General features: G+C 28.4%; 4 protein-coding genes and 1 pseudogene across 8 annotated transcripts; 4 read left to right on the top strand and 1 right to left on the bottom strand.

Annotated features, from left to right (window-relative positions):
* Positions 1-7,869: 7,869 nt before the first annotated feature.
* Positions 7,870-17,141, top strand: LOC107172765 (UDP-glucosyltransferase 2-like). Of its 5 annotated transcripts, none has more exons than XM_089220093.1 (6): positions 7,881-7,994; positions 8,180-8,327; positions 9,809-10,630; positions 11,498-11,723; positions 12,197-12,416; positions 15,981-16,255. In XM_089220093.1, the coding sequence occupies exons 2-6, from the start codon at positions 8,325-8,327 to the stop codon at positions 16,246-16,248; spliced, it is 1,539 nt and encodes a 512-aa protein (XP_089076219.1). In that variant the 5' UTR covers positions 7,881-7,994; positions 8,180-8,324; the 3' UTR covers positions 16,249-16,255. The 5 variants fall into 5 exon arrangements, with proteins under 5 accessions (XP_089076220.1, XP_089076219.1, XP_089076221.1 ...); XM_089220095.1 differs by having other exon boundaries at positions 9,766-10,630; XM_089220094.1 differs by lacking the exon at positions 8,180-8,327 and having other exon boundaries at positions 7,870-7,994; positions 9,766-10,630; positions 15,981-17,141.
* Positions 17,142-17,695: 554 nt separating this feature from the next.
* LOC107173263 (UDP-glucosyltransferase 2-like) lies at positions 17,696-24,394 on the top strand. The gene is made up of 5 exons (XM_089220092.1): positions 17,696-17,837; positions 20,443-21,264; positions 22,256-22,481; positions 22,957-23,176; positions 23,512-24,394. Exons 1-5 carry the CDS (start codon positions 17,799-17,801, stop codon positions 23,777-23,779), a joined length of 1,575 nt encoding a protein of 524 aa, XP_089076218.1. The 5' UTR covers positions 17,696-17,798; the 3' UTR covers positions 23,780-24,394.
* A 4,071-nt stretch (positions 24,395-28,465) lies between these two features.
* LOC107173310 (UDP-glucosyltransferase 2-like) lies at positions 28,466-38,513 on the top strand. Its single transcript, XM_015523800.2, has 6 exons — positions 28,466-28,713; positions 29,863-30,123; positions 33,674-34,231; positions 35,650-35,875; positions 37,269-37,488; positions 38,251-38,513. The coding sequence occupies exons 2-6, from the start codon at positions 29,863-29,865 to the stop codon at positions 38,492-38,494; spliced, it is 1,509 nt and encodes a 502-aa protein (XP_015379286.2). The 5' UTR covers positions 28,466-28,713; the 3' UTR covers positions 38,495-38,513.
* Positions 38,514-42,498: 3,985 nt separating this feature from the next.
* On the bottom strand, positions 42,499-44,149 carry LOC107173262 (uncharacterized; annotated as a pseudogene).
* A 10,316-nt stretch (positions 44,150-54,465) lies between these two features.
* On the top strand, positions 54,466-55,364 carry LOC149058175 (uncharacterized). The gene is made up of 2 exons (XM_089218328.1): positions 54,466-54,972; positions 55,036-55,364. The coding sequence occupies exons 1-2, from the start codon at positions 54,534-54,536 to the stop codon at positions 55,362-55,364; spliced, it is 768 nt and encodes a 255-aa protein (XP_089074454.1). The 5' UTR covers positions 54,466-54,533.
* The last annotated feature ends 8,522 nt before the right edge of the window (positions 55,365-63,886 follow it).

Raw genomic sequence — 63,886 nt, 5'->3', positions numbered from 1 at the left:
TACTTAACTTGGATAAACGCCTGACTTGGAATAACCATATCCGTAATAAGAGACGCCTGTTTTCTTTATTCGTAAATAATCAATATTCCGGACTAAAACTTAAAATTCTTATGTATAAAACTATAAAACATTACTCAAACCTCTATGGACATATGGTCTCCAATTATGGGGCACTGTAAAAGTGTCCAATACAAATAAAATACAACAATTTCAGAATATTGTCCTTAGAAAAATAACGAATGCTTCACCCTTTGTTTCTAATTAAACTTTACATAAAGACCTATCAATTAAAACTGTGACAGAAGAAGCTACATGCTTCTATAAACACTTTCATACTTGTCTCCAAACACATCAAAACTCACTCATTAAAAACCTGTCCACCCAAACATTATCTGGCAGCCCCAGGCGTCGTGTAAAAAGAAACTGTTGCCGTGACTTGTTAGGGAACTAAACTAGAAAAAATAAAAAATATTTAATAATAATATATTTATATTTAGTTAGATAATTAAAAAACTCCCAGTCAAGTGCCTCTAGTCTCATCTACTCATGTTATTTACGACTCTTAGCATATATGCTTATTGTGCACTAAATGTACAGGTTGTATATATTATAGTGGAAATAAAAAAAAAAAATAAGGGAAAATATCATGAAATAGATATATATATATAAATAGTTGATAATTAAATATGTTTTTCAGCAACAGCACACTCAAATAAATTCTTAACTAACAAACACTATTCTCCCATTTGTATTAATATTATGTATGGTTTTATTTTACTATTATACTTTTAACATTTGTATTTACTTATTTTAAATTTTAATTTCAGCCTTCAGGGTAAGAAAATTAGTATATAATGATATGCTATAAATGTACCAATACTTAACCAAGATAACATTTTTTAACTGCAAGTTGATTAGGAGGTCGGTCAATTTTTTCTCCGGTTTTTCAGAATACTCCCAAAGGACGGTGTCCTTGTTTCGTGACCACCCCATGTCACCCTCCGAGTCAGTCGTCTATTGGGTCGATTATTTAATTCGACAGGTACGGAAAGCAACATCAGACCATCGCCGGTCGATGCATCATGGATTAGCCATTTTATGATGGACATATTATGTTCTGCATTTCTGGTGGCATTGCTGATGTTGTTGATGATCACGAGTGTCGTTCTGCATCAAATTCATTCCATCCAATTCGAAATTACGCACAGTTTTACAAATACATATAAACAATGGCGTTGATAAGGGGTAATCGAGTGGTAGACGCTTATGAGATTTTAGGAGGGGTTGTAGAGGCAGGGGCGATTAATGATTGAGTATCAAGTAATAGGTATTTCAGTATTTACTACGACAAGAAATTAAAAATATGAAAGTAAATGTCTGTATATATTGGGCATTGGCTGAATGAGTATAGGTTGTTCTTTAAAAATTATAAAGTTCGTCGTGCCATTGCGTGTATGAGACACTAGTTACGCATGTTTCATACGATTGAGTATTATCAGAGTTCACAATAAACATCACAATACAAACGGATGTACTAAATAAATAATAATTCCATTCAAATCCAATAAAATCATGTAGTAGATATATATCTGATATTTGCAGACATGGTCAATAATTATTATTATAATGGACACTAGTTATTAACGTTACAAAATATATATGTAATAATATATTAATAAGTTGTACTTTATAGGTTTCTTATTAATTCTTAAGAGATAAATATGTAATATATAATAATATACAAGCATTTATTATGTATTGAAATTGACTTTGCAGATTTCAAGCAAGTTCATTATTGACGGTAATAAAATGTATTAATCATTAATGTGAAGCTGTAATAGTTTTAATATATACAAAATTAAGGACTTAATGACCTACAGAATCCATTTATTGCTTCGTAACATCTCTACTTCCATATAATTTAACAATAATTAAAAATTAAAATAACTAAGCTCAACTGATAAATAGTACTATATTGGGAAATCAATAATAAACTGAAGAGAATTTTCATACGAAACTTACCTATATGTCATATTTTTGTCATCATATATGCACTCAATATCACGTTTTTCAGATTTTATATCCGCTTTCGAATTTTCATAATACCATTTGTGGTTGCAACATCAAATTGATATTAATCAAATAGTATAATAAGTATAATTTATAAACAATTTTAATTTACGAAAAATAAAAAATGAGCAAAGATGAAGTTATGAATTATTTTACTCACAATAAATATATTATATTTTATCGAATATGTTTTCAAATAACAGTAATATTAATACATCTCAAACTCAGGCCAGCGTCGGTGTCAATTGTTTCTTCGCACAGCCAATCTACTATGCTTGCTTTTCATCTTAAATTATGATTTCTAGTAGTGGAGCCAATAAGTGTAAGTCATCTAACCTTTTATCATTTTCCTTAATTTTTGCCAATAAAACATTTTTTGGGCTTTTCCCTCACACACGCCACATAGGTGGTTTACCATACAAAGAATCTTATAAATTTATAATTAACCTTTGGTTGGTAGTTAAACTGAGATAATCATAAAACTGCTTCTATCCTATACCTAAATTATATTATATAACTTCAAGAACTAAGGTTATTGGCTAACATCAACATTAATAAAGATACATTGATACATTACATAAGGTTGTAAAGTTTAGTTCTTTGTATAAATGTTAAAATGTTGCTGTAGTTTTTATATTATATTATTTTGTACATTTTATTTATAGTATAGATAGGTATAAAAATTACTAAATCTAATTTTTATTTTCATTAATGATTTCAACCGACAACTTTAAAAGGATTTAACCAATCATACTTCAAGTATAAAAATTCCATTACAAGCGAATAATAATAATTCAATACCTTATAATTACCATATAAAATATATTTATTAATTAATTTTCGTACCAAATTGACTAGGAGAATATTCCATTTGTGCTGAACAGTTTTTTTTCCAATTATAAATAGATTTTTTTTTTGTAAATATTTTGATTTTACAAGTTGGTGGTTCGATTGTACATAAATATTAAGTTAAGCCAATATAATACATTTATCATCTTATAACATCTTTAGAACAATCTAAGAACCAACTAAAAAATAGCACACGATATGTATAGTTACAAACAATGGTTTTAATTATAAAATAGTAATTACTCTGAAATAATTGAAAAATATTTGAATCTTTACATTTTCACTTATAAAAAGTGGATAAGAGGATGTCGCTCTGCTGTACAATAATAGTTACAAGTGGGTTACTGTATATATGGTATTAAATTTAAATTCAATGATATAATATCATTGTATACAAAAAACGATTCTGAGTGAAGACGGTTTGTCAGTCTAAGATATGTTATACTAAATAATTTATTATATTGTTACTATTTCGAAAAAAAAAATGAAGATACCTAAAAAATAAATTCCAAATTAATCAAATCAGGTTTATTCCGACCCGACTCACTCAGTTATTCATGGTAGATACATACAATTAATTATAAAGTATTAATATAAATCATTAACGACATTAACTATTAATATTAGAATATAAAGTATACTCTAGAAATTTAAGTTTCCACGAATAATATCTTTAAATTAGAACAATATGACTAAAATTGTTATTCTTGATTATTTAATATGTAATTTTATCCAAATTTTAACTTGAAATAGCTATAAAAAAGCTGTGTTTGTATAGATTTTTAGAATTTTTCGCAACAGAATTAACTACTTACGTGGAACCTTGTTTTAAATTTTCAATCCTTAACTATAAAATTTAACCATTTTATAAATTTTTAACAACTAAAGAACTTGTAAATTTTCAATAAAATAAAATTTATGAACATTTGAACTTTAAGTGGTTAAAAAAAAAACGTGCCAATATATTTTTAATGTTTTCCGATTACTATTATTTAAACGTATGGGGAACATTGTATTAAATTCAAGTTTTATGACCTAATGAATAAAATTTTATCGACATTTATAGAATAAAAAACTATTAAAACGGAAAATTTCAAATGTACTCGTATATGAATTTTTTTTTATCGTTTATTTAAATATACACAATCTGTAAATGTTGTTTTACAATAAGTGCATCGTGCATGTGATGGAGGTGACATGGCTTGAGTGGCTGGAGATAAGAAGCTGCCCATTGGAGGCACTTAAGGTTAGGATTTTAGGCTAAATGTATATGAATAACTTTAAAAAATGTTGAAATATATTGAAAATTTTATCAAGTATAGGAATTTATAAATTTCAAGTTTCTACAGTTATTCTATTTTGAATCACAGCACAATAAGAATATTGTTACTATACAGAGATTGAGTGAATATGCAATGTTGTAATTCAAATGCTCATAAAAATCTAATTTGAATTTCCGGTTGAGATTTTTATTTGATAAAAGTAGGCAAATTCATAAAGAATCTTGTATGAATTTTCAAATCTTAGATTTAAAAATATAAATTTTTATGAATTTCTAACTCAAAATAAATTACAAATTTTCGTGATTTTTACGTATTTTTCAAAATTCAAACTTTAAACGCTTTTTTAAAAAATAAGACTATTTAGTTTCAATATTTTTTAACTGTCATTGTAACAGTATATGATGAGCTTAGTATTAAATTTTGAGCCTTTTTTACCGAAATAGTAAAATGTTACGGTAATTTATAAAAAAAACTAAGAAGATGGATAATTTCAAAAGATTTGAAATATTTTGAAAATTTCATCAAGAGTAGAAAATTCTAGTATAAACATTTAATGAAAATTACATGTGTCTACAGTAATTTGTTTAAGAGTTATACCGATATTTAAAATCGATTTTCTCAAAAATTGATTTTGCATAAAAGTTTTACTTAATATTTTTTTTTCCCCGCCGATGCTTTTGAAAACTAATAGGAATTTGACTTCTAGACTAACTAGATTCACTTTCCAATCGGAAAATCTACTGAAGTTGAAAATTGAAGCATTATTTCTACAACTTATTGTGTACACAGATACAAAAAAAAAAAAAATTAAAAATTACACTCAGCATTGTAAAATCAAAACATTCATTGCTCAGCTCAGAGTCTAAAAATTGCCTATTCTAAAACCCCTTAAAATGCCATATTATGGCGGTGTTTTTCAAAATATTATCAAATAAAACACAGATAGCGTTGGTTATTACATATTATAATGGGTCTACTGGTAGTAGTACTGTAATATTTCATATTGACATTATTTAATTTTATTATCATTATTGTTGGATTGATTACTATTGTTGTCGATTGTGGTACCTTCAGTTCAATTATTTCAACTGATTTTTAAGGTGTGATAATTTTATTCAGGTCAAAAAGCACCCCTACGTTTATTTTTTCAATTCATGTACTGGTTAAAAAATTGGAAAATAATAAAAAGTTCTGAACGAGCTATATAACAGTAATATGATATATTGTTTAGTCAATTCCAGAACATAATAATATTCACAATAAAACTCACTTAGTCAACATTTTTATTAAAAAAAAAAGCGGGAAAGTCGGTATCGCTCTGCTGTACATTAGGTGGTGGGGTGGACCTCTGACTAGGGTAGGTTAGATTTGAATGCAATGATAGGTATCATTGTATACGAAAAACGACTCTGAACGGAGATCATTTGTCAGTCTAGGATGTATTATATTTAAATATTGTCATATATTATTCTATTTTAAAATAAATATTTTATTTTTCAATTAAGACGCATTTTGCATAAGGCATGGTTAATCAATTTTTCCAAAAACATTGCATGTAGTTATCATAATTCATAATACCTTATATTATCATAGATATACATACACTTGGTTTGAGGATAAATCGTTATCATTACGCGATTTCTTAAAATTTAAAACTCAAACGCTCAAAACATTTTTCCTATAATGACGCTTCAAAATTTCTCTATAGCTATTTGAAGCAAAACTTATGGAAAACTTTCACATTCGGTGAAAATTTAATGTATCAATGGTCATTTGTTTTAAAGTTACATCAATAATCAAAATCGATTTTGTCGAAAACTGATTGTGCGTAAAATTTCCCGTTTTTCCCTTAATTTTTAGTTTGTTTATCCCGATTATTTAGAAAAATATACCTATAAGAAATTTTTTACTTTTGACCACCAAAGTACCAACTAGATTCACTTTCTGATCGAATAAGGTACTGAAGTCAAAAATCGAAGCACTTTTACTGCCCCAAAACGAGATGACAGACACAAAAAAATAAATATATTCATAGTTTTGACGAATTTTTGTCAATATTTGAACTTCAAATGCTAATAAAAAAAAGTTGTGGATATGTATTTTTATAATTTTTTAATCGCTATAAGAATAACTTATGAGAAACTTTATATTAAATTTTCAAGTATTTTTGATTGGGCCAAAAAAATTTTATCGACACTTCAAAAAAATTTTCAGAAAAATTGAAAATTTCAGTCGTCTATAAATATCTCAAAAAAAGTCAAAATATTTTGAAAATTAAATCATGTAAAGAAAATGCCAATCTACATAACTTGTGAAATTTTCAAGTATCTACGACTTATACTTTTTGAATAATAACAAATATTTAAAATAATTTGAGGATAAATCGTTATCGTTACGCTATTTCGTAAAAATTTAAAATTCAAACGCACTTAAAATTTTTCCTATAATGATGTTTCAAGTTTTCTCTACAGCTACTTGAAGGAAAACTAATGGGAAACTTAGCGTTCTATTTTTAATCCTTAGTTATAAACACAACAAATTTTATGAGTTTTCAACTTCAAAATTACTTGCAAATTTTCGCGTTTTTGATAGATTCTGTAAAAATTTGAACTATATACGCTTATAAAAAATAATCGTGACTAACGATTTTTAATTTTTTTTTAGCTACAATAAGAACAACTCATAAGGAATCTTGTATTCAATTTTCAAGTATTTTTGGTCGTCCAACATTTTTTTACCGGCACTTCAAAAAAAAACTCTCAAAAAAATTGAAAATTTCAGTAGTCTACATATAACTCACAAAAAGTCAGAAATTTTTAAAAATTTAATTATATATAGATAACACTAGCAATAACAGTTGGTGAAAATTTCAAGTATTTACAGTGATTAGTTTTTGAATTAAAACCATATAAAAAAATCGATTTGGTCGAAAACTGGTTTTGCGTAAAATTTCCCCTTTTCTGTCATTTTTTTTTTGTTTTTCTCGACCTAACCAAGGATATTCACTTTTACATCGGAAACACCACCCCCAATGTTTGAAATTGAAGCATTATTTCGACTAGTTATGTTGTACACAGACACAAAAAAAAAAACGACACACATCGTTGTAAAATCAATACATAATACATTCATCACTTCGTTCAGAATCTAAAAAAGTAATAACAATTAATATAATAATAATGGTAATAGTAATAATAATTATTACTTCATACAATTAAATACACCAATATCTACCTATAATAATACGACTGACACCTGTTTAGGTTAGGTAGGTACCTACTTTACGTGTAAAATATTTACTCTGTGGTATAATCAATCTATTATCAAAGTTTATTTTATGTAATAAAATTTTATCAACCCAGCCTGTTTTTAAACAGTTGAATATTTTAGAACGTAACAAAAAAAGTATAAAACACTGTACAGCCGTGGACCGTTGTAGTTCGTATTCCCAAACCAAGAACGATATATTATTCTGTACACTTATTTATATAGTATATAATTAATCATATAAAATCGTACTTAATTGCCAAACTTTTAAATTGTATATTTTATAAATGTAATAAATAAATTTATCTTATCTATTAATAATAATTGATAGCCTTGATATCTGCTCATAAACATTATAATAGTTGAATACAACAAATAAATAATATTGTACTAGATACCGATTCAGTTTATGCTTAACCATATTACCAAATCAAATATTACATTAACGAAAGAAAGAAATTATTCTGTAAAATTCATCGCCAATTGGTTTTTTAATTTCATACTCGGTTACAATTCAGTTTTAAGGTAACATCTGCATACTTAATAACAATAAATATTATAACAATCCTCTGATAACAAAACTAATAATTAAGACTCGGATTTTAAACCGATTGCTAATTATTTTATGTATGAAATCAAGTGATTTTGATACCAAACAAATTAATTAATTTTTTTTTTTTTTTTTTTTTTAATGTAAATGCTTTTTTCAGTTATTCCAGCAGTGGATTTCCTATATGCTTATTATACTAGAATAATAAAATAAAATTTAGTTAATAAGAAAGCCCTGCTTCTTTGTATAAGAATATTCTGTCAAATAATAGTATTAGTTTCACTACTGAAAATCTTGTCAAATACATGGTAAAGTATTTTTTTTAAATAAAAATTAATTTTCAATTTTATTTTTTTTTCAGTTTAATAACTAATTCATGTTAATATTGGTTATATGTTTTTTTACTTATTATAATTTAAAATCTAAGCTCTACTATAATAACTAAAATATAATATATTTTTATTTTTCAATGAAATTGCTTTTGAAATTCGATTATTTGATAAATACAAACGATATGTATTCAATCGTGTAACAATTGTAGTTAATAAACTTGATAGTTTAAAATTGTGTGTTACACATAAATTATTTACCATTAATTTTTAAAATACGAAATTACTCTGCTGTCAATAGTCAGATATACCATAGAACAATGTAAATAAGTTCGTGGCAAATAGCTTAAAATTAATATAAATATTTCAAAAGTTGCATAATGTATGTTGAATGGTAAATAATAATAAATGTACAGTCAAAAAGTTTCAAAAATAAATTTGATTAATATTTCTAATCACAGTAACTTGTTTTACATTAATTTAAAACAATATGAAAACGAGCATGAGATTTTTATCAACAATTATGAAAATAACAAACCAATAATTTAAAAATTTCCAATGCCTATAAAATATTATACATTTGAGTTAAATACCTATATCTACTCATAATAAAATAACCAAATAATACAATGATTAAAATGGAACATGGTATATATATATAATATACATATATATATTCCAACTATTTACTTACTGAATAAGTAACAACTACTGAAACAACTTAAAAATGTATATGTGTTTATACAATGATTATTTGATTAAACAGACTTTAAAACACATCGTGCAGAGACACATCTCAGATAATATTATTTTTTGAATCACTTCTAAAAGGTATGCAATATGCATTTACCTAATACTTAACATCTATATATTATATATAATCAAAGTTCATCAGCGTCGTAGGATCAGAAAAAAAGTTGGCTATATCAAATTAAAATTCCAATTATCAGTTACATAATACAATAAACCAATGAACACAGAATTCTTTTATTAAACAGACTTTTTGTAGAAATTATTAAAATATAACTATACGAATATAATACTATCATATCACCTATAAGACATTCTTAACTTTTGATTCAAACTTCAAAGTGATTCAAGTTTAAGAAAATATACCTGGAATGTGATACATATATACTATAAAAAAGAATAAATTTAAAAATTTAATAAAATTATGGTTTTCGAAGCTTAATAATTTTCATATCAGTTGTGTTATTTTGAAAACTGTTTTCAAACCGAATTAGTCAAATTTCCGTTACATCGTTTAATACCCCGTTTCGTGTACTGATGGTCAGTCTTAGCGTTACGTGCTTTCAAAATTTCGAACTAATACATAACATCATCACGTTACAACACAGACAACATCATAACAACAGTTACGTCCAAAAAAGTAATGAATCTAAAATTATATGTACAGGTGAATCACACTAAAGTAACGCCGAGTGCGAATCGTTTTCCAGACTATCATGTGTTCCGGAGCAATCCGTTTGGCCATCGTCGTGTGGTCGATAAGCTGCATGTCGACAACCACGGGTCACCGGATATTGGCTTGTGAGCCATGCCCCGGACATAGCCATTGGAACGTTATGTCGGCGGTGTTGGAGAGCTTGGTGTCCGCCGGGCACGAGGTGGTGTGCGTTACCATGCACCCAGCAACTGACAGGTTGGCCGCGCATCCCAACTACACGCACGTAGACATGTCGTCGCTGTCCGTCGGTTCACTCCAGACAGCTCGGGACATGGACTATGCTCATGTTATGAAGGTCTTCCGGTCGAACGCGTTCATGGTGGGGCTGGCCACCACCCGGGCGCGGTTCGTGTGCGAATATTTGTTCGACATGCCAGAAATACGTGACATGTTGGACGGAAACGGTCCCGCGTTCGACGTTGTCGTAATGGAGTCACTGCACTCAGAGTGCATGTCCGCGCTGCCCGACAGGCTGGGCGTGCCGGTCGCTTACGTGGTCCCGTCACCAACCGTCAACTGGATGCCGGCGGCCACGGGTGCCCCCGACCACCCTTCGTACCTTGGCACGCTGCTCACCGATCAACCGACACCCACGACTTTCAACCAACGACTGGCCAACGCAATGGTTTACGTGCACACCGCATTGGTCCGATGGTATAACGACAAGAGCCGCGACCACCGGTGGCCGGAGCACCGACACAGCGTGGTATTCGTGAACACGCATCACTCGGTGGAACCGGGTCGGCCGATGGGACCAAACGTCCATGAAATCGGAGGCATTCATCTCACCCGGCCACTCGCTCCGATTCCCCCAGTAAGTGTCTCATCATCTCGATTTTGATAGTTGTTTTTGAGTCGTTCCTTGATACGCCATCACGTTTTTAACCTTAATTACGGAATAGTGTTGTCGAACGCATACATTTATCACTGTTTACTATTTGTCTGGTCCTCCCCCTCTACACACACACACACACATACACATACTATTTATGGAATATTGTATGAACCTTTGAGTTGAACCTAACCTGTGAGAAGTTTCTATTCATGGCAGTGATAACATAAACAAAAACCTAATCAAAGTATCCACCTTATCTAAATTACACTAACAAATTATGAACTCAAATCTGGAATAACTATCTTTTTCTAGCCTAGTGAAATATTGTAATATTCATTGGGTATAGTTTTGATCAAACCATTCAGGACACATTAATAGTTTTATTCTTCTATTACTATTTTTAACGATTGATAATTAACAGCCACACATAATATGTGAATCACGATATCTTAGTCTTCCAACGTTCCAACACCAAAAAAAAGTTATATTGTTTAAGATTCTCCATTCCATTATTAAAATAATATATTCTGTCATATACTGATCATTAGAATACAAATGTTAAGTCTACACTATTATAAAAAGTATAGTTCAATAATATATGCACTGCGTGAGCTTTTCAATAACTCGCATTGAATATATTTTTTACTAGAAAAAAAGCTTCTAAATAGATCTAAGAAAATACTAAATTAATAAAAAGAACACTCTCAGCCTTATTATTTATTCAAAATTAGCGTCATGACACTATCGTGGAATCAGTCATGAATTTTGATGTCATGATAATTATAATTTTATTACCTATAATCATTGTTTTTGTTAATTATTCATGCATTCATTGTTTTCCTGGAGGATTTAGCAGATGTATTGGACAAGAGTAATGAATTCGGCGTCATCGTGTTTACTTTTGGCTCTTTGATTTCCATGAATACACTACCTGAAGATGTATTAGATGCGTTTAAAATCGTATTTAGTCAACTTCCCCAAACGGTTATTTGGAAGTACGAGAACGATTACATGCCCGACAAGCCAGAAAATGTGGTGTTGTGTAAATGGTTACCACAGCGCGCTATATTACGTGAGTTAAATTGTAATCGATGACTAACAAATAGACTTGGACCCATATCTGCAGAAACTTCTCCTAAACCTTAATGTCATCTAATCTAATATATAAGGTTTAAAATATTTAAGTCAATAAAATTGTACAATGAAATGTTATCGTTTTAGTTTAATATGTAGGTAAATATTTAGTGATACGTTAGAAATGTTACATATTTGTATTTATATAATTTTTACAGTATTTGCTTGTGTAAATATACAACGATTAGGGAAATAAATTACTCTAAGGTGTCTGAAATAAAACTACAATTTTATATGCAGTTATATAAATATATAAATATGAAAAACCCATGAAAATAAAGTCTGAAAAATTTACAATTATATTATATAAATATTTACAGTAAATAATTATACTCAAAGGATTTTATTTAAGCTCTTAATTTGAGTATACACCTGATATTTTATATCCGTTTTTAAACGTTGAATTTTTAGAGCATCCCAATGTGAAATTGTTCATAAGTCACGGTGGGATGAGTGGAGTGTACGAAGTTGTAGACGCGGGAGTTCCAGTTCTTGGGATACCATTGTTTTACGACCAACCGAGAAACATTCAAAATCTAGTGGACCTCGGTACAGCGTTGTCAATGAATATCAATAACTTTACTCATACAACACTGTTAATCACTATAGACCGATTAATCAATGATAAAAGGTAATACTTTCAATATTAGTAAAATTAATTTAATCGGGAGTTTATAATAAATAATTCTAATATAATTTTAAATCATGAAATTAATTTTTTCTTTATAAAATGTTTGAGCCTGTTGTTATCTCTCTGCTGTATATACCTAATGTGTCATGTAGATCTCTAGGTATAAGGGTGGGGTGTAAGTACCGGATGTTTTAAATCTGAATCGAATTATATTTAATCATTGTACTCATACGAAAACCGATTTTAATGAGTGCAGTTCGTAAACCTTTTTTACTAAGTACCTATGTTTTATAATTTATGATATTATTACGCACAGGCTTCAGAGTAATACAGGGTGTAACAGTACTATTTGACAAATATAGTAGTATTTATAATGGAAATTTGTTAAATAGTCCTGTTACACCTTATATAATGCGAAAAAAAATTGCATTTTAAAAGTAATTATGTATATAAATATTAAATTGTAATAATATACTTTAAATGTTTAAGTACTCATGAATAATATTTTTAGATTACAACAAAATATTAAATAATTAAAATTGTCATTCTTCGTTTACACCCAATTTCGTCCGAATTTGAAATATCTATGAAAAAACTGGTTGATATTTTTTTTAAATAATAACTTTTGAATAACCTTGTATTAAATTTTTAATTATTTCTACTTAGTGAAAAATTATTTATCATTTATAATTGAAAACAACTGAAAAAACGATAATATATCAAGCCTATAAATAGCTCAAGAAGAATCAAATTATTTCATTTATGGAAAATTTCAAAATGGTCATGTTATAAAAATTTGGTAAATATTTTAAGTAACTGTAGTTATTTGTTCTTGAGTTAATACAAAAAACAAAATATATTTTGTCAAAAGCTGGTGTTTTGTAAGAATTCTATTTTTCAAAAATTTAGGGTTTTCCATTATAATAAGCTTGTTTTACCATCGTAAGCATAGATAATACATGTATTATGTATGATCGTAAATTCGTATAAGTAAATATAAATAATAGGTACCTAGTTTTTATCATTACCTTTTAATTTTGTAGAGATTATCTTTAAACCACATCAATATGTCAAATCAACTTTTTCAAATGAGTTACGAGTTCAGTAGGTATGAGTTAAAATAAGTAGATATTGCATTACAAGTTTTTATCATAATTAAATTTTCAGAAATACTTTTCATATGTTTTTCTAATCATATTTATGTAGGTATTATAATATTAGTATATTATCATTTTTAATTTTAATTTTAATTGTATAAGTAGTACATCTACATAGGTGTTCAAAATTAAATTAAATGGTAATTACATTTTATTGTATTAACAATTATCAATCTTTTTTTTATAGCAGATAATTATCTACACCAATAAATCTGTTATAATAGTTGTTACTTATAGATAATAAAGATAAAGGTTTGGTTTGATTAAAACTATATTCATTTGGCCTATATAAATTAGTAGGTTGTAGGTAACGAATACATCATATTATCTTAAAAAAATAAGTCTTATCTAATCAGTGACGGCTTAATGGGGATACCATCGCGGAACTTGGATAATTATTTTAAATATGTAAATATAAAAAAATATAATAATGAATAGCAATTATTAATAGTTAATTATATAAAAGTTTTTAAAATATAACAATCATGAAACATAAGTACGTTTGCATAGTCTTGCAAAAGTAAAAAGAACAAAATAATTATTATTTTATTAAACATATTTTTGTTTGCCTTACTGCCAAGTACTAACCAGCACCAATGTTGACATATTTTGTTATATATATCTATACCAGCTAACAATATAGTTTGGTTTTTCACAAGTATAGAATTAATGTTACACCGCATGGAGTATTATTTTTCGAATGCCATCAAAATAATTTATTTATCATAATAATTGTCTATTACAGATTATTACTTTTTATCTGTAAAATTGTATACATAACTTATGGCAGCTATTATAATATTTATTACTTTGTTTTTGAAAAGTTCTATACCTAACTAGGTAACTAGTACTACTAACGTGCCTATAACAATAGAAAAAAAGCACAAAATCGGTATTTATAAAAATAAGTTCTCGTGATTTTATTGCATCGGGGAAGCATGAACAAGCACTCCCAATAAACATGTCCCAAATAGATTTATATAATACACACCTAGGTATTAACTTAAAATGTATTATAGTAACACAACGTAAAACGATATTGAACGAACGTCTATTTGTACGGGTTTGACACAATTGTTCATGGACCCTTCACCCTCGTTATTCGGTCACATGTTTCGGGGACCCCACGCAAACATAACCGAACCGAAAACGGTGAAAACGTTGCGGTGGTATGACGGTTCGATGACACTTTCAAGTTGTATACACGTGGTGCAGAGATAGTGTATTGCAATCGATCTGCATTCTGCACCGCATAATAGTAATATTCGAATAATATTGGCAATTGGCACACAGCCTTACTATAGAATGTAGTTTAAACTACTTAAAGCACCAAAAGGCTACATTACAGGAAGTCAGTTATACGGTGGCGTTATGAATTTATGATACTTTATAAATAATATTTATTATTATTATTTTCAAAATAATACGATCAGAACATAATATTGTCATGTAATGTATTACTCGTATTATAATAGAGTCCTAGAGGGAGTAATATATCAAAAACTTAGTGTTAAAGTTCAGTTAGTATAGTAAGTACATAAGAAAAAAAAAATCAAAACTCATGAGCAGTTATAAGCGTTGCACGCAGCAGTTAGTATAGCGTGGTGTATGTGTGCGTAATAACATTAGATCGCAAAAATAGTAAAGACATTACTTCAAAAATAATAATTTGCGCAGTTTTGTTTTGGCACCATCACGATTCACGATATCGTCCGTAACTCGTTGAAGTACATATTAATATGTAACAAAAAACAAATTTTAAAATCGTGTGGTAGTTAAACTGCAATTGTTTCGACGAATTCGTTTTAAAGCCCGTTGTATTATTCATAATCATAACCATATATTTACACCATTAATTTAAATAATTTTTTTAGATTTTATAATATATGGATATAATTTACCGGAGAATTTGAATTTAAATTATTAGAATTACATACAGATTGTCTGAGCATAAGTTAAATCTTTACCTAACTTATGACTTTCAAACCAGACATTTTTAATTTATAAAACAAAAACAATAAAATGTTATTAATTCTTTTACAATCACAAATAAAATGTTTTTGATTATTAATTTTTAAGTTTAGTCGACATAATTTAAGTTTACTATCGCACGAATGTACTGCAAAGTATATAAGGGAGAATTAGTACTCAAATATGTTTTTCTGCTATAGTAAACTCCAATAAATCCTTGAACTATAAATACTAATTGGCTCATAAGCCTTAATATTATGTATAATTTTATTTTTATTTTATAGCTACTTTTAGCTTTTGAATCTACTTATTTTATATTTTAATTTCGGGGGGAAAGAAATTTTGCGTATAATAATATGCTATAAATGTAGCAATACTTAACCAAGATAAATTTATTTAACTGAATATTGATTTGGAGGTCTATTTTTTTCTTCAGTTTTTCAGAAAACGCCAAACGGGTGGCGTCCTTGTTTCGAGACCGCCCCATGACGCCCTCGGAGTCAGTCGTCTACTGGGTCGATTATTTAATTCGACACGGTACGGAAAGCATCATCAGACCATCGTCGGCCGATGCATCGTGGACTAGCCATTTTATGTTGGACATATGTACTGCATTTCTGGTGGCATTGCTGATGCTATGGTTCATCACGAGTGTCATTCTGCACTTAATGCTCAACAAATTCATTCCATCCAATTTGAAATGACGCACAATCTTACAAATACATATAAACAATTGACGTTGCGAAGGGGGTAATCGAATGATAGGTGTCTTTGAGTTTTTAAGGGATTGTAGGTGGGTTTTTAATAATTTAGTATTATCTAACTATTATAGGTATTGTATCTTAGTATTTACTTCGACAGGAGTGAAAAATATGACAGTAATTGCTTTTATTGGATATTGGCTGGTTGGGTGTGGGTGACTTCATAGACTCTAAAAACTATCTAGTTCGTGACGTTTCCCACGTAATTGCTTACACGAGACAAGCTAGCTTCGTGTGTTCACATAGCCTATACGATTTACTTGCTACCAAAGTTCAGAATAATTATATAATATAAATTATGCGTGTACTAAAAAATTGCAATTCTATAAAACGACTGACACTGAAATAGTAGCTATTAGAGAGGTTTAATATAATATTAAAACTCTTTAGTGTATATAGTTTTAATTATAAACTGCTCCGTAATAATATTTTAGTACCTATATTTCAATTTTATTTTCACTTTTTAAACAGTAGATATAACTGCTTAAAAAGTTTGCGTAGATATTCTTTTTAAAAATATTATGGAAAACTAAAACTAATAGTTTCAACATAATTCAAAAATATGTTTGATTATAAAAATAATATTCACCTAATAACTATGTAAATTATAATAGGTACATTGCGCTATTAACCAAACAATTCCTAACTCTAACGACTAGAGAAATTCAATTATACTTATCTTGTTTTAACTTTTTTTATTAAGTACAGTGATCGATTGAAAGTATGGAAGGAGATAATATCTAGCTTTTTTTTTTGAAGTAGGTACTGTTTTTTCTACAAAAAAATATTTTTTACAAATGTTTTTGTTGTTGTACAAATGCAAAATTGTATTGTATTGTATTGTATAATATATTCAAATTCAATTTGATAAACATAGGTTTATTATTATTTTGATACTGCGTAACAACTATTGAATATAGTAATAATTATAGTTTAAACAAATATGTATTAGTTAATTATAGATTTAATTAATTAAAATCATTTTTAATGTGAGTAACTTATAATATTGTTTAAAAACTTTTTTTTAAAATGCTTATCGCCTTATCGGCAAATGCTCATGAGTAGTTGTAACTTGTAACTGGCATACTGGTATATTGTGATTATTTGTTTAACTATTTCTAGTTTGCTAGTTTGGATGAACTTTGAGTTTAATACATATATCTTTTCTACTATGATAAAACCCTTAAACTTGTTAGCAAACATAACAATGATAAGATACAACTGATATTATATTCATGAACTAGGTACTACAAAAAACGTAGTTCGTACTACTAACAGGCAGAGTGCAGTTACATCGCATGTGTACGAAACCCGTACAACTTTATGTCCGCGATTTTCTCTGTAGTGCCCAGTCCCGTGTAGTTCATGATTATAATTTATATTGGATCGTGATTTAGTATATACCCAATAAATGAAATATTTCATTAATAAGAGAAAAATGAATTACCTTTGAAATCCATCACTCTCCATTTTGGAAAATTCTGAAGTTGTTTATGTTCTTATACTCATCAATGTCAGTATCATTTTTTAAGGTAAGTTAGATATTAAATTAAAATTCCTCTGATAAGTTTTTGAAATAAATTATTAAATAGTATAATATAACACTTGATTATTTCACTTGATTATTTGATACATACGAACGATATGTAGGTACTCGATTGTAAAAAATATTCATAGTTTAAAATTGTGACTCATCACATAATACCATGCCGCGTAACAATAAGTTGCCTCCGGCTTCACTGGCTGGCGTTATAATAAACACAGATAAGCACACACCGATATCGCCAATTACAATAATTAATCTCAACACCATTCTAAAAACAGCTAATACAAACTTCCTAATGGTGTGTCCCAACATCAAAACAAATTGCAAAATTTACTCTATGAAAAAAAAATTCACATAGCCCTTATAACTGAAACTCATTTCACCCGAAAAACAAACTTTTACATACCTGGCTACTCACTATACAAAACTGACCATCCTAACGGTTCTGCTCATGCAGGCACCGCAATACTTATTTCTTCTGATATAAAACACTCCGAATTACAAGGCTTTCAAGAACCTTATGTACAATCAACAATTATTTCTATACAAATAAAAAATATACCAATTAAAATTGCCTCTATCTACTGCCCACCCCGTTACAAAATTGATTTTGAGGACTTTAATAGGTTTTTTAAATTATTGGGTCATTCATTCATAGCTGGTGGTGACTACAATTCCAAACACTCTCTCTGGGGTAGCCGAGCTTATAACCAAAGGGCCTCTGCTCTCCATAGATCCTTAATCCATCAATAATTAATTTCCCCACTAAACCCTACATACTGGCCAACTCATGTGAATAGGTTGCCTGAAACACTTGATTTCTTTATTACCAAAATACCAAATCACATAAATACCTTCATTGAAAATATCTGTGATCTATCAAGCGACAATTCCCCCATACTTTTATCAATAACTGGTGACGCGCTATTAAACTCCAGAGCTTCCTTAACTAATGGACAAATTGAATGGGACAAATTCAAAGCTAATCTGGACCAAAAAATTAATCTAAAAGTAGCACTTAAGACTCCTTTTGACATAGACAATGCTGCTAAAGATATCTTTCGAACAATCCAACAAGCAGACACTAAAGCTACATCACCTATTAACCCACACATCCTAAATCCTTCCAAAAGCTTACCTGTCGACATAAAACAGCTAATAATTAATAAACGTTATGCTCGAGCCAAATGGCAAAGTACAAGGTTACCTAGTCATAAAAACAATTTACATTTTTTATCAAATCTTTGCAACCTAATAACGGCTCTCTTCGGAAAGCAACAAAAAGGTTCACCAGACACAGAGACAAAATCCCACCTCTCAGGCAGTAAACGGTCAATTAGCTGTTACAAACAAAGACAAAGCAAATGTGTTTGTTTTCTCAATTGGCCGAAACATTTCAACATCATTCGTGCACCGATCCCGAAAACGATCCAATCATCGAAATTCAACGATTTCTAACAGCTCCTTTACCTACGTCTATACCTGCTAAACCCATTTCTCCAGGTGAAATTCAGTTAATAATTAAAAAACTACCCCCAGGCAAAGCACCTGGAAATGACCTAATTACAAATAAAATTCTGAAAAATCTGTCTCTCAAAACTTTAACATTGCTCACCCACATATATAATTGTATGCTAAGATTATCTCACTTCCCAAAAATCTGGAAATTTGCAGTCATTATACTTGTACTCAAACCAAATAAACCTAAACACTTATCTTCATCATACCGTCCCATAAGTTTACTCCCAGTTCTTGGTAAACTTTTTGAAAAGACCCTCCTGAGAAGACTACGTCCCATCCTTCAAAACAACCAAATCATACCAAATAATCAGTTTGGATTTATAAATAGGCACTCAAATTAACTTAATTAAGTTATTTTTCTTGAAGAACTCTGGTTAGTGAAACAAGAAATAAATTTAACTATATTTATAATTTCCTACTCTAGTAAATGGTCATGTTATATGCATTATCAATATTAATTGCATTTTTTTTATTATTAAATCATATATAAATTAACTTAACTTAAATTTGATTAAAAGTAACTCATTATTTATTAAGTTTATATCAATGAAAATAAGTTAAGTTAAAAATTAAATTAAAAAACGTTAAGTTAAAAAACAAAAATAAACTTAACTTTAGCTTTTCAACTCGTTTATGCCCTGGCCTGTTTAGATTATTATGATATTATTACATACTACGAAAACTTATTTATACTATGTTACTACGTTATTACGAAACGTTTGGTGGGGGTCATTACTCAATTTCTCAAGACAAGCAATAGAAAACTAGTTCTTTGGCATCGTCGGATTAGAAAAAGTAAGGTATAGGTAAATCAAAACCAAACTCTGTTTGACATTGAAATTGACAGTCACATATAAAACTTCCAAGTCACAAAAAACTAAATTCTTCTAATACACAAATATTTTATAGGAATTAATAAAACATACGATGAATGGTCATAATAAAAATATTATATACATTACACAACCAATATAGGAAATTCATGTAACCAAACAGCACAAGTACGAAAGCGTAATGTCGTGTACGAGAGAATTACACTAACTTAACGCCGAGTGCGAATCGTTTTCCAGACTATCATGTGTTCCGGAGCAATCCGTTTGGCCATCGTCGTGTGGTCGATAAGCTGCATGTCGACAACCACGGGTCACCGGATATTGGCTTGTGAGCCATGCCCCGGACATAGCCATTGGAACGTTATGTCGGCGGTGTTGGAGAGCTTGGTGTCCGCCGGGCACGAGGTGGTGTGCGTTACCATGCACCCAGCAACTGACAGGTTGGCCGCGCATCCCAACTACACGCACGTAGACATGTCATCGCTGTCCGGCGGTTCACTCCAAACAGTCCAGAACATGGATTACGCCCAAATGATGAGAAAGTACCGGTCGAACGCGTGCACGTTAAGACGGGTCGTCGCCCGGTCGTTACGCACGTGTGAATATATTTTTGACATGCCGGAAATACGTGACATATTGGACGGAAACGGTCCCGCGTTCGACGTTGTCGTAATGGAGTCACTGCACTCAGAGTGCATGTCCGCGCTGCCCGACAGGCTGGGCGTGCCGGTCGTTTACGTGGTCCCGTCACCAACCGTCAACTGGATGCCGGCGGCCACGGGTGCCCCCGACCACCCTTCGTACCTAGGTATGTTGCTCACCGATCAACCGACACCCACGACGTTCAACCAACGACTGGCCAACGCAATGGTTTACGTGCACACCGCATTGGTCCGATGGTTTAACGACAAGAGCCGCGACCACCGGTGGCCGGAACACCGTCACAGCGTGGTATTCGTGAACACGCATCACTCGGTGGAACCGGGTCGGCCGATGGGACCAAACGTCCATGAAATCGGAGGCATTCATCTCACCCGGCCACTCGCTCCGATTCCCCCAGTAAGTGTCTCATTGCCCACATAGCTACCACTTTTTATTTCATGATAATTGAATTATTTGATTACTACAGTGTTACTGTGTGCGTAACTATAACTATTCGCACTTAATACGCATATTATATCGTATCTATTTTGAATGCGAAATGAAAAATAGCATATACCTAATACCATTTATGTAATGCTGTATTGTTTTGGCGTGTCTTACTCCACAATACCGATACGACAATATATTTTCGTCTGATTTACACCGAAAAATTGTAAGTTGTAAAGCTCAATTTCTAAGTCATTCCAAGTTGGTTCCTCTAATGGAGTTTAGCAATTAAGCTTCAAATTGATAAACTTAAGGAATCAAAAAACTAACTTTTCCTTACTTCCGCCTAATTTTCTGGTACAATAAAATACATTATAATTTTATTTTAAATCGTTTTTCTCAAAGCATTTAGTTTGTTCTAAATATTTTAAACAGTTTATATAATAATTATAATAACCATATAGGTATGCGTATTACGTACTTTTAGACCGCCATCACTATATATCTAAGTTATGTTACCGATAAATAATTTTTCTCCACACCACTTCGGTAGTAAAAATACGTGTTTAAATTTTTAATAAAATTATGTAATATTGAATATTCACATCATCATATTAAGTGACTAGTTACAAGTATTGTTATATATATATATATATTATATATACTATCATTGTTTGAATCCACTACGTTAGCTTTTCGATTAATTTTTGTATTTTTTTTTTCTTGCATATTGCAAACATATAAATATAACACGTATTATAAACATTGAATTTATTTTTTAATTGAAAGGAAAGTATCAGAGAAAACAATTAATAACATGAACGTTTCCAGTCTTAAATTTTTTTTAGATTAGCTTCATGGTAGTATCATGAAACTATCTTGAAATGAATTCTAACATTATGATAATTAAATTATAAGTAATTTTTCACTAATTATTTGGTCATATATTGTTTTCCTGAAGGATTTAGTAGATGTAATGGACAAGAGTTATGAATTCGGCGTCATTGTATTTTCTTTGGGTTCTTTGATCTCCATGAAAACACTACCCGATAATCTATTAGATGCATTTAAAATCGTGTTTAGCCGACTTCCCCAAACGGTTATTTGGAAGTACGAGAACGATCACATGCCCGACAAGCCAGAAAATGTGGTGTTGTGTAAATGGTTACCGCAACGTGCAATATTACGTGAGTTAAATAAATACATTTTAGAGTCATTCATATGCGTAATACGTTGAGTTTATTAAAATTAACAGTAAATAGTACTTTTAATTGAACTTACTTAAAAGTTAATTTAAAATCTAACATATGATGTTGCAATTATTCAAATCTTCAAAATGTTATCAAATGCAATAAATTTATAGTAATATGTTACGAATAGTAAATTGTTATTTATTCAATTTGATAATATTTGTCTGCGTAAATTGTAGATACGTATAATTGAAAGAGATTAAGATATCATGTAAAGCTGTTCATAATAATATATTTAAAATATATGTAGTTACATAATTATGTAATTTCGTGAAAATCAAGTCTAAAAAATTTACAATTGTATTTTATTAATATTTACAGTAAATAATTATACTCATAGAATTTTATTTAAACCCTTGATTTGAATATAAACCTGATATCTTATATCCGTTTTTAAACGTTAAATTTTTAGAGCATCCCAATGTGAAATTGTTCATAAGTCACGGTGGGATGAGTGGAGTGTACGAAGTTGTAGACGCGGGAGTTCCAGTTCTTGGGATACCATTGTTTTACGACCAACCGAGAAACATTCAAAATCTAGTGGACCTCGGTACAGCTTTGTCTATTAAAATCAATAACTTGACTCAAACAACATTAACTGAAGTCATTAACCGATTAATTAAAGACCGAAGGTACTATCAATATTAATTACATATAGAAACACACCTAGTTATAAATCATAATTATATTCTTTTAAATCGAGTTGATAGTCAAATACCTATATGTGTTTTGGCCACTGCAAACCACAAAACTTCTTAGACCTAAAAATAATAAATGACCATAGATCTTATTATTATACATAATTTTATTTTACTACTAATATACTTTCAACTTTTAAACCTACTTAATTTGTATTATAGTTTCGGGTAAAGAAATTCAACGAATAATATGCTATAAATGTACCAAAACTTAACCAAGATAAAATCGTTTAACTGGAATTTGATTTGGATGTCTGTTTTTTCTTCAGTTTTTCAGAAAACGCCAAACGGGTTGCGTCATTGTTTCGAGACCGCCCCATGACGCCCTCCGAGTCAGTCGTATACTGGGTCGATTATTTGATTCGACATGGTATGGAAAGCAACATTAGGCCATCGTCGGCCGATGCATCGTGGACTAGTTATTTCATGTTTGACATGTGTATTGCACTACTGGTGGTATTGATGATGCTATGGTTCATCACGCGTCTCATCCTGAAACTGGTGCTCAAAAAATTCATTCTGTCCAATGTTAAATGACGCATAATTTTACAAAAATATGTGTACACAATGGAATGGCGAAGGGGTAATCGATTGGATGATGCCTTATGCCTATGCGATTTTGGGAGGTTGTAGAGATATGTGGGTGGTTACCCATCTTCTAATTTAGCATTAACCAATAGGTAGGTATTTTAGTATATACCAAAGCAAGAATTTAAAAATATAAGATTAAATGCATATATCGACCATTGGCTGAGTAGGTGTAGGTTAACCTTTACGTACAATTTATGTGTTGTCAAAGTTCACAATAAAGATCACAATACGTCAATACATACGAATGTACTAAATAAATATATTTAATGCCAATGAAAACTATTGTGATATATTTAATATTTCCAGACATGGTCGATAGTTATTATTATAATGGACGTGTATTATAAAAGTCATTCAATATATTATATGTATTCAATTATTAATAAATTGTATCTTATAGGTTACTTATTAAGTCTTAAGAGATAAATATGTAATTTATAATAATATTAAATTATGTAGGTATTAATAATATAGGTACTAGCATTCATTATACATTGAAATTACTTGAAAAATTCTAAGCAAGATCATTGCCGACGATGAAAAAATATATTAACCATTAATGTAAAGTTGTCAAGTTTTCAGTTTGATTAAAAATATATATATTAATTTAAGGATTTACTAACCTAAAGAATCCATTTATTGCTTCATAACATCTCTAGCCCCGTATAATTTAATATTATACGGGGCTAGAGTAATAATTTAAAATTAAAACAATTAAACTCAACTGATAAATAATAATATATTGAATTTTAATTTAGTGTATAGGTACTAATAAAAGAAAAATTATTTATAATCTCATCATTAATTGTCTTGGAAAGTACCGACGTTGCGACTCAACATTTAATTTTTTATGATCAATACCTTAGTAGGTTGAACTAATTTTTTACTAAAAATAAATCACATGATTATCAAGCAATTGCATTTAAATAATCAAGACCAAGATTACCAAACTTATTAATATTCTATTTCAAATCATCACTCGACAAAAATCAGACATCTCCATCTCCCTTCCTTAGCTATCACCAACCAACGTATTCAACGGTTTAGTGTTTCTGGTAACCATTGATGATGCCTACATTTTCGTTTTGGTGATGAACATACTTCATAGTTCATATATATGCCGTAAAGTCAGATAACCATCAGTCAGCAAAACGTTTGCTTCCTTTACCTTAGCGAAAACACTTCCATCATTAAATTAAACCTTATTCGATGAACCCACCTTAGTTCTTAGCCCAAATGACTCCATAATCTACCTAAAAATAAATTTTATCCTTGCCAAAGAGTAGACGGTAGATAGATAACCTCCTTCTACCTACCGATGTCTGATAGGAAAGATGTTTGTGTTATAAGATGAAAATCTTTAGTTCTGTATACATAGTCTATACACACATATATCGTTGAAAATATTATCAACGAAGTTCATCTTTCATGGTGAAAAAATGTATTGTTGTGATAATATGCATTATACATTATGTACGCATTATATATTATAATGCTTGACCATCTTGGAATCTTTCCAAATATATATTAAATTAATAATACCATAAAAAAAGAATATCATATTATACTTATAAAATTATATTATGATTTTGAATTTTTGAATAACCCACCCCAAAAATTATATTATTTGACTAACTCTATTTACAACGTTATTCAAATTCAACTTTTATTCATTGACATTCACTAGTTACCATCACATAGCATCAAACCCAATTATACTAAATACCATTAAAAATATATATAATATTAAAAAAAAAATTTAATTTTGTAGTTGATTATTATTTAATATTATATTTTTTAAGTTGAAGTTCAATTAAGTGTGTTTTTGTACACAATGCGTGGTATGATTAAATAATTTAATTATTATAAATATTAAATATTGGTTTAAAAATAAGGTCAATAGTAAAATCATAACTTTCCTGATGATTATAATAATACATATTTCTTATACTTTATTCATTACTGAATTTTATTTTAATTCAGTTATTAATAATTATGGATGCCAGTCCGGACACTTCATATATTGACCTATAGGTCATCTAAGATAAGATGAAACGATCCAATGAGAGTATAAATTATTATTCAACATTATAAGAAATTGTATTCATTGTATTATAAATTTTCATCAACTATGTAAGAAATTACAAATAATATATTAAATGAAAGGATACAAAGAACAGGTGTTTTGAATTTTTGCTCTTATCTCGCTGTGATCATTAAGTCACAGGATAGGTATTAATTGAATGCAATGATAAAGCATGATTTTATTCACAGGTTAGGACTTTTAATATTAAATATTAATTAAAAAGTCTTGAATAAATTAGTTATCACTAAGTATCAAATTAGGTCAAGTTATTATATTCCATTGATATATCCTTTAAAAATTGCATGCAATTTAAATTCTTAAACCATAAATAATTGTATAAATTTATAAACTTAAGAGAAAAACCGCTTATAAACAGTTAACTAACTATAAAAATGTTTGAATTTAATAAAACAAAAATGAGCAAGTAAGTATACCGTTCCGTTATACTGTAAATTTAGCGTGGATCACTGCGTTATGGATGATTTAAATTTAAATTCAATGATATAAAATTAATTGTATACGAAAAACGATTTTTAGCGTCAGTATTACTAAAGAATATTTTATGATATTGTTACTTTTTATCCAATTTGGTTAACTGTTGATAATACAATGCAGTAAGTTGAATACATTTTTGCACAAACATCGTGTTTTAAAATTAAAATGTCATTCAGTGTGAATAATTCCCACGGATCATATTTTTAAATTAAAACAAAATAATTTAAATTATTATTTTTGGTAAAAATATCTAAATTGTTACAAAAATTTATGGCGATAACTTTATATTAAATTATCAAGTTTTTGACTCTAAAATTAGTTAATGACAATAATTGAAACAAAAAATGTATTTCTTATAGGTACCTATAAATATATGAAAAAGTCAAAATATTTGGTAAATGGTTATAATGTATGAGAAATGGTCATATAAATGTTTAATGAAAGTTAAAGTACCTATTATACGGGCTACGGCTATTCGTTTATGAGTTATCTGCGTAGAAATACAAAATCAATTTTGTCAAAAATCAATTAAAATTTTGTAATACTTTATCTGTTCTTATTTTGTTTGTGATTTGTGTAACTATATTTAAAAGGACGCCTGCGTGTATTGTCTTCGTCTTACAAGTGCGTAACATAACAAATTTTACGCTCAGCAGTTCCAATATGTAGCTCCGTTATTAGTTTAAAATTTAGAGTGAATTGGCCTCTTATAAAAATTAAAGGTCACTTTATTATCTAGGTTATCACAGAATCTTTTTATTATATTTTAATTTTAAAGCGAGTTATGAGTATTATAAGAAATACAAACAATTGACAATTTTAAAAATACTCATAACTTGATTTAAAATTAAAATGTAATAAAAAACCTAGATTTTAACTTTAATTTTTATAAGAGGTCAAGTCACTCCAAATTTTAAACTAATGGAGCTACATTGGAACTGCTGAGCGTAAATTGTTTATGTTACGTCAGAGGTTCCCAACCTTTTTTAACTCGCGGCACCCTTGGACATTTTCTAAAAATCCGGAGGCACCCTATGCTCAATAGTATAGAGTACTTCGGTTCTATTTATTAGTGCATAATAATTATAATCAAAAGTAGTAAGATGTAGGTGCATACTATATACATATTACATTTTGTAAACAAATTATTAAATTGTATTTATTTTTATTTATTATTTAATTTACAATATTAATTTAAAATTAGGGAACTTATTTATTTATTTATTATTGGAATTAATGAACACTTGGGCTTGTTTTTTTTACACAAATCTTTTATTATTAGTTCTTTTATAATTGTTTTTTCTAAAAAAAATATTTCAAATAATTTCGCGGCACCCTGGTTGGGAATCTCTGTGTTACGTACTTGAAAGACGGAAACAACCCATGCGGGGGTGACGTCCTCTTAAGCTATAATGATTGTGAATTGAATTATAAAATATATTTAGGAAAACAAATGTGTATATTCAAATCTAAAAACGTTAGTATATTCATATTATATAATACAATAGGTTAAGACATAGGTGCACTTATCTATTATAGGTGCCATTAAATAAGTAGGTACGAATATAAAATATGCTTATATTATCTTATAACATATATATTTACAGTTTGAGTGATACCTAGGTATAATAATTGTATTTATAGTCTAGAATTCTAGATGATAACAAATGGCATTATTATATTTTACTACCAGTTATTCATCTTACCATTGTTTTGAAACATGATATAATTGTTGAACTATTCGGGAAATTACGCCGAAAAACTAAAACCATGAAATTAAGATAAAAATTAACAATAATTCATAAATAATATCTATACTTCATATATAATATAAGAACGGGCGTTTGCTGGGATAATAATGACGTTTTTTCAATTTATATTTAGAAATAAGACATAAATTAGATAGTAGAATATTATACATTTTAATTAAACAATTTTTTTTAAACACTCAGTTGTTCCTACATTTGCGTATTTGCGGCATTCCAGCTGTTGACCGTCGGAATTGGTTCAGTCCCAACTATTTTGTTTTTACACGGCAGCGTGACGCGAGCACCGTGATCAATTTATTTCCAGACCTGTGAGGTGTTTCTATAGTGGCGGGGGTCTACTACAACCGGTGTTAGCCGTCCTTCCTCTTTTAGTTTTGTGACCGCCGTGACCGGACATTTAGTACAATATGTTCATGATTGACTCTCGCACGCATTATATTATCTAAAGTGCAATTTATTATTACTACGGCACAAGTGAATTGAAACATGAATTAATGCGTGATATTATCCTACCCCGCTAATACACGAAGGTGAGTTTTAGCTATAGTACATAACCCTATGCAGACGTACCTATAACTAATTCATTAAAAATAAAATAACATTATACATAGAGTAACTTACATTTTCAATTAAACATTATCGATGATATTTTAATTTTCAAACGATTTTTAAATTAAAAACAATATTTATTATAGATATCAAATAATCGTTTCAAAAAAAAAAAAAAAACTAATAATATTATTTATGTTAAACAGATTTTACTACGATATTTGATATTTTCTATAAATATATAATGAATAATAATACGACCCTATAAAAATTAAATAATTATTAAAAACATAAGTTGTCTATTTTACCGGACATCATTTTAAACATTTTTTTCGGGTATGTAGTTGAAGAGAATGAGCAAATACTGGTCACCTAAGTAAGGATTATATCTATAATTATACCTCAGGTTTTCAATAAGTAATAAGAAAATGTTTTTAATCGATCAACAATAATACTATTATATGATTTGAATCTATTTTAAATTATAATCTTCATATTTTGTTTTTTATGTGCTTATATCTATTAAGTAGAAACATTTTTAATAAATTAACGCAAAAAACTAATAGTACCTACATAGTACATATTAAACGTGAAATTTTTTTTGATAACATTGTTCTTATAAGAATAAGTTTTGTTATGGTTCTTAACCTTTTTGTACTAGAAACTTAATTTTGGATTTTGGCTTATTTAATAACGAGGTGACCGATATTACTCACTGACCAGATTACCCATTCTCCCCTTAAGCATTCTAAAAACGATGGTGAAGTCAGTATTTGACGGTTGGACTTTGTTGTAAAGTTATAGCTAATTGAAATGTATGGTATTTTCATATATTCACACCGAGATTAGAACTCACAGCGCTCAATCAAACAATAAATTACAATAAAAAAAATGACTATTGTTACTCAACTTCTCCATCATTTTCAATATGCTTAACTATACGCTTAACTATATGTCAGAACACAAAAATGGGTGTCCGGTAACACAGAAATATACCAATGTTATTAAAACCGATTAAATTATAATTTAATATGTATTTTTCACCTTTTATTGAAAACTATTACGGATTTTATTATTTTGATTAGTAATAAGTAATAACCATATTTAAATTTGTATGAACACGGTTTTAGATGGATACAAAATGTTTACTTTGGATATTACTATTAGTAGCTACTACAGACACGATAAATGCTGCAAAAATATTAGCCATCACGCCAATAGCAGCAGCCAGTCACTGGAATGTTATGAGCTCCGTACTGGAAGTACTATTAAATCGGGGCCACACGATTACAGTAGTGTCACCATTTCCAAGGAAGACACCGCACGAGAATTACACTCAAATTGACGTATCTAAACTAGTGCCATTTGCAATCGCATCACCTTGGGAAACGGTAAAAATATCCTAAAACTAATAATTTATTGGAAATCATTTATATTTAATATTCTGGGAATAATATCTATACACCATTATACATATAGATACATTTCTAGTTTTATGCAGCCCTGTATATTTGAGTAATAAACATATGATGTATATATTTTAATATTTATGCAAAAAATAACATTGAACAATATTTTTAAATGTCAAAATAATAACAATTACAAAAGCTTAATGCTTACACAATTATTTTATAACTATTTAAAATATATTATTTTCAAATTAGCTTCTAAAAAAATGTAGAATAATAAGATACTATAAGTACCTATCGAAGGTATCTACATAACACTGGGATATAAATTATGGATGATTACTAATTATTACTATGTATATGCTTCCTGAATTTTTAACCTGATGGTAAAAATATTATTTAAGACCCCTCATATACATATACGCTTAATGTCGCTTATATTTATATTTAATTAAACACGCTCATGACTTATTTTAAAATTTTAATGTAAATTAAAACTTACGTGTAACTTACGACCCATATTACTAGGTAAAGAAATTTCATGAAATTGATATTTAGGTAATCTATTTAACCATTAGACATTATAGTAGGTAATACAGTAAGCAGTAAGTTAAATTGATTCTTGCCAAAAAAATTGTAATCGAAAATGCCATTGTGTATATATGATATATTAATATACTTTAAAAGTATTAAATATCCACAAAAAATAATTTCGCATTATCAACAAAATACCTTAAATAACTAAAATCGTTATTTTTGGCTTAAATATCTAATTTCGTCTAAATATGAACTTTAAATATCTAGGTATAAAAAAAAGTGTGTTTATAGAGTTTATACATTTTTAGAAATTTTTTTGTTACAGTATGAACTGTTTATGATAAGCCTTGTTATTCCATTTCGGTTCGTTATACTAGGTGTAACAGAGAGAACTGACTTTGGAATAACTTTTGTTCATCAAGTGACCCTAGCCCTACATGTATTATACATTTTAGATTCTGAACGAAGTGATGAATGTATTGATTTTACAATGATGTGTGTTTTTTTTTTTTTTGTTTTTTGTGTCTGTGTACAGCATAACTAGTCGACATAATGCTTCAATTTCAAACTTTGGGGGTGGTTTCCGATGGAAAAGTGAATATCCTTGGTGCATTATAGAGATAAAAAGTAAACATTTTCCAACAGTTTTCAAAAAAATCGATTTTTTTATATGGTTGTAATTCAAAAACTAATCACTGCAAATACTTGAAATTATCACCAAATGTTTATGATAGTGTTATTTATATACAGTTTAATTTTGACTTTTTTGACTTATTTATAGGTCATCACTAAAATTTTCGATTCTTATGAGAATTTTTTTTTTAAGTGTCGGTAAAAAAATTTTGGATGACCAAAAAAACTTGAAAATTTAATACAAAGTTCCATATGAGATGTTCTTATTGTAGCTAAAAAAAATTAAAAATCGTTGGTCACAATTTTTTTTTATTATCATTTGAAGTTCAAATATTGACAAAAATTCGTCAAAACCATGAATATTTGCAAATTATTTACAGTTCAAAATTCATAAAATTGTTTGTGTATATAACTAAGGTTATAAAATTCAGCACCAAGTTTTCCATAAGTTTTGCTTCAAATAGCTATAGAGAAAATTTGAAGCGCCATTATAGGAAAAATGTTTTGAGCGTTTGAGTTTTAAATTTTTATGAAATCGCGTAATGATAACGATTTATCCTCAAACCAGGTATATGTATATCTATGATAATATAAGATATTATGAATAATTATGATAACTACATTCAATGTTTTTGGAAAAATTGATTAACCATGCCTTATGCAAAATTCGTCCTAATTGAAAAATAAAATATTTGTTTCAAAATAGAATATATGACAATATTTAAATATATAATATATCCTAGAGCTAGACTGACAAATCATCTCCGTTCAGAATTGTTTTTCGTATACAATGATACCTATCATTGCATTCAAATATAACCTACCCTAGTCAGAAGTCCACCCCATCCCCTAATGTACAGCAGAGCGACATCAACTTTCCCGCTTTTTTATGTTTATTTTCAAGTACTGAAAATAAAAATTTAAATTTAATAAAAAAATGTTTGGATAAATTCAAAATAGCCTATTTGTAAATCTGATTATAAGAACAATTTTAATAAAAAAATGTTTGGATAAATTCAAAATAGCCTATTTGTAAATCTGATTATAAGAACAATTTTAATGGTAAAAAGATTTATCTAAGTCAAGTAGTTTATTTTTTAGAATTTTATTAAAATTCAATATTTTTTTGGTTAAATTAATTTGAACCCAATAACTTTTTTTAAAAATGATTTTTGAGAATTTTCTAACATGAATATATTTCTTAAATTATTTACTCATCATATAACATTAACAATTCTTGTCATATGATAAATTAGCATAATTTTTTTTTGTCAGGTCTTTCTGTTACACCGTGTATACGTCTATAGTTTAAAACCCTAGTTTAAGAGGATAGGTACTACCCAAATAAATGGATTCATGTTATGGTTTGTATAGCGACTATGCTGATTTTAAGTCTTGTATTTAAGTAACAAAAATAGCTTTCACAAATTACAACCTAAGTGTCTTGGAACTGATCTAAAATTATTAAATTTTCCCAATTTATAAACTTCAGAAGAAAACATTAGTTGTGTATTCGTAAGTTCGTTAACTTAATACAATTATATTACCTAATATGATTTATTAAAAATTACCATAAATCTGAACTTCAGAAACTCACAGAAAAAAAAATTATTTGATCTTATCAAAATGTATCAAGCGTAGATAATATTATTCTCTTATATTTCCATATAAACATTTTTTGAATTTAGTACTATCGCAGTTTTATAATATTAATTTAAGAAAACCTTGTTTTCTCAATACAAATGACGAGTAGGTAGTGTCCTCTTTAGCATACTGACTTATAAATTATAATCTATGCTACAACTCAACTAACTACATTAATATATATTATACAATTAATATACTGTCTACTAGACAACAAATTATATACAAATTATGCACTGCTACAAATTGAACATTAATAATGTAACCAAAATACCAGCAGTTATGCTTTATGTTTTACACTTTGTACTTGAATTTCAAACACCCAACTTTCTGACCTTATTGGTTATAATTATACTTATACTTATGTGATTTATTGTAAAATAATTTCAAATTATGATTTTAATTTTTTTTCGCCTATTTATTATTATTATTTTTATGTTGTAAGTATAATTCAAGTTTTAAATAAATTAAAGCGTAATACAATTTATTCTTAACAAAATCGTCTTTGCCTGAATATTTTACTAATATATATGAGAATAATACATGACACGTGTTACTCTCCGCTATACAATAAAAATGGTTTTTCAAAAAATGTCGCTAACACATATTTTATCCACTTAACCTTTCAGCCATAAATAAGCACATTTCGATCGGCGAAAACCAATATTTCATTTTTGGGGATAAATAATAATATATACTAAATTAAAACGCATTACAGGTGGTCGGAGTGTACAAGCCCCCTACGAGATGTCTGAAATTCCTAAACGACGTTCAACAGCACATGTGTCGCACGGCATTCGACCACCCAGACCTCCAGCTTGCACTACGCACGCAGCACTACGATCTCGTAATCACAGAGCTACTTGCATCCCGATGCGACTTGTACTTGGCCAGCCGCCTGGGTGTACCACACGTGGCCATCATGTCCAGTCAGATGCTCACCTGGTACCAGGATTCGTTTGACAGCCCGTCGAACCCGTCGTACATCACGACACTGAACTCACCCTATCCAAAGCCGGAGACATTCGTTCAACGGTTTTGGAACGTCATCGACTATGTGACAATTTTTATGTATTTCAAGTACATTGACACTGCAGCCACGATTATGGGTCGTCAATATTTTGGCGACGACAGTCCGCACGCCGAGGATTTACTCCGTAATGTATCAATGGTGTTCCTCAACACGCATTCGAACTTTGACTTTTCCAAACCGTTGGCGACCAATTTTAAAGAAATCGGAGGCATACACTTAAAACCACCCAAACCATTGCCCACCGTAAGAATCCATATTATAATAATAAAAGACGGTCCTTATATACGTTGTTCTAAAAACATATCAAAAGACCTAGCACCTCTAAATATTTTTCACCATTACATAGCTACTTATATTACAATTATTACATCCTATATTACCCACCTCTCCGAACGGGTGGTCAGTTTAATTTAAAAATTTTTTTTTCATTTATTTTACGAAAAAAGCCGACGAGAGGGCGCCATTGATTTCTAGTCATCGCTTAGTTTTTCAGAATCAAGAGTTGGGTTAGTCACATATATATATCAAATGTTTTTATTTGAAAAATTATCAATAATATAAGAATTTATTTCACTATTAAATTAATGTATTGAGTTGAATTCATTTTTGATAAAAAAAACTGCATTTGAAAATCCCATTGTGTGTATAAAATTCTATCATTTTGTTATCAGTATACTTACCTACGAATTAAAATTTTAAATTATAAAAAAAAATTAAAATATTTATTCTTCATTTAAATATCTATTCCAAATTTGAAATTAAAATATCTATACAATTATTTGTTTATATTATATTTTTTTAGACTTGTGAAAAACCTTGTATATAAATATAATTTTCAAACCTTAGATATAAAAATTTAACATTTTATTAAATCTTAACAATAAAATAGATTGTAAAATTTTCGGGATTTTGATGAATTTTATTAAAGTTTAAACTTTGAATGCATAAAAAACAATCTTTTCTACCTATGTATATTTAATGTTTTTAACAACTATTTTTACATGACAATCATTTTAATTACACATTTTTAAGAACCTTGAATTACATTCCCAAGATTGACCCAAAGAAAAATTAATCGACAATTATTAAAGAACAAAGAATTAAAAATTAAAAATGTCTAAAATGTGCTACTTATAAACATTTGGCAAATAAAACATGTATCTACAATTATTCATTAATGAGTACGAAAAACAAAAACAATATCGATCCTGACGAAAAACTGGTTATCTGTAAAAACTAAAAGTCACTGTTTTTCCTTAAATAATATGTTTTGTATTCCTTGAATTTTTTTAGTAGAAATCGACAAAATTCACTTACCTACAGGAAAAAATGCTGAAGTAAAAAATCGAAGAATTTTTAATACTCCAAGTTTGTAGTGAGTGATGACAGGTATAAATAAAAAATACATTCATTTTAAAATCAATATACAATCATCTCTCCGCATAGAACCTAAATTGATTGACGAGGCACTTATAATAGCTATATACCATATTTATGCATAGAAAAATTAAATGGATAGTTTAGTCAAGGCAAATTGTGAAAAAGCTGAATTTTTAACGATTTATTTTAATTAATATATTTGCATTTTTATAAGAATAGAGTCATTCGCGTGACGTTCAGAAAACAAATCACAGTTATCAGTCATAAATTCGATTGTGCAGGACCTGCAGGAATTTATCGACAACTCCGAACATGGCGTTATATATTTCAGTTTGGGGTCCGTGGTCAGGATGGAAGATTTACCAATTGCTATACAAAACGGACTTACAGAAGGATTCGGAGAATTATCACAAAAGGTTTTGTGGAAATTAGAGTCAGATAGACCAATTATCAATCTACCCAAAAATGTAATTACAAGAAAATGGTTTCCTCAATATGATATTATAAGTAAGAATATTTCTTTTTGATCGATAAATAATAATAATATTATTTTTTTATATCACAACGAATGAATAATTGTTTAAAATGGGATGATTTATGAAATTTGTATTAATATTAATTACTAATTAATAATCAATAATTTTAATTAACTCGTAATGAAGGAATATAGTCACTATACAATTATTTTATTATTTCTAAGTAATTTAAAATAATATAATATGTCAACTATGATACCTACTCAAAATGTTAGTATAAACTATTCTACCTATCATAAGATCAGTAAGTAGCTAGTTGAAGAAAAGTTACATACATATTATTCACTGTATAATGTTTAGAACTCCAAACAATATAAATACCGTTTTTTCCAAATGTATATTAATTTTAACATGTAGAACCTAGTAGTAGTTTGCTTCTTTTGATTTTTGTTTTTAAATTAACTTTTATGTAAAAAATGTTCAAAGTTCTCTTTTATTAATAATTCCATATAAATTAAAATATTTTTTTACTTACATTTTAAATTTATATTATTAAGTATCTAAGGAACAAATCAGTAATCATAATACCATATTATTATGTATTAACTTTTTAGAACTATGAGAGGTTATCATTTAAATATTTCTTGATACATAAATTATTGATTACATCCATTGCAATTTTAAGCAAAGAATCAATTATATCCCTGTTGGTATATATGGACTGTTAAATTTTGAACTCTGTGTCTGCGATGCTGCAGTATATTTGAGGATTTATTAACAATCCTTATGGAAACAACATTGATTTAATGATTTATTATTCGTTCCATTGATAACAAAAGCAACAAACGATTACACATTTAATTTATATTTTCTTGTATGAATTTTACAAAAAAAAAAAAAAATAAACAAAATGGATAAAGTTTTAAATGTTTTGAAATTCTTGCACATATGTGTATGTTTATTTTTGTTATTAAAAAAAAAGTAGGGTGGCTTTTACGTCGGCATAAATTTAATGAGATAAAAGAACAAGTTTCAAATAAAAGTTTTTTACAGTCATAAATAACACATAAATAGGAAATGTTTTCCCGGTAAATGTTCTTATGGTTATAATATCAAGGGAAGGAAAAGGGTTATCAGCATTCATTCGTGTATGAAGCGCATTGATTTTTCAATAAATTTGGATGGGTGGGTTAGAAATCTGGACATTACCTATTATCTATATATTTTAGTCCATAATATTACTTATATATGTAGATGATCATATTATATGCTTATGTAAGTATAAATATTCGTTTTATTTTTTTGTTTTGAATTAAACTGAATTTATTATATATTCAGTATGAATTATGTGTATTTTTTTTTTATTTACATTGCCTCAATGTTTAATTTAACTGTATATACTTTCTTGTCATTACCGATCTTAGGACATCCAAATGTAAAACTTTTTATCACACACGGTGGTAATTCTGGCGTTATCGAAGCAACTAGCGCAGGCATTCCGGTACTAGGTTTTCCCATATTTTTTGATCAGCCAAGAAATTTGGAACTATTCAAATACTGGGGTTCCGGCTTGTTTATAGACTACAATAATTTCACGAAAGAAGACTTTGTACACAAGATTAAGCAGATTCTAAGTGATCAAAGGTAAGATGAACTTTATTATTATGTAAATACTTATGACAAAATATTTAATATTATGGTACATAAAATACCTATATAGGTATAAATCAATTGGTTAGAAGATGATTAAAGTAATATAAAATTATCTTCTTTACATAATGAATACAATTCTAAAATAATTTCGTACCTATACACTCGTATTGAATTTTTATTTTAGACAGAACAATAATTAGAAAATACACTAGATTAGCTAATCGGATCACTGTACTTCTAGGTTATAGGAACAGTTAGATACGTATCAGTAGTCTGATAGAAAGCCAGAATTTTGATTTTGACGAATACTCATAATTGTATCATTACAGTTATTACTCGTACCAGTTACATGTAACTCATTTAATATTTCAATAAAAATATTAAATAACAATAAAGTTTTTTGTGGTAATATTAATTATTTAATTAATAATATGTATTTATAGTATGTAAAATAATAATATGACCGCTATACGACCGCTATACGACCGCTTGACAGAACCCTTTTCCATGTTTAAACAGCCAATTTGGTCAAAAAACAAAGTGGTTTTATTAGGTAGGAATGGTAGGATTTACTTCTTTAGTATAGACTGTTATATTTAACATGACGTATTAAATTTTACATAAAGATGTTGTTTGACTCAAGGGCTACTATCTTCAAACTTTAGAAGAGCTACTATCTACTATCTAGTATTTACAAATCAAATAATATTATTTGAAAATAAGTAGTTTGATACGGTGTGCATTTAATTCTAGGTTCAAAGAAAATGCCGTGGATTTATCATACCGTTTCCACGATCGTCCACTCAATCCAAAAGACACAGTGGCCTATTGGACAGAGTACGTGTTACGACACAACGGCGCACACCACCTGAAATCACAGGCCGTAAATACTAAATGGTATCAATACTTCTCGTTGGACTTTTTTGTTTTAACCTTCGTTATTCTTATATCGTTATTGCATTTCTTTTATAATGTTATTTCTATCATATTAAAATGAATACCGTTAAATGCGTTAAGGACATTGGATATTTTCTCGTTTTTATGTTTCTGTTCTAATCCATATTACAATATACGTTGATCTCCTTTTTCCCATCTCAAAATTAATTTTACTTTTAATGTAATATACTACTGTTAAATCATAAACTTTCTATGAGTAAAATATATCAACCATATTCTGTAGGTTCAAAAACTTTTATGCAGTTTTCGGTTAGACTTTTTAAGAGAAAAAAAATTCAAAAATGTTGTAAAATTAAAATTTATAAAAACTTTAGCCGATTTGTGTTTCTTTTATCTTCTCCAATTTTACACCCCTTCTATTACGGTCTGGATGTCGAAACTTTTAGCTCAAAGCGTTAGGTAGTTCTCCCGAATTCGTTCGCACAGCAACAGTACAAACAACAGACGAGGAAAAATCAATAACCGTGTTTCTCGTCTTTCAAAGGCGAGTAATTAAAAAATAATAATAATACCCCCAAAAGTTAGGCACATAAATATCATCTACAAGTAATGATTGAACATAGATTAAACTTTTATATACATCATTTACTTTTTAATTACTATAACATAAATTATAACTTATAAGTAATTATAAACATTATAATTTAATTACAAATTGCATTAGCTGAATACTTTTCTTAACCGAAATAGAACATTTTTACTCTGAATAACAAGTATTTATGCTTTATATGTTATTACTAACTATAGTCTACTGATATTTGCTACAAATACATCTAAATAATTTAGATTTATACTGAGCAGTTACAATTATTAAACTAGCCACCAAGTACCTACTTAATAAAGATATTTATTTTTAGTTCTAGTAGTGTACTAATACATAATTATACATTACATAAATAAAACTCACTATCAAACATGCGCTTGTATATATGTTGTGATTTAGAAGTGAATATTTTCTACCTGAATGAAGTAAAATGTACTTATGGGATACATATTATAATGAAAAATTAAAATTGGAATACAGAAACGGAGTTGTATGTATATATTAAATTTACCAGAAATGGTAAAATTAAGTGGATATGATAAAACGTAAGGATTTAGCTGCATGATTTTATAGTTTATTTTAGTCATGCGATGGGTACCTATAACATGAATATACGGATTTAATGACGACAATAATAATAATAATTCTTTAAAAATGAGAAAATCCATCAAATATCCATAAAAGTTAATCCAATTTTAAAATTGTTATTGTTTATACTGTTTTAGTATCAACAATGTAGGTTATTAGCTATCAATTTATGTTTCTATATGTAACTACACTGTATCATTATAAGCAATAATATTCATGTAATTTAGTAACTTATTTCATATGATATACTCAATATAATATTACATAATCATAAACTCTAATAAGATAACTTATAGACTATAGTATGTTAAAATAAAATATTTTGTATTATAAATGTCGGGTTATGACCTAGACATTGAAGCCTTTATTTCTAATTAATTGTACAATTATAACAATATGAATTCAATTCAGAGTACCTATATAGTATTGATTAGACTTATATATATTTATGTTTTATGTTGTGGCTTGGTGAGGCGCGGTCGTACGCTCAATCTGCGGAAACGCACTGAACGTACGTTCGTACGTACCGGCCGCAGTTGCTAGCTCCCGGATGGGTGACCACCGGGGATTTTTAGCAACATATCCTTGCCACACATACACAATCACGTGTTACAACCCTACCACTTAAAAACCTACAAACAAATATACAAAAATAACCCCTACCGTACCACCCCACTCTCAATGGCCTATGTTGCCGCGGATTCTCCTTACAAAAAAAAAAGATATATATATTTTATATTTTGAATAAAATAGCTAAACTTTATAGTTTAACATTTTCATTTTTCACCAAACATTTTAATGAATAGCGAATATATTTTTCTTATTTATGAAAGTATCACCTACAGTATTGATCTACCTACTAAATATAATATTATTATTTATTGTTGCTCAACATTTACTGTTGTTAATCAAATATCAAGTAAACATCTAAAAATACATAAGTATTAAACTACTATTTGGAATTGCACAAGTAATAATTCATGCGCTCTTTTTTCTGCTTAAGATAAGAACAGCGACATCGACGGACGGCTTTTGTACATAGCCGCCATGGATTTGTTCCAAAGGATTTAAGCAGGTCCACTTGGTAGAAATGTATGACCACTACCAACAAAAACTGGTCGCCGCCAAGTTCTGTTCTTATATTGAACACAGTATAGTATTAAATATTTTCAAATTTATAACAGTATTGAATTTTAATTTATTCACGAAAAGTGGAAAACAATCAAAAGTATAGTGTTTTATAAGTTATAACCTACTTATAAAAATTAAATTGTATTAATGAACCCATATTTTATAATTTTAAGTTTATATTTTATAAATTAATTCGTCCTTTTAAGAAATACTTTTGCAAAACCATGATAATTTAGGTACCTACATTAATAATAATTAGTAATCAAATTACATCATGTGTAATTTAGAAAAAAAAAATGATTGTAAAATTCTTACCACTAATTTACTTTTCTTTTCTTTTCATTGAATGGTCTATTATACTGTTCTCATAACGTTAACTAAGTACTTATTATTATAATAGTATTTTAAACATATATTAATTAAATTTGATCCTAGCTTAAAAGTTATAAATATAAATAAGATAAAAAACAAATCAGGCGTAATAATTATCAAAATTCTACTTAATTCTTGAAATATGACGATTATAACTTATAAACATTTAAAGTAGTTTGATCATATTTATGATTCACTTTAAGATCCTTAACATAATATAGTGTTTAATCCCATAGTCCCCATATTTAATGGGGAAACTTAATGTTTAAAATATATACTGTAAATTAATTTTGGGATTAAAAAAATGTATGAACTAAAACGAAGGTATAATTGATTTTATAAGTCCTTTTTAACTTTGTTAAAGTCTGATATCAAAAATTGTTAGAGGCAAAAAAATAAAATATTTTGCACGCAATAAAGTATACAACATGAAATATATTGTTTAATAAGAGGAGTAGGTGAAATTAAATTCAAATTGAACTTCTGCAAAGGAATTCCAAAAGTATGCTCTTCGTTTAGTCCCACTTGTTCTAGTAAAGTATCCTCTTCAAAAATTCCTAATACAACTCGTACAATGAAATTGAACTCTTTCCTAAATTTATATTTAGAAATTACATTAATTTGAATAAAAATGTACTCGAAATACAAAGTCTTTATAACTTGTTAATTCGATAGAGTTTAAAACACCAATTTAAAATCGAACCATTGGCCTTTTACATAAACTTCTGAAAATTATTAAAATCAACAAAAACGTGGATAAAGTGTTGTTATTTAAAATAACATTTCAGCTATTCTATACTAATTTATTTTATTATTTAAATTAATATTTTTATACATTGTTTCAAATTCTATTATAAATCATTATTGTTAAAGTACTATTTAACAACAATGACACCGTACAGTATAGATACCTTCCTAATCTTAAAAACTATTTTGTTAAATTATAATAATCTTTTTTTTTTTTTTTCCTTATGGTATCGAGGACTGGAGGAGGAACTATGGTGCCAGTACTTCTCCTCCAGCCCCCATCGTAAATTATAATAATCTATAAGTATAAATTATATAAACACAATGTAAATAATGGGCTCTGAAGTCTGCTGTTAATGTTATGAAGAAATATCAATAAAATAGTTTTCTTAACAATAACAATTGTACGTAGAACATGCACAAACGAAATCATGAAAATCCGTGTACCTAGGTACGAATAAATATTATATTAATATTAATAATAATTAGAAGGGCAGAGAAGTTATAAGAGGTAAAATAGAAAAAATATGCATATAAATGTTGAAAGTATGTATTCAAATTCATTAAATATGCGAGATAATATGCACAAAAAATCAAATTAAATTTTAGTAAAATAAAAAACTTAGATATAAAAGAAATATAAAAATTATTGTATTGCACAATTAATTTTGTTTTAAATATTTTCTAACGTCGAATGATCGCCGATTTTCTTCCAGTGTGGTTTTGTACCGAGAAAACTTCTTTCAACGTTTGTTAATGTTACTAGTATATATTTATAAAATGTTAAATCATTCCCCGTTAGGTCTTCTGGTAAACCATCCATCAATGAACTTTCTCCATTCAACATTTTTAATATTATTGCAAGCTCATCATTTTTTTCTAAAACTTGGTTAAATTTTGTATTTACTTTCATTCAAACGTCACACGTAATTTCATCCAATTTATTTTTTTTAAACACTACTGTTGTTACTGAATCAGTTAATGATACTCCTTGTGATTCTAATTAAGTATGGTTAATGGTAAAACCCATAATTTGAATGTATAAATGTCAAATTTTGTTCCATTGAAATTTCATTTAGAAGGGCTTGAGATTCTTTTATAGATACTGCATCGTTAGAATCAAAATGTCGCAGAACATCTCGTACTTGCTTAAAATATTGGCAGTAATAAGAAGTAGCTTCAATTCAAGAACCCCAACGTGTAAGTACAGGTTCGGAAAGAAGAGGGACTCTGGGAACTTCTGTCTTAAATAATAAAACACGCAAAGGTGCTTTTAAAAATACTTGCTTTCCTTTTGTTACTAATTTATTAACTCTTCGATAACATTATCCGAATGCCCGCCTATAATATGTGGGTAGCTATAATATAGTACATAGTCTACACGGGCATCGAGTGGTGTACAATGTATATATACTATATAGTATATAATAATACCATACAGTTTTTATATAGAATATGCATGAAATATGCATAAAATAACGAAATATGCATTTTTTTTTTAAATGTTTAAAATATGCAAAAAAATTCAAAAAAATTTTAGATTTCAACTGTAGGGCCTATAACTTATATTTATATCTTGGTTTGCTATAAAAAATAGAGGCCTAGAATAAAACATGCGAATCCTATAACTTCTCTACCCTAATAATTAGTAATAAATAACCGATAATGTTTACAAAGCATCTTATTTTTAGTTTCTGAAATGCATTTTATGGTTAAAAAGTTGGTTAAATACAGACAGCTTGTCGTATTTAATGTCAATGACTATTCAATTAAAGCAATAGTATTATAATTAATTAAGCCACATACAAAAGCCTAAAATTGCAGAATTGATTAATTTTATAGACAGATCTATAGACTATTTACATATATTATATCATGTATTTATGGGTACAAGGATTTGAAGGATTATACATTTATATATAATGTATATATTATAAGGAGTCGAAGGTCTACATCATCAAACATGAGTCCAATATAATGCAAGACATACAATTTTGGAGTCTAGATAATAGTCAATAATATATTTCTATAAACTTTATAAAAACAATTTTATCATTGGAAAATTTAGTAGAAATTATTTTTCGACATTGAATTATCAAACACAATATTATTATTATTAGTTGATGAGAATATCATGAAATGTTTTGCTATATAATACATAATGAACTATAAAAATTACGTCTTATACACATTACATTAAATTATTATTACGGGACGAATTCTAGCTCACGAAAATCGTAAAACATACTAAATGAAAATTTTACAATTACTCTTAAATTGTGTAGTAGGAATATCAAGGATACTTCCTGACATATTTATATGCGATGCATACTGCATTTAGAAAAACGTATCATAAGCAACATTTAACTATTATTTTAAAAGATTTTATGTTTTTACCAAATAATTTGTATTGTATTTTTTCGATCACAACGGCAAACAATAAAATTATTGAATTATTGTCATTAATTGTCTTTAGTGTTTAAACTAGATAAAAACGTGTCATACAATAAAAAAATTTCGTTAACAGTTAAGAAGTTACTTCTTTAAATAAATATAATTAATACATAATTTGAAGTTCATGTAAAAATTAAAACATTTTTAAGAAATAGATAATAGAACTTCTTTTTTGCCTTCATGCAAGATTCTAAACCAAAATCTCAACTATTGTTATGAATTAATTATTTTATGTAGTCAATCAAAAGATGTTATATCTTGCCTAAATTGTTGTATTCAATTTTGACTTTTAACTGTTTTCTCGAAATATTTTAAAGAAATACAAAACTATATAGACTGGAAAAATCAATATATTAACAATATAATATTAATGTTATGGAATAAACGTTATAGGTACCAATAGTATTATAAAATATTAGGTATACGTGCATTATGCATATGGGTATATACAATTCATTATTAAATTCACAGGAATTACTAACATAAGCGGGATCAGCGTTGAAACGGATAAAATAATATGCACGAAAAACGCCGTATGTTAATTAAAAACCTAATAGGTTTTTCACAAAATCAAGCCCAGCTATCGGTATTTGAAACGTACGTGCTAGCTATATACATATATAATATATATAATAATATACCACCTCTATAGAATTTATAAGACCTCTCAGTTTATGGTTGGTTTTTTTTTACATTTTTTGTTTTATTCGTTAAACTTTAAGCTGCATAAGAATTCAGAGCCATAATAATTAAGGGAACCCACCCCGCGAGCAATTAAAAGTTAGTAACGCGCTTAAACGGTCTTGGAGAGATGTGCGTTGTAAATCCCCGCACCTAAAGACTTATGCGCGAGCGATACGGTTTTATATTGACATAGGGGTAAAACGGTATTTATATGCATAAAAAGGAGAATTATATTACAAGCGTTTTATTATTATACTACTATATTGCACTAATGTACATTGTGTGTGTCATCCGTGTATTCACTAACGTAAATGGCAGGTGCCGTAGGGGGAGGATTCTCAGACCACTCTTTTTCTGATAAACACAACGCCAGTTTTGAAAAAAAAATATGTACATATTTTTTAAAATCAACGTTGTATTGTAATTAAAAAGAAATCAGCAACGTGTACTTTTGTATGTTTTTTTCTTTTTTTGTTTTTAAACGAAGCAACACATGGTCCTACCGCATATATACTCTTGTGTGTAATATAATATAATATACTTATATGTATAACATGTAGGTGCGCGTTACGGATAAACGATTTCAACGTACTGTACAATCGTACGTAATGTTTGTTTGGTTGTGTATATGTGTATATTATGTACATATATATATATATGTATAATATATTAATATATACAGTATACTATTGTGTATTAAAAATAATAAACTTCGAAACAAAATCATACGTTTAACAACAAAAAAAATACTCCTGACTCCCGAGGTCATCCAGTCATTGGTTTGTTTTCACGTGGTTGACTAATAGTGTTTTCGTATCACTGCACCTTTCCGCTCGGTGCTCTTTCATATTATAATATTATTTTCTATTAGACTTATTCGAATACACGCCCACTGTAACTTATTCTACGTCACTTTAACATTAGTATTTTACTATGATTATTGTCATTTTTACACCCCAACACATAACAGTCAGACTTCCATGAGTATTATGATGGTATTTCATGACTTGGAAATGTATATTATAAAGATAATTTGAAAAAATATTTGTCTTTTTTTAAATTTATAATTTTATGAATTGTAAATTTAAAATTTCTAAAATATAAATAAATCTTTTCAGTCAAATGCATTTTTGTGATTTGTGTGGTTCGAAACAACACATCGAAAGAACAATAATATGAATACCATATACAATATACATGCTTATGCTAACTACAAAGAACCGAAGTCTCTATATTCTCTATGATGTATAAAATAATAGTTTAAACATTTTATATATATTATTTTTTTTAATAACTTATTGAAAACAAAAATCTCACAATTATGACTTACAAACCACTAATGATTAACATATATTTATTACTAAAATAAAGTTTATTATTTTTAAAACGTATTTAATATTTAATCACCATATTATCGAAACATAAATGTTCTAAACGATTATATAAATTAAGATCTTAAGTAATTATAGTTAATATTTTCATAATTTATGTTCCAATAAAAGTATAAATTATTTCACAAGAAAATATTAATTAAAAATAATGATTGGAAAATACAAAACGCATTTGAAAAATGATTCACCTTCTTAAAAAATTTGGTAGGAATTTTCTATCCTTAAAAATGGCTACCCATGCGAATAATCTGGTTTTACGTACAAGGACAATATAATATTTTTCGTAATTCATTACTATTTCTTTAGAGACTCCCTATATAAAATTATTGTGTATTTGAGGCATAAATGTGAGTTTTGTTCTACAGATGAAAGTTTGATATTCTATGTCAAATAATGCCATATTTTTTTACGCTATTGAAATGATATATGTTTTTACTACTGATGATACCATTATATAAATATTATACCTAAATATTGTGTAAATTCTGTAAAATTCTGTATATTTTTGTGGTAGAGTAGGTAATCGAATTTCCAAATAAATTTTTAGTATACATTTTATTATTCAAGAATTTATCAATAAATTGCGCATTGTCTTATTATCTTATTATTATCTTTATCACTCGGACATATAACATTTAACCATTCAAGCGATCTCTGTCGCAGTCATACACACGCATTCATACACCGTTTCATTTTTTCGTGACGTTTCATTCTTTCGTGGCGTTTCATTTTTCGTGACGATTTTTTTCTCCATCTATACCTAAAGAAAGAAGTTTTACTTCAAAAATCTAAAAACTATTTAAACACAGTTTTTAATAGTTATTTTAAGTTACTTTTTATCGATTCGCACTGGAAGATGCGTCCAACGTAGGACAACGGATGAGGACATACATTTTCTGGACGGCTCTTGTACGACCGGCGGACAGGTGATTATGTCCCCGATAATATTGAGTGCCCTCTGTGATGAAGTTATTTTGATGTTTTCGTCAATTCTTCGAATTTTTTTTGGAAATGGAAGTAGTAGCGTTGGTGGCTATAAAATGACTCCGCCCGTCCGGGCCATAAAATGTAGAACGGCCAATAACTTGTTTGATGAAGCGATGGTCATCAGGAGATCGGTTTAAGTGACGGCGTAAGTTTAGACTGCTAGGTGCCGAAAACTGTGGCGTCGCTGTAAACGTAACGTATATCACATAATATACATATATCTATGATGTATATTTATCCTTTATTTGAATGCTTTACAACACATGCATGATTCATACATTTTTCCAATAATCACGCTTGGATAAATACTGCAATTATAATTATATCAAATTTTGTCACAATCGGTCCACTAATTGGAATTGGAATGCATAAAAGATAAATAGGCAGAAATCCATTTTTATTTATTTTTATTTTCATATTAATCACCCATTAATAATACTAACGCTTGTTATTTATTAATTTACTTATGGAGCACCTTTAGTTATTTTTTACTTGAATTAGGCAACGGTGTAGATCAAATAATAATAACCCTAATGTGATACAATTTAAAACAGTTTTAAAACAAATTTGTCTTAACTATGAATATTTAATTGTATTTGGGAAAATCAAAAAAATTAAAATTATTTATTCAAATGATTGTGATTGATTACAAAACAAATTATTATTCTTAGTAAGTTCTAAGTGTTAATATCCATTTTCTCTTCATAATAAAAAAGGTAATGAAGAAAAGCGATTTTTAAGAAAAAAATCATTTTGAAAAATACCCATGGGTTGAGTATTCTAATATAAAACATAGGCAGCTGTTCTGTAAAATATGTGTTTTGTTTTTAACTTCAACTAAAGTTGGTATGCATACAGAACAAATAACAAAATTGACTACCGAAACTATTAATAAATTTGCAAAACTATTAGGTAAGGATGGTGTATTAGAAGTACATCATAGTAATGGATATCATAAAGATAATGCACAAAAAGCTATAGACATTCTAAATACTTATGATAAACTTAAAAATTAAATTATTATTATTAAATGACCAACGTAGAAAGGAAATATCAGAAAATCGTGAACGGTTACGACCAATTATAAAAACTATTTTACTTTTAGGCCGGCAAAATATTCCTTTGCGCGGTCATCGAGATGACAGATCTTTAGTTTGGCAAACAGAAGAAGAGGAAAAAGTCAATTCTATAGTCAATCAAGGAAATTTTAGAGAGCTTGTGAAATTTAAAATTGATGCTGGTGATCAGTTGCTTGAACACATTTAAGAACGACTGGTGCTAGAGCACCTATATATTAGAGAGAACATATATTAGCAGCTAGCAAGGTAATACAAGACGAAATAATTGAATGTTGAAAACAAGAAATATTAGATTTGATACTTTTAGAAATAAAAAAAGCAAATATATTCAGAGTTCTATTTGATGAAACCATTGATATATCTAATATTTCACAAATGTGTTTAATTATTCGCTATGTGTTAAACAACATTATATATGAACGATTTTTGTCATTTATCGATTGTCATTATTATACTTATAAAAAAAATTAAAATGATGTGTCAAATATTGAAGACAACATGGAACCCAAAATAACAGGAGAGATTTTAGGAGATACAGTGGTAAAAATATTACAGGAATTAGGATTAACTTAGACAACTGTGTAGGTATTGGGTCTGATGGTTGTTCTGTTATGGTTTCTGAAGTTCGTGGTGCTGTGAAACAAATAAAATAATATGCCAAAAATGCCATACATAGCCCGTGCTCTAATCATGTATTGGACCTCAGTATTGGTAAATCATCTGCAGTTCAATTGGTACAAAACTGTGTTAGAATTATAAAAAAAGTTGTATCCTTTTGCCATGTATCTGCTAAACGTAAACGTAACTATACACTTAAACAGCATTCGACAACACATAAGTGTCAAGGTGCATTCCAAGATATTTTGTTGAATCTTTTTGCGGGATTGGTGATTGATTCAGTACTATTTGGATTTTTTTGATTTTACGTAACGTACAGTTAACGTGCGCCGATTTATCGCCATTTCAAATATACATATTTAAAGTTTTTATATTTAGTTACTAAATAAATTTGTTAAAACAAACATTTTAATATCATTAATTTTATTTATATATAATACTAAATTTTTTAGCGGAAATTATTCCAAATAATGGGTTATATAGAAGCTCTAATTTCATGTCCGGAATCAGTGTTTCCAAATATTCATTATATGATTAATATTATTTGTTCAATACTTAATAGTGTTGCAGTGTTGCTTCAGCAGAACGTAGCTTTTCTACGCTTAGAAGGTACCTATTATAAGTAATGTATAAATTATTTAACTTTTGAGTATTAGATATTGCTCAATAAACATAAACATAAAAAAAAAACTCAAACTTCAAAGTATTTTAATGTTAATTATTATATTTAATTTAATATTTACTAAATAGTATAGTGGTTTATATTACAAATGATTAAATAGTTTACTTTTCTAGTTTACTTCACTCTGCTAAAATTGAAAATATTATTTGTTTATATTATGGAAAAATATGTAGCAACTTAATTTTCTTTGCTTATGATTTTCATAATAATACTATATAAGTATTTTCATTAAAAACATGCATTATTTTTGCATAATTGAATGCTTTTAAGTAGGTAATTGCTTGATTAAATTTTTTTATTTAAAATGTTCAATTGCTATATATTGCTACTATGCATGTGATTTGCTTTATTTATTTAGATTGAAGACATGTCTGAGGACGCTGAGGTCAACAACTAGCGAAGACCGATTAAATAGGCTAGCACTGCTTCATATCCATACAGACATAGATGTTAAAGTTAATATAGATAATATTATTATACGCTTTGCTAAGCAAAAAAAAGGCATATGCTTTTATTATAATTATTATAAGGTAAATTTTATAAGCCAATACATTTATATATATATATTTTTTTTTAATACATTAATGTTAAAGTGTGTTAATATTGTTAATATATAAACATTATTATACATTTATACTATACCTTTAGTCAGTATTTATATTTTATATCATATGTATATAATAGGTATATAGTATATATAATAATGCTACAGAGTGGGGGAGGGTTGGTTTTATTTTCACCCCCCCCCCCCCTTGAACAGCATGTATAACCGCCACTGTATGGCATTTAAAAACTTCTTCTTGAGTATCTGTGTTCGTGTACCATCTCCGTTACTCTCGAGATTTCATTCCGTGATCCTGTTATGCTATGGCAGGTACTATGGCGAGTACTGCAACAACCAGTGTTGCAATTTTCATTCCCGAAGCACGACGTCCGTTGATGTTTCTGGATTGGTAGCCATGTATCAGTGCCATCAGATTCTAGGAGTCAGCAGTTGTTGTCACTCCGGCCATTATCATCACCCCCTACCAGATAAGATTGTTGTATTTTATTTTTAGGTGTTATCTTGTTAGGTATGATCACGATTAAAGATAATATGGTTGCCCAACGATGGTTGGTATTTTACAATATATAAATTTTTAAACGAGTTACGGAACTCATTTGCAATTTTCAAATATTTTTAATTTACATACTCATAAGTCATTCAAAAATGACGAGTTCACACCACAAACAATGCATCGAAATCCTTCAGCTCCACTGGGTCTCATGTGTAAGCGTTTAGCTCACTACGCGAACCATTGATACACTGAACCTACTCGATGGAGTTCTGCGACGCAGGTGTTGTAGGTAGCGAGTTGACAACTTTGTATGGAGGTGTAATTTAAAAGTTTTAATTTAACAAATAAAACAAAGTGAAAAAATACTAATGGGCAGAATGGGCTGTAGAAAAGACGAGGGAAAGTAATATGGTATTGACAGAGGTAACTAGGATATGACCAGTTTTGCTGAACCTTAGGTTAGAGTAGGAAGATTTTGAAGATTTATGATTCGGCCGGTTCATATTGACCACTTTCCTCTTCACGGAACTCCATTTTTGTCAATATTAAGATAATAGGTCTCTTGAAATTTTATTCGCCCTACTAGATTTTAGGATTTCGGTGCTATGATTTATAGCTAGTTTTTTTTATTCATAAATTAGTCATTTTTGAATAATAATTTGTTTTCATAAATAAGTGATTTTTCAGTAAAAGTCTCATAAGTCAGTTGCTGAAAATAGCGTACATTCAAAATATATTTTTATAAGAAACTTAGAATATTGAAAAAAACGACATCATCACGAAAATTTTCAAATTAATTTGAGTTGAAAATATAATATTTCTCTCTTATATTTAAAACGTAATATCAAATATTAGATATCTTAAAGCTCATATTTAAAACTATTGTCAACATTAATATACATTTTTTGACAGTCGACATTCATAAAAAATAAATTTTCGAAAATTCTATATGATTCTTAAAGCATTAAATTTAGTTTGCATTATCTAAACATACGATTATTTTCAAAGTATATCTATATAATGGTACTTAATAATATTTGTTTTTTTAAGAACTTCACTTGAAAAGGGTTATCAGTGTATAGTTGTCTAAGTCTAGGATTTCGGTGGCATATTCTTCATTATTTTATTTCTAATGTTAACTTAGAGGTCAAATTTTTGAACAAGTCAAGATCATCAATTTCTAAATTTACTCAGAAACAATATTTTTAAAAACTAATTGTCATACAAATGATTCTCACTATACTCAATTATGCATAGTTTTTAGTTAATATTTCTTTTGTTGTAGTTTATACGAAAACCGTGACTTTCACAAACCTTCTACCATCATACGTTTTAGTTATAAACATTCATAAGTACGAATGATTGGATGAAGTTATAATTTAACCATAAACCTTTAAAGTGTTCATATACAATAGATGTTACAAAACAGTAATTAGATAAATAAAATAAAATTCTTTATTAGAATTTCATATCAGAATTTTCCAATTTTTGTATACGAAGTACACTATATTACTGTAAACAAAACCTGTATAATAAAGACAAAATTTTCAAAAAAAACATACATTAATTCTAAAATAGTTTGACGCGTTTATAAATATTACATAGGTAATATCATAAAAAAATACCAATTAAATAACACGACAAATCGTTTATTCGTGTAAACGTACATTGAACTCCTACAAGTAATGTGGTATAGAAATTTTAATATTTAGAGATATATTTGTTTTACTAAGACTCGTCCACAAAAATATCATCTGTTAATAATAAAATGGCTATACTGCATTAATTATAGAAATTCTATACACATTTATACGAATAACTAATTATTTTTATGTATTGTAAATAAACGCGTCAAACTGGAATATATGTATGAGATTTGTGAAAATATTGTCTTTATTATACAGGTTTTGTTTACAGTAATATAATGTACTTCGTATACAAAAATTGGAAAATTTTGATATGAAATTCTGATAAAGAATTTTATTTTTTTTTTCTAATTACTGTTTCGTAACATCTATTGTATATGAACACTTTAAAAGTGTATGGTTAAATTATAACTTTATCCAATAATTCGTACTTATGAATGTTTATAACTAAAACGTATGATGGTAGAAGGTTTGTGAAAGTCACGGTTTTCGTATAAACTACAACAAAAGAAATATTAACTAAAAACTATGCATAATTGAGTATAGTGAGAATCATTTGTATGACAATTAGTTTTTAAAAACATTGTTTCTGAGTAAATTTAGAAATTGATGATTTGACTTATTAAACAATTTTGCTACTAAGATAATAGTGAAAATAAATCGATGAAGAATATGCCACCATCTAGACAAATATACACAGATACAAAACTTTTTCAAGTGAAGTTCTTATAAAAACAAATTTTATTTTTAAGTACCATAATATAAATTCTTTGATAATAGTCGTATGTATAGATAATGTAAAATAAATATAATAATTTAAAACTCAGATAGAATTTTCGAAAATATATATTTTATGACACGTCAACTGTCAAAACATTTGAATTGTTTGGTTTAATGTAGAAAATATATATGTATGAGGTTTTAAGGTATCTAATATTAAATATTAAAATTTTAGAAGCAAAAAGAAATATTTTATTTTCAACTCAAATTAATATGAAAATTGTTGTGAATAATATGGTGATTTTTTAAAAATTTAACTTGTCCATATGAATATATTTTGAATAAATGCTACAATTTTTCACACCCATAATTTGAGAAGTTAAATTACTAGTAGGGCTCGGATTTAAATGTAAAATAGATTATTACGTTAATATAGTAATATAAACGAAAGAAATCTATGATAATAATTTTAAAAAAATGTTTAACATAATATAGTGGGCTTTACAAAACGATTAAATAGATAAAATTATTAAAACATACATTGAATCATATATTATGTTGTAAAATAATTAACATTTACTAGAGCCACAACAAATCATAAGCAGGAAGAACTTCTTTGTCCTACTCCACAATGATTTCCGTGGTCTTGCAATAACCGGGGTTATCGTCGGCTCCTTTGCAGCACCATCAATACAACCGACATCCGTTATCAGTTCCAAGGAACTCACAGATTCAGACGGTTTTAACCGTAATAATATATAATATGTGACTGTTTCAACTAGAATATTATGAATGAAAAAAAATATGAACGTATTTATATCAACACTCATTTTTACCATGGCAATAAGATTATTATTTATTATAATAGTAAATACTAAAACTCTTATACATTTTAACATTATTTATATTTTCTTATCTAATTGAACCAAACTTAATTTTTTTATCTCTTTGGTAAGTTTGGTTCAATTAGATAAGAAAATATAAATAATGTTAAAATGTATTTATATTTTCTTATCTAATTGAACCAAACTTAATTTTTTTATCTCTTTGGTAAGTTTGGTTCAATTAGATAAGAAAATATAAATAATGTTAAAATGTATAAGAGTTTTAGTATTTACTATTATAATAAATAATAATCTTATTGCCATGGTAAAAATGAGTGTTGATATAAATACGTTCATATTTTTTTTCATTCATAATATTCTAGTTGAAACAGTCACATATTATATATTATTGTGTTAATTTCTAATTAAAAGTTTTTTAGTATATTCGTATTTTTGTGTCTATACAATTATCGTATTACATTAAGTGTTTATTTAATTTAATTAATCACAAATAAACGTAATATTTAACGAACCCGTCTAACAGCGAATTTAAGATGTCGGGAGGCGATTATAATGAAAACGCATCGTCCAAAAATGATCAGATGCATGAAGTTTCCATCGATCTTCAAGGAAAACAACAGGACATTTTGGAAAGTTCAGATGATTTGCAGACGCCCGAAAGACTTAGCTCAGTGTCAGAGACGGAGAGGTCTTCAGCCATCGATCCGCTAGTGCTATCCACGACCGATCTTATGTTGCAGATTTTCTATAATATCCGTACAAATCAGCTAAAAGAACTTGAAAGTCATGGGCCCGCGGATTTATGTAATTCAATACCAAATATGCCAGTGATTCATACATCTTCTGTCACCGAGGACTGCCCCGAAAATGTCGAGATGAATACACTGTCTAGTGACTCGTATACGACGCTGAAGGATTCAGTCTCAACTGCAGACGAACCGCCAGCAGAACTAATTCCGATATTCGATGAAAGTATGACATTTTGTTACTATAATTTATTGTCGGATACGGAAAAAATAACACCTACCATTTCAGAAAATTGCGAGATGGAACTTGTCCCGTCCAAGCCGTTACTTCAGCCAACGTCTGAAATCGATGTTCTCGAGGATTCGATCCCTTGCAGTCGAGCAGTATCGATGTCCAATATTTCTATAAAGTGTAGTATGGTCGAGACTGTAGGCGGCTTGTTAAAACCGTCTGAATCTGTGAGTTCCTTGGAACTGATAACGGATGTCGGTTGTATTGATGGTGCTGCAAAGGAGCCGACGATAACCCCGGTTATTGCAAGACCACGGAAATCATTGTGGAGTAGGACAAAGAAGTTCTTCCTGCTTATGATTTGTTGTGGCTCTAGTAAATGTTAATTATTTTACAACATAATATATGATTCAATGTATGTTTTAATAATTTTATCTATTTAATCGTTTTGTAAAGCCCACTATATTATGTTAAACATTTTTTTAAAATTATTATCATAGATTTCTTTCGTTTATATTACTATATTAACGTAATAATCTATTTTACATTTAAATCCGAGCCCTACTAGTAATTTAACTTCTCAAATTATGGGTGTGAAAAATTGTAGCATTTATTCAAAATATATTCATATGGACAAGTTAAATTTTTAAAAAATCACCATATTATTCACAACAATTTTCATATTAATTTGAGTTGAAAATAAAATATTTCTTTTTGCTTCTAAAATTTTAATATTTAATATTAGATACCTTAAAACCTCATACATATATATTTTCTACATTAAACCAAACAATTCAAATGTTTTGACAGTTGACGTGTCATAAAATATATATTTTCGAAAATTCTATCTGAGTTTTAAATTATTATATTTATTTTACATTATCTATACATACGACTATTATCAAAGAATTTATATTATGGTACTTAAAAATAAAATTTGTTTTTATAAGAACTTCACTTGAAAAAGTTTTGTATCTGTGTATATTTGTCTAGATGGTGGCATATTCTTCATCGATTTATTTTCACTATTATCTTAGTAGCAAAATTGTTTAATAAGTCAAATCATCAATTTCTAAATTTACTCAGAAACAATGTTTTTAAAAACTAATTGTCATACAAATGATTCTCACTATACTCAATTATGCATAGTTTTTAGTTAATATTTCTTTTGTTGTAGTTTATACGAAAACCGTGACTTTCACAAACCTTCTACCATCATACGTTTTAGTTATAAACATTCATAAGTACGAATTATTGGATAAAGTTATAATTTAACCATACACTTTTAAAGTGTTCATATACAATAGATGTTACGAAACAGTAATTAGAAAAAAAAAATAAAATTCTTTATCAGAATTTCATATCAAAATTTTCCAATTTTTGTATACGAAGTACATTATATTACTGTAAACAAAACCTGTATAATAAAGACAATATTTTCACAAATCTCATACATATATTCCAGTTTGACGCGTTTATTTACAATACATAAAAATAATTAGTTATTCGTATAAATGTGTATAGAATTTCTATAATTAATGCAGTATAGCCATTTTATTATTAACAGATGATATTTTTGTGGACGAGTCTTAGTAAAACAAATATATCTCTAAATATTAAAATTTCTATACCACATTACTTGTAGGAGTTCAATGTACGTTTACACGAATAAACGATTTGTCGTGTTATTTAATTGGTATTTTTTTATGATATTACCTATGTAATATTTATAAACGCGTCAAACTATTTTAGAATTAATGTATGTTTTTTTTGAAAATTTTGTCTTTATTATACAGGTTTTGTTTACAGTAATATAGTGTACTTCGTATACAAAAATTGGAAAATTCTGATATGAAATTCTAATAAAGAATTTTATTTTATTTATCTAATTACTGTTTTGTAACATCTATTGTATATGAACACTTTAAAGGTTTATGGTTAAATTATAACTTCATCCAATCATTCGTACTTATGAATGTTTATAACTAAAACGTATGATGGTAGAAGGTTTGTGAAAGTCACGGTTTTCGTATAAACTACAACAAAAGAAATATTAACTAAAAACTATGCATAATTGAGTATAGTGAGAATCATTTGTATGACAATTAGTTTTTAAAAATATTGTTTCTGAGTAAATTTAGAAATTGATGATCTTGACTTGTTCAAAAATTTGACCTCTAAGTTAACATTAGAAATAAAATAATGAAGAATATGCCACCGAAATCCTAGACTTAGACAACTATACACTGATAACCCTTTTCAAGTGAAGTTCTTAAAAAAACAAATATTATTAAGTACCATTATATAGATATACTTTGAAAATAATCGTATGTTTAGATAATGCAAACTAAATTTAATGCTTTAAGAATCATATAGAATTTTCGAAAATTTATTTTTTATGAATGTCGACTGTCAAAAAATGTATATTAATGTTGACAATAGTTTTAAATATGAGCTTTAAGATATCTAATATTTGATATTACGTTTTAAATATAAGAGAGAAATATTATATTTTCAACTCAAATTAATTTGAAAATTTTCGTGATGATGTCGTTTTTTTCAATATTCTAAGTTTCTTATAAAAATATATTTTGAATGTACGCTATTTTCAGCAACTGACTTATGAGACTTTTACTGAAAAATCACTTATTTATGAAAACAAATTATTATTCAAAAATGACTAATTTATGAATAAAAAAAACTAGCTATAAATCATAGCACCGAAATCCTAAAATCTAGTAGGGCGAATAAAATTTCAAGAGACCTATTATCTTAATATTGACAAAAATGGAGTTCCGTGAAGAGGAAAGTGGTCAATATGAACCGGCCGAATCATAAATCTTCAAAATCTTCCTACTCTAACCTAAGGTTCAGCAAAACTGGTCATATCCTAGTTACCTCTGTCAATACCATATTACTTTCCCTCGTCTTTTCTACAGCCCATTCTGCCCATTAGTATTTTTTCACTTTGTTTTATTTGTTAAATTAAAACTTTTAAATTACACCTCCATACAAAGTTGTCAACTCGCTACCTACAACACCTGCGTCGCAGAACTCCATCGAGTAGGTTCAGTGTATCAATGGTTCGCGTAGTGAGCTAAACGCTTACACATGAGACCCAGTGGAGCTGAAGGATTTCGATGCATTGTTTGTGGTGTGAACTCGTCATTTTTGAATGACTTATGAGTATGTAAATTAAAAATATTTGAAAATTGCAAATGAGTTCCGTAACTCGTTTAAAAATTTATATATTGTAAAATACCAACGAGAGAAACTTGATAATCTTCTTAATAGCTAAAATTCAATAAAGGATCAGTTCGCTCTAATATCAAAATTAGCAATACACAATTGAAACTAGTGAACAAAGATTTGATATATAGTATTACGTGAATAAAACGGAGAGAACACATGCGGTTGCAACATTCTCTCAATGAAATAAGGCTGTTAGGGCCGGAAGCATATTATAATAATAATATGCGCACCCCGGACACCTTTGTTGCTCACCACTAACACCTATAGGTCTTATATATACGAGGACTAGCTGGATGTGTAGTGCTGTAATAGCTCGAACAGCTGTGGTCGGGATTGCCGGGCAAATACTGTCGAGCTGCGTAATGCGTGTAGTGTATTTACGTGTATTATGTGTGTATATATGTGGGTGTGTGTACAGTGAATTAAAATTAAAGAAGCGGTAACGCAATTGTTGGTAAATAATAAGTTGCTGTATAATAAACTGGAAACGTAGAAATAAATATAAAATTCGCAATAGTATTAATAATAAAAATAAAGTATAATTCACGGTAGCTATTTGAGCTGCGCGAGTATACTGTAGGGGGTAGCCCTTCTGGCTCAACAGAATAATATTAATATAAAACAATCCGTGCAAATTAATCTGCGGTATTTATGACCAAACTAATATAATATTTTGAAAATTTGCAGTAACAAATATAAATGTCAAAATACTATGTGTCCTTCTGGCACATCAGAATAATACAAAATATAAAGCCCTTATGGCGCATTGGAATTTAACAATAAATAATAATATAAGTTCTGTACGGCACTTGTGGCACGATATAATATTATATAATAATAAGTATAACGAATATAATAATAATAATAATAATATAAAATAAATAACTCACAGTTTTTCGGTGCACTGCTGGCCAGCCGCTGCCTAGCTATATAATTTTACATTAAAAAACAAAGAATGATGTTTACATATAAATATAATAACTTAGGTGATTGGCACCGCGAAATTCACAATAATAATAATATAGCGTCACGCCGGTGATTTAATATAATACTTCAATTCGTAGCAAAGTAATTAGGCCCTTTGTCACTAATATAACATTGTAAACCTGAACGTCAAACTTTTTTTCAGCATTTAGAATAGGTGTATCTGAGGATTTTTCATCATACATTTTATTCTTACACCAACTTCTGACTTCGGGAAACTTTATTTCAATTAAAACATCTACATTACATTCATCAAATTTACTATTCACTAGTTCAATAAAATGATCAGTTCTTTTTTTACATTTTGCATATTTCTTTGTAATTTTTTCAATTGTACTAAAGAACCATCAACCAATTCTTGCGACATAATCAAATCCATAACTTTTGTTTGTAAATACCTGGAGAGAGGACCAACAATCTCAAAAATATGCACATAAATAAATGCTGTTAATATAGTTTGATATTCTAAAAATGATCCTTTCAGAATTTTAGCTTTTACACGAACTTCCGGCGTAAAAGAATCTAATGTTTGTATAGTGTCTAAAGCTAAAACCATTTCTACGTACAAATGTCCTTGATCTACAAAAATATGATGCAAAGCTTTCTCTTTAGACCACCAACGAGTGTTTCCAATAGTCACAAGTCTTCTTAAATCTTTCTCACCAATTGTTTTTTTCCATACATTCATTCTCTTGTATGATTTTTTAAAAAAACTGCAACATCATTCAATAACACAAATAAAGAAGCAGCTTGTAATGGTGATTTTGTTGCTTCAATAATAACTAAGTTCAAAATATGGCTATAACACCATACACGAATTTGACCTGGTGAAGATTTTGAAAGCCAGGACGAAAAGTCATTAAAACGCCCTTGCATGTTGGCTGCTCCATCTGTGGCGTTTCCAATGCAGTTTCTTACATCAAGTCCATTGCTGTTAAGTACATCTTGGAGCATTTCATAGAAAATTTTTCCTGTTGATTCTTTCATTGTAATAATGGAAATTAGTTTTTCATTTACTCCTTTTGAATTCACATATCTTATTATTACAGAACACTGATCTTGAACAGATACACCCTGTGTAGTATCCAGTTGTACAGAAAACATTTTAGCTTCTTGTATTTGAGAAGAAATTGACCTTTTCATAAGAACACTAATAGCATCAATAATCAAATTAACCGTTGTTTTTGAAATGAACGTCAAAGATGAGCCTCTTCCTTTTACTTTTGTAGATTTATGCCTTGCAGCTTTTTCTTGAGCGCTTTTGGTTATTTTATCAACATGCTCATTTAATGTCATGTCATATTTTTTTAAGAGAAGTAGAATTTCTAAAAAGTTACCATGGTCAAGTGTAGGATCTTGTAAAGAATAAGATGATTCATATTGAGTAGCTCGATAACTTAAACCTCTCTTTTCTATTAGTTTTACTATCTCAATAAACCTTTCTAGTATTTTCCTATTATTTTTAACTTCTTCCTTTGCTTTATGTTTTTGGTCTGAAAATAGTAAATAGTAAATAGTCTTTACTTTTGTTATTTGTATGGTGTAGATATGCATCTGTGCATAATGTATGATTCTTGCTTTTTTCATGTTCATCAATTCTTTGATAAACATGGGTCCAAAGTTTTAATCCTTGGGTAAATACGTTATCTTCTGAAGAAAAACTTAAGCACACACTACAAAATAAACTTTGAGAAAATACATCATATGAAAGCCAACAACGTTGAGATTTATCTTTCCGGTAAAATGCTTTAGATGATTTAAAAGGAATATCAAAAAATGGTTGTTGTGGATGATACTCAAAAAATTGGCCAATATCATTTTTGTTGGGTTTTTTTAAATATTTGATTTGTTTTTTTTCATAAACAATAAACATCAACATTACTGTCATTAATAACAACATCCTAAAATACAAAAAAAAAAAAAAATTGTTTGTTGTTTATAAGGGTAACAAATTGTTAAATTATTAATTACAACTTTAAAATGCATTTAATATTTTTAGTACCTATTCAATAAAAATTCTTGAAGTTTAATGAAATTGGAAAAAATATATTATGTAAGAATATAGCATATTATAGTTATAAAATTATATTATTATATTATATTATATTATAAGTGATTCTAATAATATTTTTGTTTTATACCTCTTATAATTCTCAAAATGTGAGTTAAATTCGATTCCTATGATTATGCCGGCAGTATATTATTTTTGAACATGAGAATTATAACGTTTAAAATTTAAGCTGTACTTTGTGAACTTATTACATCTCGATGCCGAGTTAAAGTAAAAATAATATTGTTGAATAATTATTCAATATATATATATATATAACAGTGACGTATTTATGGGGGGATATAGGAGATAGATCCACCTAGTATCTTATTTATAATATTGTGATATTGATATCGAAGTCTGGTAGTGAACTACCATTTTTTTTTATTTTAATTGATTTTAACTTAAAATGTCTAAATACAAAAATAGTGTACTATATTCATTAGAGTTTTGGTTCCAAAAAATCATTTGTTTCTAATTATTACTCATGTGAAATATTTTATTATATTGATACGGTCCGTCATTTTCCGACGGCTCGAGATCGTGAATAATTAAAATCCAATTCATTATTTTATAAATATATCCGTTTATTGGTTCAAGTCTAACGTTATGAGTTATGACAATAAATTAAATGTGGAAAAAGTTATTTCCGAACTTGTAGTTGGCTTGGATAAGCAAATTGCAACGGACGGTGTCAGGCCTGTAGAGGCGCGTCCAATTTAGGATCTTAAAAATTATACAATGTTAATGGGAGGCGAGTTACACACACTCTGCCACGGTCTTGTATAAGTCGTGTAGAGTTCTGTGCACTCGTAGTGAAAACCTGAGTAAGCTCACTGTGGTGGAATTGAACTGATGGTTCTGAAACGAACCTTTTTTTGTCAGTCTTGGTGGTAAGTCGACTGTGCGTACAAAAGCGCGTGTGAGCCGCTGGCAGGTGTACGCAAAGTCGCAAAGTGAATTATCATGTAATGATGTTGTGTGCGTCGGCCGCTGCCTCGTCTCACGAGTGTCTTGGCTGCTTGAGTCCAGAGCGTAATCCATAGGTAACAATGCCGAGTATCTTCGGTGATTAGGCCAGAGCGTAGAAACACTAGAAACCAACACAGAGTTAGTCGTTCGTCGTTGTATATTGACAATTATTGCGATGTTGACGATGGTAGTGTTGATTGAAGAAGGTGTCTTGACCTGAAAAAGTGCCCGGTATATATACTAAGATCCGTACCGACTAGTAAACCACCAGTGTGCCGCCGTGCATGCCTCTGCTTACTGTCGGTACGGGTTTTGTTATTATGGGGTCACTTTTGGACTTACAGATATGTGTGGGGTGTTGTTGTCTTCGAAATTATCTCCCCTATCCATTGTCGTACTTGCTGGGGATGTGTGATGAATCTAAAGGTTTTGAATTCACCGCTAAATCCCTCCGATGGTATTGTTTTTTATATGCTGTATTGTGATTGGTGGTCCTGAAAAGGACCGTTTTATGTGGTAAAGGCTACACCGTTACAACATTTTAAGTATTATCCATAAAAATTAAACGTTTTATAGGTTTTTATCTATAAGCAATAATCTCTACATTTTCATGATTTTCGTGAATTTTACGACATGTTTTGTAGAAATTTGAAGTTTAATTGACAATAAAAATAAACTGTGTCTATGGTTATGATAACAATTCATGAGGTCATGAGATGACAACTTAAGAGGACGTGATACCCGCATTTGTTTTCTCCGTCTTACATGTGCGTAACTTACCAAATTGTATGCTCAACAGATCACTTTTAACTTCGCTAGTTCAAAAATTTGAATGAATTGACCTCTTATAACATTTAAAGGTGAGAATATTATTTAGACGACCTCATTGGCTTTTTATTATATTTTAATTTTGAAGCGAGTTATAAAATATATAAAATTATAAATATTTTTTACAACTTAAAATTCTTATAACTCGCTTCAAAATTAAAATATAGTAAAAAGCCCATGAGGTCGTCTAGATAATATTCTTGCCTTTAAATTTTACAAGAGGTCAATTCATTCTAATTTTTTAACTAACGGAGTTAAACGTGATCTGCTGAGCATAAAATTTGCTATGTTACGCACTTGTAAGATGGAGACAACACGTCATGCGGGTATCACGTCCTCTTAATAGTTTCAACCATTTTGACTAAGTAATTTTTTTTCTTCATATTTAAAGAAATGAAACTGAAACAAATATACCAAAATAGCTCAAAAGGAGACAATAATATTTTTATTTTTTATTTATCATGTAGGTATGTAAAATACTTATATTAACATTTTGTGAAAGTATTTACGACTATTCATTTTTGTTTAATACACAAAATAATGAATTTGTAAAATTAAGTTTTGCATAAAAATTCCTGTTTTCTGATTTTTTACTATTCTTTTGAAAAGTACTCATAATTTGTTACTTTTGATCCCAACCCCACTATACCATACTAAATTTAATTTTCTACAAAAAAAGTTATGTTGAAAATTCGAAGGATTTTTACTGTTCAACTAGATGATAACAGACAAAAAAAAATTAAAAGCTTAAAGTACAATTATTATATTACGAAAATATTTCAAATAATTTTTCCAATAGTTACTAGATACCTAGTAAAAGAA

Source organism: Diuraphis noxia, unplaced genomic scaffold, assembly GCF_037042655.1.
Source record: "Diuraphis noxia isolate RWA-SAM2 unplaced genomic scaffold, SU_Dnox_SAM2 contig0002, whole genome shotgun sequence".
Taxonomy (NCBI): Eukaryota; Metazoa; Arthropoda; class Insecta; order Hemiptera; family Aphididae; genus Diuraphis; species Diuraphis noxia.
This window is presented reverse-complemented; position numbering and strand designations above follow the sequence as displayed.

What these genes read in the sequence shown, in the direction of transcription:
- LOC107173310 (XM_015523800.2), top strand. Translation starts at nt 29,863, where the DNA reads ATGGATACAAAATGTTTACTTTGGATATTACTATTAGTAGCTACTACA. An exon ending in TCGCATCACCTTGGGAAACG is followed by an intron (nt 30,124 to 33,673) that starts GTAAAAATATCC and finishes AACGCATTACAG; the next exon opens with GTGGTCGGAGTGTACAAGCC. An exon ending in CACCCAAACCATTGCCCACC is followed by an intron (nt 34,232 to 35,649) that starts GTAAGAATCCAT and finishes TCGATTGTGCAG; the next exon opens with GACCTGCAGGAATTTATCGA.
- LOC107173263 (XM_089220092.1), top strand. Translation starts at nt 17,799, where the DNA reads ATGTTCTTATACTCATCAATGTCAGTATCATTTTTTAAG. An exon ending in TGTCAGTATCATTTTTTAAG is followed by an intron (nt 17,838 to 20,442) that starts GTAAGTTAGATA and finishes ATCGTTTTCCAG; the next exon opens with ACTATCATGTGTTCCGGAGC. An exon ending in CGATTAATTAAAGACCGAAG is followed by an intron (nt 23,177 to 23,511) that starts GTACTATCAATA and finishes TTTTTTCTTCAG; the next exon opens with TTTTTCAGAAAACGCCAAAC.
- LOC149058175 (XM_089218328.1), top strand. Translation starts at nt 54,534, where the DNA reads ATGTCGGGAGGCGATTATAATGAAAACGCATCGTCCAAAAATGATCAG. An exon ending in AATTCCGATATTCGATGAAA is followed by an intron (nt 54,973 to 55,035) that starts GTATGACATTTT and finishes CTACCATTTCAG; the next exon opens with AAAATTGCGAGATGGAACTT.
- LOC107172765 (XM_089220093.1), top strand. An exon ending in ACCACAGCGCGCTATATTAC is followed by an intron (nt 11,724 to 12,196) that starts GTGAGTTAAATT and finishes TTGAATTTTTAG; the next exon opens with AGCATCCCAATGTGAAATTG. An exon ending in CGATTAATCAATGATAAAAG is followed by an intron (nt 12,417 to 15,980) that starts GTAATACTTTCA and finishes TTTTTTCTTCAG; the next exon opens with TTTTTCAGAAAACGCCAAAC.